This window comes from Coregonus lavaretus, assembly GCF_964263955.1.
Source record: "Coregonus lavaretus genome assembly, contig: HAP1_SCAFFOLD_706, whole genome shotgun sequence".
Taxonomy (NCBI): Eukaryota; Metazoa; Chordata; class Actinopteri; order Salmoniformes; family Salmonidae; genus Coregonus; species Coregonus lavaretus.
This window is the reverse complement of record NW_028164738.1, coordinates 209228-271454: the sequence shown is the minus strand read 5'-3', so window position 1 is coordinate 271454 and position 62227 is coordinate 209228. Positions and strand designations below refer to the sequence as shown.

The 62227-nt window shown below is 44.1% G+C and overlaps 2 protein-coding genes and 2 pseudogenes across 4 annotated transcripts in view; 2 read left to right on the top strand and 2 right to left on the bottom strand.

The window, feature by feature from the left end:
• Positions 1–5494: 5494 nt before the first annotated feature.
• LOC311116691 (uncharacterized protein) lies at positions 5495–36777 on the top strand (the record flags this gene model as incomplete). Its single annotated transcript, XM_084191738.1, has 8 exons — positions 5495–5524; positions 19998–20799; positions 21022–21558; positions 21712–22471; positions 24435–24505; positions 27841–28056; positions 28130–28290; positions 36652–36777. The coding sequence occupies 8 exons, from the start codon at positions 5495–5497 to the stop codon at positions 36775–36777; spliced, it is 2703 nt and encodes a 900-aa protein (XP_084047864.1).
• Positions 36778–50078: 13301 nt separating this feature from the next.
• LOC311116697 (F-box only protein 5-like) lies at positions 50079–53501 on the top strand (annotated as a pseudogene). Its single transcript has 5 exons — positions 50079–51216; positions 51419–51987; positions 52116–52203; positions 52465–52663; positions 52856–53501. The product of its transcript is annotated as an F-box only protein 5-like (transcript).
• Positions 53502–58629: 5128 nt separating this feature from the next.
• LOC311116692 (solute carrier family 35 member E3-like) lies at positions 58630–60702 on the bottom strand (annotated as a pseudogene). The gene is made up of 2 exons: positions 60218–60702; positions 58630–59234 (listed from the first exon to the last, which is right to left on the bottom strand). The product of its transcript is annotated as a solute carrier family 35 member E3-like (transcript).
• A 334-nt stretch (positions 60703–61036) lies between these two features.
• LOC311116690 (uncharacterized protein) overlaps positions 61037–62227 on the bottom strand; it is a gene marked incomplete at its 5' end in the record, with an annotated part of 85372 nt that continues 84181 nt past the window's right edge. Inside the window, one exon of the mRNA XM_084191737.1 lies at positions 61037–61252. Within this exon, the coding sequence (XP_084047863.1) occupies positions 61145–61252 (108 nt within the window). The 3' untranslated portion in view covers positions 61037–61144. The remainder of the gene's footprint in view (positions 61253–62227) is intronic.

Here is a 62227-nt window from a genome sequence, read left to right as displayed (position 1 = left end):
GGGATTTTTTGCCCTGAGACACCAGCCAGTCGCTCATGTGCTCCATGGTGACATGGGGCGAGACCTGGCCTCGACTCTGGAGCAGCAGATAGTGGACCATGAACTTCTTCTGCAAGATGAGGTAAGGTGTGAGACCGTGCCACTAAAGACCATATAATGTGCTTTCAGAAAGGCCTCCCGCAACATTTCACAACTGCTCATGTCTCACAATTTGCAAGTGATATTAAAAACTCTTATGACCATCTTCTCTAAACTGTCTTGAAATAAAACTCTTGTTTTGGGATTAAATCTATCTCTTTTTTTCTGTGGTTACTGTTTTTGTGGGATGAATCTTACCTGTTTATTATAATATGCTTCCTCCCAGCAGGCCTGCAGAGTCTGCAAATAAAGGCTGCTTCTACAGAATTCCTTTGAAGATAATTAAAATAATTATGCTTTATTAGGTACATTATGCACAGGCATTTACAGTATGCCAAAAGGAATATCTCCTAAGATTACCTTAGTGGGACCATAAGTGAACTCAGGAATGCTCCCAACCCTATCCATGGTCAGAGGGGGACGAAATGCAGCGCTATAAATATACGGGATGCTTTAGAGATAACAGGAATGATTTAAAGTCGCGAATGATCAATGCCTGTGGAGTCGTCCAATATGCTGCGCTGAGAATTGAGTTGTAGGCGATATTTGGATATGTTTGGCGCAATTTACATGTTTACATTCTATTGCCATGGAGAAATTGAGTTTCTAGAACCTGTTTTCTTCTATGTCTTTATTTCGTGAAATATTAAGATCTTTATTTTGTCATAATGTGTATATGAGGACGTTGGAGCCCGTTCCGATTCATGACGCGGTTATCCAGGTGCATGTTGCATAGCCCTACTAATCCAACCTTGGTTTACAAGTTAAATTAAATTAGTAGATATGCCTATACAAATCTATTGACCACATCCATTTAAATCAATGATTGTCAATTGAAAATGTGGTAGTTGTGTTATCCTGTTGTGCGTGTCAGGGCTCCTCTTAAGCACGTTATTCCAATATTTCCTAGAATTGACGCAGGTTACACTTTTGCAAAACTACTAGGTTAAAAATAAGAGCATGAATGACAATAAAGGTATGACTTGAATTATATGTGTAGTAGTGTGATGTTGTTCCCCTAGATTATGCACCAAATTGCACACAAGGACAGTTCAAGTAGGCCAGGTCAAGAGGGGATGTTAAAAAGTTAATAATAATAGTAATTCAATGTGGTTTCTTTATTTAATTACAGCTCCATAGCTAATGTTATTTTTTGGTGTACAAACATTTTTATGTATCTATATTGCAAATACACCTAATTGTAAAAGTTGTGTATATTTTGGTTTGGTCCATCGCGGGTTATCTGTATTTATGTACCCTCTTATTGTTCTCTTTTGCCTGACCTTCAACTAGCAAGGTATGTTGTCCTTGGCGCCGTAATTTGTCGATATAAAACTGTGGTAAAGTTACACAAAGTGCTGTTACGCAACTACAGGTTTTGTTACAATGTGGACAATATAAAGATGTATGTTAACAACTTTCACCGAGCTCGCTAATTAGGGTACCTATTGTAACTGTCGTGGTAAATATATTATGTTAAAGCTTGGTCTGACTAAAATCTTGTGCATAACCCATCTTGTGTTGGGGCCTTGGGACTTAATACAATGCACAAAGACTTCTATCTTGTCGGCCTTATCAGCAGGTGGCCATGGGCAACACCCATGCCATAGGTCTCTCAAGTCCTCCCAAACTCACGAGTTATTGCCCTGAGGACATACACACACCCCCCCCACACACACACACATACACACACACACATACACACACACACATACACACACATACACACACACACATACACACACACACACATACACACACACATACACACACACTTACACACATACACACACACACACACATACACACACATACACACACATACACACACATCATCATTGTTAAGCACACACACACAAAAAAACCCTTCTCTTAGGCTGAAGACAGAGAACCCGACTCAGAGCCAATGAAATGGATATGACCTCGACCAACTCATCAGGACCAATGGGGAGATCAGAACTACTAGAATCAACCTACTTTATTTTATTGTATAAAATGTCAGCACACAATGTTTAGGGGCGCGCTCTCAGATATCTCCCTACGAGGTTGACGAACGGGCCCGTGCACGCTATTTTCAGATATCTTTACCTCTGAATAAACTGCCTTATATTATACAATCATCCACCTTGTCCGAAAGTCTCTACTTGGTCTCCGTTCTCCAGTAAACTTGTGATTATCAACAAACTTGGTAGCAGAGGGTGGTTTTCTAACTCTGAATTCGGTCCATAAAAGTTGATAGAGACAGGAGACAAGTAAGAGACGGATCTGAAAGGACGGGTGACCTGTCCGCAGGAGCAGCCGGGAATCCAGCTCGCCTCAGGAAACTGATCTAGACGGCCGTCAATACAAAGGTAAGCAGAACCTGTTAAAACAAAATCTGCATATTGTATTGTAGGATAAACCCAAATTTTGATCAGTAGTACTGGGCGTGAGTATGGATTACTGTGAAATTTATAACATATCTATTATGACTCAAAGGCACATATGTAAAGATATCTGAATTCTTTAGGTTTTTACTGTTGAAATGTGACTCTCTAGAGAGGAGTCTAGTTACAGTGGTTCACAAGAGAAGGACCGACTTTTATTTCCTGTTGAATTGTGGCTTTCTAGTGAGAAGCCTATTACAGTTTTTGGTCCACAAGCGATGGACTATTTTATTTGATCCACAAGAGAAGGATCTGGTGACTTGATAAAAAGATTCAGATAGTCGGGTTGAGTTAATTCCGTGAGAATCCAAGTCCAGAAAAGGTTCTCCCGACTAGACGCCAGTTGAATGGTTTAAACGACTGGGAGTCTCCTTGAGGAGAATCAAAAAATAAAAATAAAAATACAAGTTCAGATAGTCGGGCAATTTGGTTGACGTGGCACTCAACTATATGTACTGTGAGGAACTTAAACTGAATTCGTGTGTTGATGCTGATATGTAATGAAAATGTAATTGTTGAAATGATAACCTGAATGTTGTGTAAGATTGGCCGTTTCATGAGACTAACTAGTTGATAACTTTTAAGAGGACCACGGAGTCCTATTTTGCTTGTTATGTAGCCGCTGCGCTAAAAGCTGACTTGAACTTTTTCCCTCTTGTGGAAGTTGGTATTTCCTTAGTTCCTTAAATTAGATTGGTAATTATTTTGGAAGCGCTCGAGTTTGCTAATATATTCTTCCAAAAGGGCGATTCTGATACCTTTTGGGAAAATATATAATAACTCGAATACCTGAAAAACAATAATAACTTTTGCTAAATAATTCCCAAAATTAAATTGGTAATTATTTTAGGAGCGCTCGAGTTTGCTAATATATTCTTCCAAAAGGGCGATTCTGATACCTTTTGGGAAAATATATAATAACTCGAATACCTGAAAAACAATAATAACTTTTGCTAAATAAATTCCTAGAATTAGATTGATAATTATTTTAGGAGCGCTTGGGTTTGTTAATGTATTCTTCCAAAAGGGCGATTCTGATACCTTTTGGGAAAGTATATAATAGCTCGAGTACCTGAAAGACAATAATAACTTTTGCAAAATAATTCCTGGGATTAAATTGATGATTGTTTTGGGAGCGCTCGGGTTTGTTAATGTATTGTTCCAAAAGGGCGGTTCTGATACCTTTTGGGAAAATATATAATAATTCGAATAATTGAAAAACAATAATACCTTTTGCAAAATAATTCCTAAGAAAAAAGTATTGAACATTCTTTGTGTACGAGGGTGGGACATCAGAGATAAGTCTGAGTCAGCGCCAAGAATACATTGCTGGTTTCGGCCAGTGACGGGCTAAGTGCACCAAGATAGTCTAAAAAAAAAAAAACTGTATAACCATGGCAACCACTACCGTCCCAAAACTCAAGTTTAATGAATATCTAGATCAAAAATACAGGATAGAGCGGGAGTGGTGCCGAATGGTTTTTAATTCGATCTAAAAGTTGGTGCGAGAGGAAAAGGCAAATCATCGATCTAAAAAACAGACGGAAGAGTGACCTGAAAATCCTGGAGAAATCAATTATTCGTCTTGGCTCAGGAAACCTGATCAGAGCGCGCTCTTCTAAAAAGGTATGCAGAGCCTGTTAAAACGAAATCTTGCATATTGTATTATAGACCAATACCAAATTATGATCAGTAGTACTGAGCGTGAGTATGAATACTTGTTAAATAATTTTCCATCCTAATGAATTAAGGCATACATGAGATATCTGGTACTGTGTTTTATACTAAGGAATTAAGGAATAAGGAATTAAGGAATAAGGAATAAGGAATAAAGATAAACGTATCCAGAATGTGTCGAACTACGGATTGACGCATTGGTGGATAAGATTTGACCCACAACTAGATTCCTAAAGGGACCCAGTTTGAACTGAGACCCTTTGCATAAATCCTATTAGGGGAGGTCCTACCCTATAGGTTGCGAGGAGGTAGAAGTTTAACTGTGGCAGAGTTCTAGACATTAGGTGGGGGAGAATCACCGAAAATTGACCAGAGGTATTAAATTCCCGGGGATGCCAGTTATCTCTGTGATTTCACACTTAAAACGTTCCATATAAATGGTTGTGTGAAAGGTACAATTAAGCTGAGATTAAGTCTTTCCTAGTGATTGAGTTGTCTAAAGAAAATCCTTTGATAGGGATCCAGTTGCTTCTGTGACTTCACATAAGTATAAGGTTGTGTGAAGGGTGGCAGTTGAACTGAGACTATGTTTTAGGACGCTCTGGTAACCTAAATTTTTTAAGGTATTGTATTCTAATTGGCAGTTTTGTTTTGCTGTGTTTATATTTTAACGTGTCTGTGTTTTTATGTATTATAACGTGTAATGGATGATGGGAAGTTATAGTGAGACTTATGAGACCGAACACCAATCTGTGGAATTGAGTGAATTTGACCTAGGGTTTCAGGAACCGGGGACTGGGGAGACTGATATTGAAGTTGTGCATGATTCTAGAACAAGCGTGAGATAACTAAAGCGTGGTGTGTGCTGTGTGTAGAGATTACTGCATTGGTATATGTGACTGGAATTCTGATTCTTATGATAATAATTGCATTACAAATTATATAAATTAGCCTCTTTATATGCGAGGGTGTCATACATGAGATAAGTCTGTATTTGATACCGATAATACATCCAAGATAGAGAAAGCAAGATGGCAGGACCAAACATAACCATACCCAAATTCAATGAATACATAGAACAACGAATGACAGGGAGAGTAATGCCAGGTCCACCAAGGGAGGGAGGTCATATGCCCGCCCTTGATGTACAACAGATAGAAATGACTGATTATGTGAAGAAATTGACGGAATTTTCTGCAGCACTCTCTTCTCAGGCGCAGAAGGCCCAAGAGGGGGAGCTGTCGGGAAGTACGATGACACTGAAGGTAAACGTGGGAGGCTGGGTGAGGGTTAAAGTCCACAAGAGAAAGTGGCTGGAACCCAGGTGGACTGGACCGTACGAAGTGAAGGAGGTTACTTCACACTCAGTCCAGGTCAGAGGTAAATTAGGCGCACACTGACACCATCTAACTCATTGCACACCAGCCCCCACTCCTTCTAGATCACTGACAGAAGTCAGGGCTGATTTGAGCAGCGAGAACCAATCCTGACAACACAATGAAGAAACCCTTATGGGAACAACAATCTCACTCAGGGTGAAGAAGAACTTTTTCCCCCTGGGAGAGATTGGGAGTGTCTGAATGTTTGTATGTATGTTTTCTGATAGGAATTGGACTCCTGCTGGGCACTCCTTATGAGGTGTTGTTCTTTTACATTACATTTGAGTCATTTAGCAGACGCTCTTATCCAGAGCGACTTACAGGAACAAATAGGGTTGGGTGCCTTGCTCAAGGGCACATCGGCAGATTTTTCACCTAGTCAGCTCGGGGATTAGAACCGGCGACCTTTCGGTTACTGGCACAATGCTCTTAACCACTAAGCTACCTGCCGCCCCGTGTTGTGTGAAGCTATTTAGAATTACTTGTTAAATTGACTTATAATATAGAAGAGGTGGCTAAGGGATTTTTAACAGTACCAACCATGGGGGGGGGGCAAATCCTCACAAGAGGTCCCAGAATTTACTGGGGACGAGAAATGCTTGATATAATTAAAATGGAATCCAGGGATAGCTTTAAATCTCCATTATATAACCAGGTGGAGGGAGAGGTATGGTTTTGAGGGACGTCTGGACGGAGATAAACTCGAATCCATGCTTAAACAGATACATAAGGTGTGTAAAGGAGAAATAAGCAGTGAGAGAGAGAGAGAGAGAGAGAGTTGAGGGGGCCAGTACCCACTGACAGCCTTACCTAATCTATTGGCGGGGAATGAAAGGGGCCCAAGCAACCTTAGATGTATACAGTAATAATAATAATATGCCATTTAGCAGACAGGCCATGAACTCATCAGGACGTGGCCAGAGCGGTAGAAAGAATGACCCACCCCAAAACAGGAATAGTAAGGTTTGGGCTGCCGTTAGAGGGCAGTGGGTTTCAGGGGATGCCCATAGGACACTTTTGCCATGGGCCGATTACGGAGAGTATGTTGGGAAAATAACTGAATTGTGTAATAGCCTCAGAGAGACATGCAATCCATCATGAGAGAAAGTCAGACAGGAGAGAGGAGTCCATCCCCCAGCTTTGAGTGTGAGAAAGAGGAAGATAAGGCATGACTAGTCCTTGAGGGAGAAATAGTAGACTCTAGTGGGGGGAAGACTAAGGAACCCTTTGATCCAAATTGTGAGGTGTTTGAATTGGCTACTATTGATTTAGCACTTCAACAGGAACAGAGAAACCTAATTTGGCATTGACAGTAATGGGTATGAAAATTAATTGGATGATGGGGTTTTGTGTTGAATTAGAGACAGTGAGACTATTAGTCAACACCTGGGAGTGGAAATCAGGAGTCCTCATGACCTGGCTGTTTGGTTGTTGTTTTTTAATTGGGGTTTTCGAATAGAAAACAACACACCTAGTATGATGTTAATAAAGTCATGTTGTTTCAATTTTGGAGGGTTATCAGCAGGTCAAGGGTTATAGGTCTTAAAGGTGCACACAGTGAATTTTATGGATTTTTTAGGTTTTGGCTGAGTTTGGGGTATATATGATTTCTTATGAGAATGAATGTCATGAGGACTTAATGAACACTTGGGATAACTAACATTTATGAAATATTTAGAATAATGGTAATGTTTAGTATACTATGGGATTAAACAGTTCGTTAAATGATTTCAATGGCCTCTGAACTCTGTTTTAACATTCTGGTGTTAATTAATCATCCACACTAGTACATTCTAAAGGCATGAGAGGAAGACTTTAAGATAGTTTATTTTACTAAGTTGAGGGTAATTTATAGTACTGTGAAAATTGTGAAGAAGATTATAATTTGGTAATAAAATATTTGATTTGAACCATAAATAACAGAAGAGAGAGTGGAGGAATGGCAATTGGATAATGAAATACCGATATTAACTAAAGTGATTGTTTAGGTAGGTGGTAATATTGACACATGGCCAAATCATGTGTCAAAGAGGGGGATGGTTGGATTAAATATTAAATATATACGAAGGAGAGGACAAAATACTTTATTAAATATATACGAAGGAGAGGACAAAATACTTTATTAAATATATACGAAGGAGAGGACAAAATACTTTTAAAAAAAAACATGTATGATAGTTTATTAACCACACCTGTATGTCAGAGGTTTTGTGCCCCACAGGTGAACTAAAGGAGAAGGTGACCCACTCTATCTAACCAGGAGACTGAATCAGGCCTGGCGGGAAGGGCCCTACCAAGCACTGCCTTTGCCAGCAGAAAAGCTGAGAGATCCATCTGGGTGCATGTCACACACTGTACAAAACCAGCTACACCTGACGAACAAACACAGAGTTAGGAGAAAGATCCGATCACCACTATGGTCCGGGGGTTGCCTCCTTAACGAAGATTCCCTTACCCTGTCTGATCATCCCTGTGTGAGTTCGATAGAAGGTAAAGCAATGGGTTGGCCTCTGGCATCTGACATGTTCTCAGGGCAAGGGTGGGGATTCACAGGTCTCCCGACGGTAGGTAGCTGTCTGATTGTGGGGGCCATATTCCTAACACACACGGACCCTCCTGTTTCAGCCAGAAGTGGTAGTTAACCTAACACAAGTTGAAAAAGCATAGGAGACAGCTAGACGTAGGGAGAGGGGAAATTCTAGAGTAAACCTCTCTGAGGGAGGTAGTGAGACCGGGGCTGTGATAAAGATAGTGCAAAACTATAGACCTGGAGGAAGTAGTACAGGTGGAATCGGGGTATAGAAATCTTAACCTGTGGTTGGAATGGATTCAGTATACGGCAACAACTATGTCTAAAGAAGACTGTTTTGCCTGTGGGACAGCCAAACCAGGGTTAACAACTACTCCGTTCCCCTTGACAGGCTTTAACTCTCTGTCAGGTTTTTCCTCCATGCAAGCCACCTGGGAATGTGGTGAAAGAGTCTTATGGTAACTTGCACTATCTGTTTCCCCCGATAACAAAGTCATCCCGACCTGGGTTGCCTCAGTTTGAAGTCACAGGGGATTCTAAATTGTTTTTCTAGTCTAATCTCTCCTCTTTGTTGCAGCAAGAGGATTATAGGAGCCAAAACCAGGCCCGTGCTGACATCTGATGGATGTGTGGTGATAACTGATTGTGAACTCACCTACATACGCAAACAATCAAACGTGTCAGAGATTGGTGAGTTGTCACATAGAAAGTAGGACCTCCTCCCGGGATCCTTTGATGAAAGGATATATATTGATGGGATCCACAATCAGATCGCAGCTGGGTTTGAATCAAGTATTTTCTGGTGGTCAAACAATTAATAAAAATGTAGATTGGATAAATTATATTTAATATAACCAGCAAAATATTTATAAACCACACTCGTGATGCAATAAAGGGATTAGCTGAGCAGACAGCGGCAACTAGCTTAATGACATGGCAGAATAGAATAGCTTTAGATATGCTTTTGGCTGAGCGGGACGGGGTTTGTGTTCTGTTTGGATATATGTGTTGTACTTTCATCTCCAACAATATAGCACCGGACGGGCCTGTGACCAAAGCGCTTGAGTGACCATCACCACGCTGGCGAACGAACTGGTTAAGAACTCTGGTATTGATAGCTCCATAAACGATTGGTTTGATAACATATTTGGTAAATGGAAAACTATTGTTGTGACTATTCTGGGTGAAGTTATGGCCTCTATGGGTATACTTGTTCTTTGTGGATGTTGCCTTATTTCCTGGCTGAGTGACTGGTTTGGTGAGTACTCTTCTATGGTGGTTACTGGATTTCTGACCCTAGTAATTGTGTTTTTGCTGTTAATGTGTAGTGCTGCTTGCATCGTCCCTTGTCTCAGGAGGTCAGTGGTAGGAGTGGTGCAGGCGTCAGGTATGATGCTGTTGTTACCGGCCCAGGATGATGCAGGTGACTCTGCTACTGACTCTGAGACCAAGCTGGATGATCCATGTTTTGCCTAGTAAAATACATACACGCATTTATTTTCAGTTCTTGCTCATTTATTACCTTATGTTTTTACTAACCACTGTGATTGTTTATTCTTCCTGATGTGAAGGTAAAGGATTCCTGGGTGGCTGGTAGCCAACTCAGTACATGTTAGGTGTAGGGGAGGAATAGAGGGTTAAAATTATTATTTTTATTTTCTATTAACATTAAATGTTGTGATTTAATTTCCATATCCTGTTATTCTTAAGGGTGATTATACTCTGTTTAGAGTGACACCATAAAAATGTTGGGTTTTATTTTTTGGATCTGTATGTGATGAATAGCTTGGAAGGAATGCATTAATGAGGAGCACTGTACTGATATGGATTGTTTCACATAACAGGCCGATAAGAACACTCTCTCTTTGTTGTCTGTGAAACTGCCCTTGAACATGGGTACATGGAGTACAGTTTTTGGGGGCTCGTCCTTTTGGGTGCTGACTGTTGTACTATTAATAAAAACGTTGATAGAATTAACTGCATACATTAATGTTAAAATTAGGCAATTGGACACAACAAGGTTTTGAGGCGGTGCATGGCCAGTTGGCTGCAACCTCTCTCATGGCTTTCCAAAATCGTATTGCTGTCGACATGCTCCTGGCTGAAAAAGGAGGAGTATGTGCTATGTTTGGTGAACAATGTTGTACCTTTATTCCCAACAATACAGCCACAGATGGCAGTTTGATAATTGCCCTGGAAGGGTTACAAACTCTTAATGGTAAGATGAAGAGCCACTCAGGGGTGGACACTTCAATGTGGGACTCTTGGATGGATGCGTTTGGTAAATATAAAACGCTTGTGTCTTCTATACTTGTATCCATCTCTGTTTTTGCTGCAATTCTAGTGCTTTGTGGATGCTGTTGCATTCCATGCATACGGATGCTGACAACCAGGATTATAACCACCGCTATTGATCCACATCCTGCAGATAACGGTCAGATGTTTCCTTTGCTTGCTATTGACGATGCTGACCAAGGATATCTGGATGATGAATAGCATTTAAGCTTTTTGTCACGTCTCTTGTGAGACGTGAAGAGGGGGAATGTAAAACTTTATCTTCTGATAAAGTTTTCCCTATTTTGCCAAATTGCAGCATTTAAGCTTTATGTCACGTCTCTTGTGAGACGTGAAGAGGGGGAATCAAAACTTTATCTTCTGATAAAGTTTTCCCTATTTTGCCAATTACACTGTTAGCTTGTGTCACGTCTTAAGTTTTCCTTCTCTACTGTTACTTGGTCACGTCTCTGGGGAGACGTGAAGAGAGGGATTTGTCGTGGTAAATATATTATGTTAAAGCTTGGTCTGACTAAAATCTTGTGCATAACCCATCTTGTGTTGGGGCCTTGGGACTTAATACAATGCACAAAGACTTCTATCTTGTCGGCCTTATCAGCAGGTGGCCATGGGCAACACCCATGCCATAGGTCTCTCAAGTCCTCCCAAACTCACGAGTTATTGCCCTGAGGACATACACACACCCCCCCCACACACACACACATACACACACACACATACACACACACACATACACACACATACACACACACACATACACACACACACACATACACACACACATACACACACACTTACACACATACACACACACACACACATACACACACATACACACACATACACACACATCATCATTGTTAAGCACACACACACAAAAAACCCCTTCTCTTAGGCTGAAGACAGAGAACCCGACTCAGAGCCAATGAAATGGATATGACCTCGACCAACTCATCAGGACCAATGGGGAGATCAGAACTACTAGAATCAACCTACTTTATTTTATTGTATAAAATGTCAGCACACAATGTTTAGGGGCGCGCTCTCAGATATCTCCCTACGAGGTTGACGAACGGGCCCGTGCACGCTATTTTCAGATATCTTTACCTCTGAATAAACTGCCTTATATTATACAATCATCCACCTTGTCCGAAAGTCTCTACTTGGTCTCCGTTCTCCAGTAAACTTGTGATTATCAACATAACTCGGGAGTATTTGGGGCAGTGTTTGAGTGAGTGTCTATGTGCTCACGCAGGTGCCCGAGAGCTGTGGCTGCACCAAGGGCTAAACTATTGTGTGTTGTCTCTTCGTGTACAGGTATGTCATTTATTTTGTCAGAATTATGTTGTATATCATTTTACTTGTATTGTATAGTGTGTTGTTAGGCACTGAATGTGTGCATGCAGCACCTGTTCTCTTTTGCCTGACCTTCAACTAGCAAGGTGCCCGAGAGCTGTGGCTGCACCAAGAGCTAACATATTGTGTGTTGTCTCTTCGTGTGCAGGTCGAATAAAAATTATCCAACCATCAGAATTCCAGTTGTGGCAGTGTCCTAATTACGTGACCTGCCGACTGGTCAGCTCAAGCCGACCGCCGGAGCTGTGCATGTGGATGAGGTGCACGACCTGCGCATGTGAATTTGTTGATGGTTTACTGTAAGTGAATATATACTGTAAACAGTGAAAGTGAATGTAGCATATTCATTAGATACAGGTATTCGTGCTTATTTGTATGTTTTGGATGAATTTGTTTATAGCATTTATTTTTTTTGGTATTTGAATGCACTAAATTACATTGTATTTTAGTGCTCTGTTGAGCCATGGAAGATTCTCAAATCCATAAGACGTGTTATGCTGGGGATTTTAGTGTGGGTAGAGGGAGGGGTGTCCTTCCATTTACACCAATTGTACAGTCAGCTCCTGGGAGTAGAGCGTTTGCTAGTCCTGAGTTTGCAAGCACTGGGAGGGGTAGGCTGTTTGTTCCACCTGACCAGGGTATCCCACCTCTGTCTTTTGATGTACCATCATCCACAGTGCTCGGTGATAATGGGACGCCTCCGAGTCAGCTTAGTGACCTTATTAAGCAGATTGGTTCAGAGATAGGAGAATCTATCAGAGCGAGTTTACTGCAGCCTGGGGTTTCAAGTCTTTCTCCTGCCCGTCCCCCTCACCAACCCCAGCAGTTTCCCCTGCCTGAGCAGTGTGGGTCAACCTTTATTGATGCGTCCAAGCTGAATCTGGTTGTGAGGTCAGATGTTAGTGCTCCACCTCTTTTTAGGGGTGATGGCTCAGATAAGTACTCTGTCCTGGAGTGGGAGGAGTTAATGGAAGTCTACCTAGAGAAGAGGGGTTACACTGGGTCTGGGAATGTTGGGGAGGTGATGTCTAGGCTCATGGGGAGGGCACGGGATGTGACCAAAGTCTGGAAGCGTAACAACCTTGTTGTCACAGACGTTAAGGCGGTGTTCAGTGTTTTCAAGCAACACTTTGGGGATACTGTCTGCTCAGGTATGCCATTAGCTGATTTCTATTCAATCAAACCATATGCTAATGAGGGTCCAATAGATTTCTGGATTAGGCTTAACAAAGCTGCAGAGGCAGCCGAACAGTACCTTGTGAGTGAGGGCAGGACCTTACCCAATCAGTGCTCAGAGTTGGCAGTCATGTTTGTATGCAACTGTCCTGATAAAGAGTTGGCCCAAGTGTTCAAGAGCAAACCCATTGGTGACTGGACAGCCAGTGAGGTACAGGATCGGTTGGATGAACTGTTAAGGGAACGTAAAGCATGTAGAACACAACTTCCACAGCAGGTGGTTGCCGTTTTTGACTGCCCTCAGGAGGGTCCTGTGAAAATACCTAATGTGTCATCTTTTTCTCAATGTGGCCGTGAACCAGACCAGGCACCATCTGTATCTGAGGGTGGGACATTAAAGAACGTTTTGACTTTGTTAGAGAAGGCTCTGGTCAGCAATACTCAGCAATACTCAGTCTGTGAGTGGCGCAGTGGTCTAAGGCACTGCATCGCAGTGCTAGCTGTGCCACTAGAGATCCTGGTTCAAATCCAGGCTCTGTCGTAGCCGGCCGCGACCGGGAGACCCATGGGCTACAGTTCCGAATGTTTTGTTTCAAGTAAATCTTGAATTTTATGGAGAAAAGTAGACTGTCTACACTGAGAAAAGTACCTGAGAAAAAAGCTCCACATCAGTCAGAGCGCTGTCTGCCAGTTCCTGAATCTCATCAGTGCAAAGTGCAATTGAAGCACAAAAATAGTCTGATGCAGAACTGACAATAAGAACCATTTTAGATCTGCATTTAGAGATTTCTTACACGTTTTATATTTGTTCCTTTCGTGAAAAAGTGGTCCTCTGTAGCTCAGTTGGTAGAGCACGGTGCTTGTAACGGGTTCGATCCCCAGGACCACCCATAAACCATTTTTTTTTTTTATAATGTACGCACGCATGACTGTAAGTCACTTTGGATAAAAGCGTCTGCTAAATGGCATATTATATTATAGAAATGAGGAATTCTGCGTTAACTAGCAAGTTAAACTCAGGGGTCACGTTATCTTAGTACGTTTCTGAATTAATAAGGTGACGGTGCATCTTATTGTGTAAGCTTTCTGCCGTATTTGAGAGGTCAAAGCCCTTTGGATGAGTTCTCTGTACAGCTGCCAACATTTTTAATTTCCTTGCATTTTCTCTCCTCTGTTCTCGGGCCAGTCTGCTCCTCCCCCAGTCTGCTCCTCCCCCAGTCTGCTCCTCCCCCAGTCTGCGCCTCCCCCAGTCTGCGCCTCCCCCAGTCTGCTCCTCCCCCAGTCTGCTCCTCCCCCAGTCTGCTCCTCCCCCAGTCTGCTCCTCCCCCAGTCTGCTCCTCCCCCAGTCTGCTCCTCCCCCATCTTCTCTCAGTCAGGCCCGTTGCCCTACCGACTCCAGACACAGCGTGTACACATGCTGCATTTTAATTAATTAATTAATTAATTAATTAATATGCCATTTAGCAGACGCTTTTATCCAAAGCGACTTACAGTCATGCGTGCGTACATTTTTGTGTATGGGTGGTCCCGGGGATCGAACCCACTACCTTGGCGTTACAAGCGCCGTGCTCTACCAGCTGAGCTACAGAGGACATCAGAGCAGACAAGCATCAAAACCTTTTCATTCTCTTGTAAATGACCAAACTCACCATAAATGCCATACAGTCCTGAACTAAAACATAAACGCAACATGTAAAGTGTTGGTCCCATGTTTCATGAGCTGAAATAAAAGATCCCAGAAATCTTTCATATGCACAAAAAGCATATTTTCTCAAATGTTGTGCGCACATTTTGACATCCCTTTTAGTGAGCATTTCTCCTTTGCCCAGATAATCCATCCACCTGACAGGTGTGGCATATCATGAAGCTGATTAAACAGCATGATCATTACACAGGTGCACCTTGTGCTGGGGACAATTAAAGGGCACTCTAAAATGTGCAGTTTTGTCACACAACACAATGCCACATGTCTCAAGTTTTGAGGGAGTGTGCAATTGGCATGCTGACTGCAGGAATGTCCACCAGAACTTTTGCCAGAATATTTAATGTTCATTTCATTACCATAAGCCACCTCCAACATTGTTTTAGAGATTTTGGCAGTACGTCCAACCGGCCAGTCTAGGACCTCCACATCCGGCTTCTTCACCTGCGGGATCGTCTGAGACCAGCCACCAGGACAGCTGATTAAACTGGGTTTGCACAACCGAATAATTTCTGCACAAACTGTCAGAAATTGTCTCAGGGAAGCTCATCTGCGTGCTCGTCGTCCTCACCAGGGTCTTGACCTGACTTCAGTGGGCAAATGCTCACCTTCAATGGCCACTGGCACACTGGTGAAGTGTGCTCTTCAGCGATGAATCATGGTTTCAACTGAAACGGGCAGACGGTGTGTATGGCATCTGACATAGAGGGACCAGGTGAATCCAGGTGAAAGCTATGATCTCTTATTGATGTCACTTGTTAAATCCACTTCAGTCAGTGTAGATGAAGGAGAGGAGACCGGAGTCATGCCAGGCGCACCAGTTTGTGTCAAGAACTGCAACGCTGCTGGGTTTTTCATGCTCAGTAGTTTCCTGTGTGTATCAATAATGGTCCACCCCCCAAAGGACATCCAGACAACTTGACACAACTGTGGGAAGCATTGGAGTCAACATGGGCCAGCATCTCTGTGGAACGCTTTCGACACCTTGTAGAGTCCGTGCTCCGATGAATTGAGGCTGTTCTGAGGGCAAAAGGGGGTGCAACTCAATATTAGGAAGGTGTTCTTAATGTTTTGTACTGTCAGTTTATATTTTATGTGTGACCAAAAGAACACTGCATGGCTAAATGCATATAATTGCAGCAAATTAGCTTTAAAACCGCAACATTTTCTCTTTGCTACAGGGCAGAATACAGGGAGCTCAAAGTATTGGGACAGTGACAATTATTTTGTTGTCTTGGCTCTGTACTCCAGCACTTTGGATTTGAAATGATACAATGACTGAGGTTAAAGTACAGACTGTCAGCTTTAATTTGAGGGTATTTTCATCCATATCGGGTTTAGACCGTTTAGAAATTACTGCCCTTTTTACGTTGTCCCCCCATTTTATGGTAAATCATTGTCATTTTGGAGACACTTCTTTTGTAAATCAGAAGAGAATATGTTTTGAAACACTACTACATTAATGTGGATACTACCATGATTACGGATAGTCCTGAATGAATCATGAATAATGATGAGTGAGAAAGTTAGACGCACAAATATCCCACCAAGACATGCTAACCTCTCACCATTACAATAACAGGGGAGGTTAGCGTTTTTGGGGTATGATATTTGTGCGTCTAACTTTCTGACTCATAAGCCCTAGGAAAGGGTTAGAGGTCAGAGGCTGTGGTCAATGCTGTGTTTCTGGTCAGCCCTAGGAAAGGGTTAGAGGCTAGGGTTAGAGGTCAGAGGCTGTGGTCAATGCTGTGTTTCTGGTCAGCCCTAGGAAAGGGTTAGAGGCTAGGGTTATAGGTCAGAGGCTGTGGTCAATGCTGTGTTTCTGGTCAGCCCTAGGAAAGGGTTAGAGGTCAGAGGCTGTGGTCAATGCTGTGTTTCTGGTCAGCCCTAGGAAAGGTTTAGAGGCTAGGGTTAGAGGTCAGAGGCTGTGGTCAATGCTGTGTTTCTGGTCAGCCCTAGGAAAGGGTTAGAGGCTAGGGTTATAGGTCAGAGGCTGTGGTCAATGCTGTGTTTCTGGTCAGCCCTAGGAAAGGGTTAGAGGTCAGAGGCTGTGGTCAATGCTGTGTTTCTGGTCAGCCCTAGGAAAGGGTTAGAGGCTAGGGTTAGAGGTCAGAGGCTGTGGTCAATGCTTTGTTTCTGGTCAGCCCTAGGAAAGGGTTAGAGGCTAGGGTTAGAGGTCAGAGGCTGTGGTCAATGCTGTGTTTCTGGTCAGCCCTAGGAAAGGGTTAGAGGCTAGGGTTAGAGGTCAGAGGCTGTGGTCAATGCTGTGTTTCTGGTCAGCCCTAGGAAAGGGTTAGAGGCTAGGGTTATAGGTCAGAGGCTGTGGTCAATGCTGTTTTTCTGGTCAGCCCTAGGAAAGGGTTAGAGGCTAGGGTTAGAGGTCAGAGGCTGTGGTCAATGCTGTGTTTCTGGTCAGCCCTAGGAAAGGGTTAGAGGCTAGGGTTAGAGGTCAGAGGCTGTGGTCAATGCTGTGTTTCTGGTCAGCCCTAGGAAAGGGTTAGAGGTCAGAGGCTGTGGTCAATGCTGTGTTTCTGGTCAGCCCTAGGAAAGGGTTAGAGGCTAGGGTTATAGGTCAGAGGCTGTGGTCAATGCTGTGTTTCTGGTCAGCCCTAGGAAAGGGTTAGAGGCTAGGGTTAGAGGTCAGAGGCTGTGGTCAATGCTGTGTTTCTGGTCAGCCCTAGGAAAGGGTTAGAGGCTAGGGTTAGAGGTCAGAGGCTGTGGTCAATGCTGTGTTTCTGGTCAGCCCTAGGAAAGGGTTAGAGGCTAGGGTTAGAGGTCAGAGGCTGTGGTCAATGCTGTGTTTCTGGTCAGCCCTAGGAAAGGGTTAGAGGCTAGGGTTAGAGGTCAGAGGCTGTGGTCAATGCTGTGTTTCTGGTCAGCCCTAGGAAAGGGTTAGAGGTCAGAGGCTGTGGTCAATGCTGTGTTTCTGGTCAGCCCTAGGAAAGGGTTAGAGGCTAGGGTTAGAGGTCAGAGGCTGTGGTCAATGCTGTGTTTCTGGTCAGCCCTAGGAAAGGGTTAGAGGCTAGGGTTAGAGGTCAGAGGCTGTGGTCAATGCTGTGTTTCTGGTCAGCCCTAGGAAAGGGTTAGAGGCTAGGGTTAGAGGTCAGAGGCTGTGGTCAATGCTGTGTTTCTGGTCAGCCCTAGGAAAGGGTTAGAGGCTAGGGTTAGAGGTCAGAGGCTGTGGTCAATGCTGTGTTTCTGGTCAGCCCTAGGAAAGGGTTAGAGGCTAGGGTTAGAGGTCAGAGGCTGTGGTCAATGCTGTGTTTCTGGTCAGCCCTAGGAAAGGGTTAGAGGCTAGGGTTAGAGGTCAGAGGCTGTGGTCAATGCTGTGTTTCTGGTCAGCCCTAGGAAAGGGTTAGAGGCTAGGGTTAGAGGTCAGAGGCTGTGGTCAATGCTGTGTTTCTGGTCAGCCCTAGGAAAGGGTTAGAGGCTAGGGTTAGAGGTCAGAGGCTGTGGTCAATGCTGTGTTTCTGGTCAGCCCTAGGAAAGGGTTAGAGGCTAGGGTTAGAGGTCAGAGGCTGTGGTCAATGCTGTGTTTCTGGTCAGCCCTAGGAAAGGGTTAGAGGCTAGGGTTATAGGTCAGAGGCTGTGGTCAATGCTGTGTTTCTGGTCAGCCCTAGGAAAGGGTTAGAGGCTAGGGTTAGAGGTCAGAGGCTGTGGTCAATGCTGTGTTTCTGGTCAGCCCTAGGAAAGGGTTAGAGGCTAGGGTTAGAGGTCAGAGGCTGTGGTCAATGCTGTGTTTCTGGTCAGCCCTAGGAAAGGGTTAGAGGCTAGGGTTATAGGTCAGAGGCTGTGGTCAATGCTGTGTTTCTGGTCAGCCCTAGGAAAGGGTTAGAGGCTAGGGTTAGAGGTCAGAGGCTGTGGTCAATGCTGTGTTTCTGGTCAGCCCTAGGAAAGGGTTAGAGGCTAGGGTTAGAGGTCAGAGGCTGTGGTCAATGCTGTGTTTCTGGTCAGCCCTAGGAAAGGGTTAGAGGCTAGGGTTAGAGGTCAGAGGCTGTGGTCAATGCTGTGTTTCTGGTCAGCCCTAGGAAAGGGTTAGAGGCTAGGATTAGAGGTCAGAGGCTGTGGTCAATGCTGTGTTTCTGGTCAGCCCTAGGAAAGGGTTAGAGGCTAGGGTTAGAGGTCAGAGGCTGTGGTCAATGCTGTGTTTCTGGTCAGCCCTAGGAAAGGGTTAGAGGCTAGGGTTAGAGGTCAGAGGCTGTGGTCAATGCTGTGTTTCTGGTCAGCCCTAGGAAAGGGTTAGAGGCTAGGGTTAGAGGTCAGAGGCTGTGGTCAATGCTGTGTTTCTGGTCAGCCCTAGGAAAGGGTTAGAGGCTAGGGTTAGAGGTCAGAGGCTGTGGTCAATGCTGTGTTTCTGGTCAGCCCTAGGAAAGGGTTAGAGGCTAGGGTTAGAGGTCAGAGGCTGTGGTCAATGCTGTGTTTCTGGTCAGCCCTAGGAAAGGGTTAGAGGCTAGGGTTAGAGGTCAGAGGCTGTGGTCAATGCTGTGTTTCTGGTCAGCCCTAGGAAAGGGTTAGAGGCTAGGGTTATAGGTCAGAGGCTGTGGTCAATGCTGTTTTTCTGGTCAGCCCTAGGAAAGGGTTAGAGGCTAGGGTTAGAGGTCAGAGGCTGTGGTCAATGCTGTGTTTCTGGTCAGCCCTAGGAAAGGGTTAGAGGCTAGGGTTAGAGGTCAGAGGCTGTGGTCAATGCTGTGTTTCTGGTCAGCCCTAGGAAAGGGTTAGAGGTCAGAGGCTGTGGTCAATGCTGTGTTTCTGGTCAGCCCTAGGAAAGGGTTAGAGGCTAGGGTTATAGGTCAGAGGCTGTGGTCAATGCTGTGTTTCTGGTCAGCCCTAGGAAAGGGTTAGAGGCTAGGGTTAGAGGTCAGAGGCTGTGGTCAATGCTGTGTTTCTGGTCAGCCCTAGGAAAGGGTTAGAGGCTAGGGTTAGAGGTCAGAGGCTGTGGTCAATGCTGTGTTTCTGGTCAGCCCTAGGAAAGGGTTAGAGGCTAGGGTTAGAGGTCAGAGGCTGTGGTCAATGCTGTGTTTCTGGTCAGCCCTAGGAAAGGGTTAGAGGCTAGGGTTAGAGGTCAGAGGCTGTGGTCAATGCTGTGTTTCTGGTCAGCCCTAGGAAAGGGTTAGAGGCTAGGGTTAGAGGTCAGAGGCTGTGGTCAATGCTGTGTTTCTGGTCAGCCCTAGGAAAGGGTTAGAGGTCAGAGGCTGTGGTCAATGCTGTGTTTCTGGTCAGCCCTAGGAAAGGGTTAGAGGCTAGGGTTAGAGGTCAGAGGCTGTGGTCAATGCTGTGTTTCTGGTCAGCCCTAGGAAAGGGTTAGAGGCTAGGGTTAGAGGTCAGAGGCTGTGGTCAATGCTGTGTTTCTGGTCAGCCCTAGGAAAGGGTTAGAGGCTAGGGTTATAGGTCAGAGGGTTAAAGCCCTGTTTCTGTTCAGTCCTAGGAAAGCCCTGGCGTCTCCAGTGAGAGAACCTCCTCTCACCGAGCTGGAGGATGACTTCCTGATCCTGGAGGATTATGAGCCTCCCTGGTTCTCCCTTCGCTGGAAGTTTGACCCCATCAGGACCACAGCCAAACCACGACCAAAGCAGCAGAACCAATCACACAGTAGTGACAATGCCTCAGCAGACACACTCACCAAGGCTACAGCCAATCAGAGATCAGGAGGGACAGACAGACCTCGGACAACTAAAGAGAAGAAGGGAAAGAATCCTACAACCAGGAAGGAGAGGGACTCTAGTCCCCAGGGGGTAGGACCTCAAGGTGATGGGCCTGTTAATCATGTTGACCTCGAGGCAGACCACATAGAACAAGACAAGAAGAAAGTCAACAACCTGTTATCTGAACCAACGACAGCAGGTGACCTGGAACAAGAGGCACCAGGAGGAGGGGCCAAGCCTAAACCTAGCCACACCAAAACAGAAAAGAAAGTTCCCAGAATCTCTAAATCCAAAGCTGGTATCCAAGGTGACAAGGTGAACCCCAAGACGAGCCGAGGACGAGGCCGGCAGTCTGGGAAGACCAGGAGACTGTCAGGTCGAGCTGGGGAGGAGCCCGTCACCATGGAGGAGGAGAGTGAAGCGGCTGCAGACCAATCATCAGCTGAAGACCAGGCGGCAGACCAGGATGTTTCTCCAGGTAATATCCCCTGACAGCTGACATCACACATCATGATGGTTTTTCTGACTACAACGTTCATCACAAGTTCAAGTTGTATCATGCCATTTGTAGGTATAGGAATATGTTTTGTAAGAGCTCTCAACAAATAAAAAAATATATAAAAAACATTCACAAAACAATCAATGGGAAAAAATGTAGTTTACATAAAAGGCTAGATGTAATGTTGTCTTTCCTCCACAGTTCTACAGTTGGCACCAACAGGACAGAGACGAGTCATCTCTAAGGTTCCAGCCAATTGTAAGGCCCAGGAGGTCTGCCCCGCCCCTACTGGTGAGGCTGACTCCTCCCAGTTAGCAGGGAAGAGGAAGAGGACCAAGCCTGGTCCCTGGTGGCTCATCAGTCCTGTCAACACACAGCTCACAGAGACAGACAACAAGTCCAAACAGAATAACAAGACAACTACATCTAAACCAGCAAGACATTCCTCTGTGGAGTCAGGGCAGGAGGACGGGCCATCAAAACCCTTGTTTAATCAGAACGCAAAGAAGAAACCCTCGTCCAATCAGTCAGCAGCAAATAAACCCTCGTCCAATCAGACCACAGAGAAGAAACCGTGGTCCAATCAGACTGCAGAGCAGAAAGCAGAGAAGCCCAAGAAGGGCAGACCTAAGAAGCAGACGATAGCCAGTACAGAGGAGCCAGCGAGGCCTGAAGGTCAGAGAGAAGAGGAACAGGAGGCCATGCCCAGCCCTCTCAGACAGCATACACTCACCTCAAGTAAGGCTTCATATTAACGCCATCCATTTTCCTTCAAGGGAATATAGTTCACTCATAAATCAAGCTTAGTAATATACAAAATATGTACTGTCATCTCAAACAGCTGTTATTGAAATATGTGGTGATTTGTGTTCTGCTTGTGTCTCTTCTCAGGTGAGAAGGTGTTTGACTGGCTCTACAACCGCACTCCCAAGTGTAAACCCCAGAGTGATGCCACACCCACTAACATTACCCCCCACTCTGCTACCGTTACCCCCAGCAGGCAGCAGCACCAGGCCAGGGAGGCTCCAGAGAAACGCAGGAGGAGGAAAGCTCCAGTGAACTGGTGGGAGACCAACAACCCCCCAGAGAATGCTGGCCGCACCTTTTCCTTCCCTCAACAACCCCAGCCTTACCCCAAAACACCTTCACCCCATCAACCCCAGCCTAACCCAAAAACACGCAAGGTGGTGAGAAGTAAGTCCAAGCCCAGACCAGTCCGGACCAGGCCTGCTAAGTCCCTGCGACCTCCTCAGAACGGCAACACAGCCTCCTCACCTCGACCTGGAGCAGTTCAGACCCTGGTGAAGAGGAAGGACCTCTCCACTCCCAAGACGGTCAAGCGCTCTCTGGCCACCTTTGGCGCCATCTTCTCCTCGGGCAGAGAAGCGCTCCCGGTGGCCACTGTTAGAAGCACGTTGCAGACTTCAGGGAGGAAAGCCCTATTCCCTGAAGAGCAGTCAGCCCAGAGTCCCAGCGTCAGCCTCAGCACTGGTCCAGCTAAGGACCCCTCCCAGGACCCAGCCAGTGACAGGAGCTCCAGCCTTGTGGATCTGAGTGCCAATACTGTCTACATAGAGCCTGTTGGAAAGCTGGGGAAAAAGACCAGACGCCAAGACTTCTCCCAAAGCAACAACCGACTCTCAGACAACACGTAAGTACACTCCTAAACACTGTTACTTCTGACTGTTGCTTCTCAACACTTACTTCTGTTTGTTGCTTCTCAAAACCTTTACATCTAAATGTTCCTTCTAAACACTGTTACTTCTGACTGTTGCTTCTCTTTTCAACACTGTTACTTCTGACTAGGCGATATATCAAATGAATTTGATTAATTAGAATGTGCGTTTTTGAGCGATATTCCAAATGCCTGCATCGCATGAATCATGGTTTAGTTTTTAGTTTTTATCAGCTTTTTCTCATTGTTTTTTTCTGGTCTCTTTTGCTCAGAGATCTGTATACTGACGAGATGCACGTCTCCTCCCTAACAATGGGAGTCGTCATCCAAGAGGTGGGAAGGCAGGCAAAAAGAATAGGTCCAAAATAAGCCCATATAAACACATTACCCTTATTTTTGGACAGATTCTAGCGCTTCGCCTCTTCCTCTATGGTTTACACACCAAGCCCCTCCCCCTGCCTCTCACGCCAACAAAGTTGTGATATCACATCTTCCTCTCTGACGAGCGGTTTCAACTCGCTATTTGCATTTTGAGGTTTGGTCCAACAGAATCGGTCATATGGACACAAACACATTGAGACATTTTACTATAATAGAGAAGTTACGTTTTTTAACGATACGCTTTTTATGTCTCAACTCCTCAAATTGCGCACAGAGCAGACACTACTAAAACCAGAGTATCAATGAACATTGATTCTGGAAAATTAATGCTCAGTTTGTCGCGCGCGGCATTGTGGTACCACGTACCGTTAGCAGCATTTTAGCCAAAGACTGTTATCCTAGCTGTCTAGTCTGTTTATAAATGTGCATAAGCATAAAACAATTATATAAGGAATTGGCAACTCGTTCTCATTCTGAGAAATAAGGTAGGCCACTTGATTTCAACATCTGAACAAAGTGGACAGGCTAGCATGCTGTTCAAACAGTTGGAGACAGACAGAAGAGTGTGGTCGTAACAATTCAACTGTTGAACCTTGTTAGCAAGCAAATACATCCAGGTAAAGATTAGCTGGCTATTCACTAGCACGTGGGCTTGAGAGATTGTTCTATAGCCTCTAATGCCTGCTACAAGAAGTTAGTCATTATTAGTGAATGTGTTTATTCATGGTTCAAGTTACATTTGTAACAAAAAAGGGCATTTTCATAAACTGACTTGAAAGACAGAAAGCGGCACAGGTCCTAATCCAGGCACTTGTCATCTCCCGTCTGGATTACTGCAACTCGCTGTTGGCTGGCCTCCCTGCCTGTGCCATTAAACCCCTACAACTCATCCAGAATGCCGCAGCCCGTCTGGTGTTCAACCTTCCCATGTTCTCTCACGTCACCCCGCTCCTCCGCACACTCCACTGGCTTCCAGTTGAAGCTCGCATCTGCTACAAGACCATGGTGCTTGCCTACGGAGCTGTGAGGGGAACGGCACCTCCGTACCTCCAGGCTCTGATCAGTCCCTACACCCAAACGAGGGCATTGCGTTCATCCACCTCTGGCCTGCTGGCTCCCCTTCCTCTGCTGAAGCACAGTTCCCGCTCAGCCCAGTCAAAGCTGTTCGCTGCTCTGGCACCCCAATGGTGGAACAAGCTCCCTCACGATGCCAGAACAGCGGAGTCACTCACCACCTTCCAGAGACACTTGAAATCCCACCTCTTTAAGGAATACCTGGGATAGGATAAAGAAATCTTTATACTAAAGTTTTACACGCTTCAGCAGTCGGCGGTCTACTGCCAATGTTTGTCTATGGAGATTGCATGGCTGTGTGCTCGATTTAATACACCTGTCAGCAACGGGTGAGGCTGAAATAGCAGAATCCACTAATTTGAAGGGGTTTCCACATACTGCTGTATATATAGGGTATTTCTTACTGTTGCTTCTCTTCTAAACAACGTTATGAGTGACTGTTGTCCAACGTGATGTCAGGAGATCCATTCCTTTTTGTCAACAGGTTAGAAAGTTTCGAAAGCGGACCGTCTTCCATGATTGAACTGGAGGATTGTGAAGAGCATGAGGACATCTGTAAGTGCAGAGCATTGTGCCTTACTGCTTCCTGTTTGCTTACTGCTTCCTGTTTGCTTTGACTTTTTTAATTAGATTGTTTTCATTTAAAGTGTGTTGGGATTTTAAATGCACTTTAAATAAAGTTTGATTTAATTTAACACATTTAAACTACAGTGCCTTCAGAAAGTATTCAAACCCCTTGACTTATTTTGTTGTGCTACAGCCTGAGTTAAAAATGGATCCAAATTAAATCTCCCCCATCTACACACAGTACCCCGTAATGACAAAGGGAAAACATATTTTTAGAAATGGTTGCTAATTTATTGACAATGAAATACTGAAATGTCTAATTCACATAAGTATTCACACCTCTGAGTCAATACTTTGTAGAAGTACCTTTGGCAGCGATTACAGCTGTGAGTCTTTCTGGGTAAGTCTCTAAGAGCATTCCACACCTGGATTGTACAACGTTTGCCCATTATTCTTTTCAAAATTCTTCAAGCTCTGTCAAGTTAGTTGTTGATCATTGCTAGACAGCCATTTTCAGGTCTTGCCATAGATTTAAGTAGATTTAAGTCAAAACTGTAACTAGGCCACTCAGGAACATTCACTGTCTTCTTGGTAAGCAACTCCAGTGTAGATTTGGCCTTGTGTTTTAGGTTATTGTCCTGTTGAAAGGTGAATTCACCTCCCAGTGTCTGGTGGAAAGCAGACTGAACCAGGTTTTCCTCTAGTTAATTACTTTACCAAATTTTTTGCAGTTTTACTTTAGTGCCTTATTGCAAACCGGATGCATGTTTTAGAATATTTGTATTCTGTACAGGCTTCCTTCTTTTCACACTGTCATTTAGGTTAGTATTGTGGAGTAACTACAATGTTGTTGATCCATCCTCAGTTTTCTCCTATCACAGCCATTAAATAGTATTAAGATGGTCTGGTCCATTAAATAGTATTAAGATGGTCTGGTCTGGTCCATTAAATAATATTAAGATGGTCTGGTCCATTAAATAGTATTAAGATGGTCTGGTCTGGTCTGGTCCATTAAATAGTATTAAGATGGTCTGGTCTGGTCCATTAAATAGTATTAAGATGGTCTGGTCCATTAAATAGTATTAAGATGGTCTGGTCTGGTCCATTATAGTATTAAGATGGTCTGGTCTGGTCCATTTAAATAATATTAAGATGGTCTGGTCCATTAAATAGTATTAAGATGGTCTGGTCTGGTCCATTAAATAGTATTAAGATGGTCTGGTCTGGTCCATTAAATAGTATTAAGATGGTCTGGTCTGGTCCATTAAATAGTATTAAGATGGTCTGGTCCATTAAATAGTATTAAGATGGTCTGGTCCATTAAATAGTATTAAGATGGTCTGGTTTGGTCAATTAAATGGTATTAAGATGGTCTGGTCTGGTCAATTAAATAGTATTAAGATGGTCTGGTCTGGTCAATTAAATAGTATTAAGATGGTCTGGTCTGGTCAATTAAATAGTATTAAGATGGTCTGGTCTGGTCCATTCAACTCTAACTGTTTTAGTCACCATGGCCTCATGGTGAAATCCCTGACCGGTACAGAGATGAGGTAGTCATTCAAAAATCATGTTAACACTATTATTGCACACAGAGTGAGTCCACGCAACTTATGTGACTCGTTAAGCAAATTGTTACTCCTGAACTTATTTAGGCTTGCCATAACAAAGGGGTTGAATACTTATTGACTCAAGACATTTCAGCTTTTCATCTATTTGTAAAATTTTTTTAAACATAATTCCACTTTGACATTATGGGTTATTGTGTGTAGGCCAGTGACAAAAAAAATCTCTATTGAATCCATTTTAAAATCAGGCTGTAACAACTAAATGTGGAAAACGTCAAGGAGTGTGAATACTGTCTGAAGGAGTGTGAATACTGTCTGAAGGAGTGTGAATACTGTCTGAAGGAGTGTGAATACTGTCTGAAGGAGTGTGAATACTTTCTGAAGGAGTGTGAATACTTTTTGAAGGAGTGTGAATACTTTCTGAAGGAGTGTGAATACTGTCTGAAGGAGTGTGAATACTGTCTGAAGGAGTGTGAATACTGTCTGAAGGAGTGTGAATACTGTCTGAAGGAGTGTGAATACTGTCTGAAGGAGTGTGAATACTGTCTGAAGGAGTGTGAATACTGTCTGAAGGAGTGTGAATACTGTCTGAAGGAGTGTGAATACTGTCTGAAGGAGTGTGAATACTGTCTGAAGGAGTGTGAATACTGTCTGAAGGAGTGTGAATACTTTCTGAAGGAGTGTGAATACTTTCTGAAGTACTGTCTGAAGGAGTGTGAATACTTTCTGAAGGAGTGTGAATACTTTCTGAAGGAGTGTGAAAACTGTCTGAAGGAGTGTGAACTTTCTGAAGGAGTGTGAATACTGTCTGAAGGAGTGTGAATACTGTCTGAAGGAGTGTGAATACTGTCTGAAGGAGTGTGAATACTGTCTGAAGGAGTGTGAATACTGTCTGAAGGAGTGTGAATACTGTCTGAAGGAGTGTGAATACTGTCTGAAGGAGTGTGAATACTTTCTGAAGGAGTGTGAATACTTTCTGAAGGAGTGTGAATACTTTCTGAAGGAGTGTGAATACTGTCTGAAGTACTGTCTGAAGGAGTGTGAATACTTTCTGAAGGAGTGTGAATACTTTCTGAAGGAGTGTGAAAACTGTCTGAAGGAGTGTGAAAACTGTCTGAAGGAGTGTGAAAACTGTCTGAAGGAGTGTGAATACTGTCTGAAGGAGTGTGAATACTGTCTGAAGGAGTGTGAATACTGTCTGAAGGAGTGTGAATACTGTCTGAAGGAGTGTGAATACTGTCTGAAGGAGTGTGAATACTGTCTGAAGGAGTGTGAATACTGTCTGAAGGAGTGTGAATACTGTCTGAAGGAGTGTGAATACTGTCTGAAGGAGTGTGAATACTTTCTGAAGGAGTGTGAATACTGTCTGAAGGAGTGTGAATACTGTCTGAAGGAGTGTGAAAACTGTCTGAAGGAGTGTGAAAACTGTCTGAAGGAGTGTGAAAACTGTCTGAAGGAGTGTGAAAACTGTCTGAAGGAGTGTGAAAACTGTCTGAAGGAGTATGAAAACTGTCTGAAGGAGTGTGAATACTGTCTGAAGGAGTGTGAATACTGTCTGAAGGAGTGTACTAACCCTTTCTGAAGGACTGTAGTTAGAAACATTGGACCGATCTGGTTCCAAGATGAATGTAGAGCCAACCCAGAAACGTTACAATCCTTTATTTATATAATACTATCTTGTTATTCCTCTGACCTCTAAACCTGACCTCTAAACCTGACCTCTAACCCTGACCTCTAACCCTGACCTCTCCATGACAGGGCTCCCGTCATCCAGAGTGGCGCCCCATCTGTCTATCCATCCGTCTGTCCATCCGTCTGTCCATCCGTCTGTCCCTCCTGGTATCGTGCTGTCAGATCCTGAGGCTGTGACTGTGGCTGTTTGTGCTCCTCCTCTTAGAGCCATCACACTGCAGCTGGAGGACAAGGCCAACCTCGCCGACTGGCTGGCTCTGCTCTGGCCTGCCACCGGGAAACGTACGTACAAACAGACAGAGATGGGGCAATAGGTCAACAATAGTGTAATGTTGTGTTGTGTTGTTGTCGTCAGAGGGAGGCCAGATCAGCCCAGATCATTTCCAGTGGTTCTCGTACCGAGACAGAGCTCTGGGTTACAAGATGGACCTGCTGGCTGAAACCTTCTCTAATGGAAAGATCCTGCTGGGCTCCTACATGAAGAAACCTCTGCTGGTGGACCACAGCGCTACCACTGTGAGTAACCTTTAACCCCTAACCCTCTGCTGGTGGACCACAGCGCTACCACTGTGAGTAACCTTTAACCCCTAACCCTCTGCTGGTGGACCACAGCGCTACCACTGTGAGTAACCCTGACCTCTAACCTTTAGGTGCGCTACATGACCAAAAGTATGTGGACACCTGCTCGTCTAACATCTTATTCCTAAATCATGGGCATTAATATGGAGTTGGTCCCCCCTTTGCTGCTATAACAGCCTCCACTCTTCTGGGAAGGCTTTCCACTAGATGTTGGAACATTGCTGCGGGGACTTGCTTCCATTCAGCCACAAGAGCATTGGTGAGGTCGGGCACTGATGTTGGGCGATTAGGCCTGGCTTGCAGTCGGTGTTCCAATTCATCCCAAAGGTGTTCGATGGGGTTGAGGTCAGGGCTCTGTGCAGGCCAGTCAAGTTCTTCTACACCGATCTCGACAAACCTTTTCTGTATGGACCTCGCTTTGTGCACAGGGGCATTGTGATGCAGAAACAGGAAAGGGCCTTCCCCAAACTGATGCCACAAAGTTGGAAGCACAGAATCGTCTAGAATGTCATTGTATGCTGTAGCGTTAAGATTTCCCTTCACTGGAACTAAGGGGCCTAGCCTGAACCATGAAAAACAGCCCCAGACCATTATTCCTCCTCCACCAAACTTTACAGTTGGCACTGCATTCGGGCAGGTAGCGTTCTCCTGGCGTCCGCCAAACCCAGATTTGTCCGTCGGACAACCAGATGGTGAAATGTGATTCATCACTCCACAGAATGTGTTTCCACTGCTTCAGAGTCCAATGGTGGCGAGCTTTACACCACTCCAGCTGGCGCTTGGCATTGCGAATGGTGACCTTACGCTTGTGTGCGGCTGCTCGGCCATGGAAACCCATTTCATGAAGACTCCCGACGAACAGTTCTTGTTCTGACGTTGCTTCCGGAGGCAGTTTGGAACTCGGTAGTGAGTGTTGCAACCGAGGACAGACCATTTTTACGCGCTATGTGCTTCAGCACTCGTGTTCCCGTTCTGTGAGCTTGTGTGGCCTACCACCTTGCGGCTGAGCCGTTGTTGCTCCTAGACGTTTCCACTTCATAATAACAGCTCTTACAGTTGACCGGGGCAGCTCTAGCAGGGCAGAAATTTGACGAACTGACGTGTTGGAAAGGTGGCATCCTATGACGGTGCCACGTTGAAAGTCGCTGAGCTCTTCAGTAAGGCCATTCTACTGCCAATGGTTGTCTATGGAGATTGTGTGGCTGTGTGCTCGATTTTATACACCTGTCAGCAACAGGTGTGGCTGAAATAGCCGAATCCACTAATTTGAAGGGCTGTCAACATACACTATATATACAAAAGTATCTATCTGTACCCATTTCTGATGAGTGTGTCCACATACTGCTGTATATATAGTGTTTATCATATCAGAATGAGAATATCAGTTCAGAGTGTTGTCAGATACGTCATATCAGAATGAGTGTAGGGCTGGGCAATATATCGAATGAATGTTTTAGAGCGATGTTCCAAATGCCTATCACTCCACAGACACCAAGCCCCTCCTCCTTATCACTCCACAGACACCAAGCCCCTCCTCCTTAACACTCCACAGACACCAAGCCCCTCCTCCTTATCACTCCACAGACACCAAGCCCCTCCTCCTTAAAACTCCACAGACACCAAGCCCCTCCTCTTTAACACTCCACAGACACCAAGCCCCTCCTCTTTAACACTCCACAGACACCAAGCCCCTCCTCCTTAACACTCCACAGACACCAAGCCCCTCCTCCTTAACACTCCACAGACACCAAGCCCCTCCTCCTTAACACTCCACAGACACCAAGCCCCTCCTCCTTAACACTCCAGACACCAAGCCCCTCCTCTTTAACACTCCACAGACACCAAGCCCCTCCCCCGGCTCGTGTTAATATTTATAAAAACAATTCTCTCTGCATTGTTGGGAAGGGCCCGTAAGTAAGCATTTCACTGTAAATCTACACTTGTTGTTTACGAAAAATGTAACAAATAAAATTTGATTTGATTTGTTTAAACTCGCTATTTGCATTTGAGGTTTGGTCCAACAGAACCGGTCATATGGACACAGAAACACAGAGACATTATTTTACTGTAATAGAGGAGAAGTTAGCCTTTCTAACTATACCCTTTTTATGTCTCAACTTCCAACATGTAGAACAGAGCAGACTAAAACGAGAGTGTCAATGAACATGTGGCAAAGTAATGCTCAGTACAGCTAGCAGCAATCTAGCCACAGGCTGTCAGCTGTCTAGTCTGTGTGTTATAAATGTGCAATGAGCACAAAAATACGCATTTATATAAGGAATTGCCAACTTGTTGTTATTCTGAGAAATAAGCATCTTATCCAGGTAGGCTACTTGATTTCAATATCTTAAAGTGAACAGGTGTTCAAACAATTGGAGGCGGCCAGGAGGGTGTGTTCATAACAGTTCAACTGTTCTACCGTCTTAGCAAGCAAATAGATCCAAGTTGGCTTGCCTTTAAATATAAAGATTAGCTGGCTAATCACTAACACGTGGGCTTGTGCTTGAGAGATTTGTTTATGAGGCCCGTGTTAATTTTCTATAATGACTGCTACAAGATGTTGGTCATTATTAGTGGATGTGCGTTGTGGATAGTTCTGATTCAATTTGTTACAAAAAGGGAATTTTCATAGACAGACATGAAAGCCAGAATAGTGATTATTGCAAAAAAAGGTTAAACTATTTTGATAAAATAATGTAATTATTAGTGTGGCTGTGGAAGGCTTATATTTAGGTATAATTTTGTGTTTTGACCTTTTTAATTGTGCAACAAAACTTATTCAGAGAACTTTTAAAATGTAGTGATATATCGTGAGTCGCCCATAAGTTTGAAATAGGGATGCACATTTCGGTAAATTTTGCTGCTGGCGAACCTACCCTCATTAACCGGACAACAAACTGATTTGCCTAACAGTATGCATGCATACAAGGAACGGAAATGTTTCATTAATTAACCTCTTATGGATCGGACCCTTTTTTTTCAATTTTCACCTAAAATGACATACCCAAATCTAACTGCCTGTAGCTCAGGACCTGAAGCAAGGCTATGCATATTCTTGATACGATTTGAAAGGAAACACTTTGAAGTTTGTAACTGTGAAATTAATGTAGGAGAATATAACACATTAGATCTGGTAAAAGATAATACAAACAAAAAATATGCATTTTTGTGTTTTTTGTTCCATCTTTGAAATGCAAGAGAAAGGCCACAATATAATATTGCAGTTTAGGCGCAATTTAGATTTTGGCCAACAGATGGCAGCAGTGTGTGACGTTTCGGATTGATCCAGTGAAGCATTGCAATACTGGACTATTATGTACTTGGAAATGTAATTGATACATTTCCAAGTACATAACTATAGAGAACATATATATATTTTGTATTACCATATCATTTTTGTAAGTTTACACACTCCCAGGAATGTCATACATGATGGATCATTAGCTTATACACTAACTTTCACACATCTAGATGGCCGGGCGGGGTGGGTGTGGAGCCAGAGACAGCAGGGGTTCAAACTGTAAAACCCAGTTCCTACATTTGAATATAAAAAATGATTTTATCAAACAAAACGATGCTACATTTTATCTTTGGGACCCTTAGGATGACAAATCAGAGCAAGATTACTGAATGTAAGTACATTATTTACCTTCAGAGGTGAATATATCAAACCAGTTGCCGTGATACGTTTTTTGTTGTTGTGCACTCTCCTCAGTATTTTTTCACTGAAATGGCTAATGTAAATTGGACAGTGCAGTTAGATTAACAATAATTTAAGCTTTCTGCCCATATAAGACATGTCTATGTCCTGGAAAGTTTGCTGTTACTTACAACAGTCATGCTAACCACATTAGCGCATGTTAGCTCAACCGTCCCGTATACGGGACACCGATCCCGTAGAGGTTAACAGCTTAATGGAAACATGCAACAATAGCAAGCCTATAGTCTTACAGTTAAAAGGCTATAGCCTATTATTGAACATGCAACTCATGTAATGAAGCAGCTAATAAAATGTAATTTTGCTGCCTCTCTAACCTGGTGGTCCCTGCACGCACGACCCACGTGGAGTTCCAGGTCTCAGGAAGCCTCTAGAACTGCTGTTCTGTGGCCAACAAGGCAGAGTTCATCTCAGTCTATGCTACCCTCCAGTCCCTCGACTTCTTGGCGCTGACGGAAACATGGATTACCACTGAAAACACTGCTACTCCTACTGCTCTCTCCTCGTCTGACCATGTGTTCTCGCATACCCCGAGAGCATCTGGTCAGCGGGGTGGTGGCACAGGAATCCTCATCTCTCCCAAGTGGACATTCTCTATTTTTCCCCTGACTCATCTGTCTATCTCCTCATTTGAATTCCATGCTGTCACAGTCACTAGCCCATTCAAGCTTAACATCCTTGTCATTTATCGCCCTCCAGGTTCCCTTGGAGAGTTCATCAATTAGCTTGACGCCTTGATAAGTTCCTTTCCTGAGGATGGCTCACCCCTCACAGTTCTGGGGGACTTCAACCTCCCTACGTCTACCTTTGACTCATTTCTCTCTGCTGCCTCCTTTCCACTCCTCTCCTCTTTTGACCTCACCCTCTCACCGCCCCCCCCCTACTCACAAGGCAGGCAATACGCTTGACCTCATCTTTACTAGATGCTGTTCTTCTACTAATCTCACTGCAACTCCCCTCCATGTCTCCGACCACTACTTTGTATCCTTTTCTCTCTCGCTCTCCTCCAACACTACTCACTCTGCCCCTACTCAGATGGTAATGCGCCGTCGCAACCTTCGCTCTCTCTCTCCCCCTCTACTCTCTCCTCTTCCATCCTATCATCTCTTCCCTCTGCCCCATCCTTCTCCCTCCAATTTCCTGATTCTGCCTCCTCAACCCTCCTCTCCTCCCTTTCTGCATCCTTTGACTCTCTATGTCCCCTATCCTCCCGGCCGGCTCGGTCCTCCCCTCCAGCTCCGTGGCTTGATGACTCATTGCGAGCTCACAGAACAGGGCTCCGGGCAGCTGAGTGGAAATGGAGGAAAACTAGACTCCCTGCGGACCTGGCATCTTTTCACTCCCTCCTCTCTACATTTTCTTCATCTGTTTCTGCTGCTAAAGCCACTTTCTACCACTCTAAATTCCAAGCATCTGCCTCTAACCCTAGGAAGCTCTTTGCCACCTTCTCCTCCCTGCTGAATCCTCCTCCTCCTCCCCCTCCCTCCTCCCTCTCTGTGGATGACTTCGTCAACCATTTTGAAAAGAAGGTTGACGACATCCGATCCTCGTTTGTTAAGTCTAATGACACTGCTGGTCCTGCTCACACTGCCCTACCCTATGCTTTGACTTCTTTCTCCCCTCTCTCTCCAGATAAAATCTTGCAACTTGTGACGGCCGGCCGCCCAAAAACCTGCCCGCTTGACCCTATCCCCTCCTCTCTTCTCCAGACCATCTCCGGTGACCTTCTCCCTTACCTCATCTCGCTGATCAACTCATCCTTGACCGCTGGCTATGTCCCTTCCGTCTTCAAGAGAGCGAGAGTTGCACCCCTTCTCAAAAAACCAACACTCGATCCCTCTGATGTCAACAACTACAGACCAGTATCCCTTCTTTCTTTTCTCTCCAAAACTCTTGAGCGTGCCGTCTTTAGCCAACTCTCTTGCTATCTCTCTCAGAATGACCTTCTTGATCCAAACCAGTCAGGTTTCAAGACTGGTCATTCAACTGAGACTGCTCTTCTCTGTGTCACAGAGGCTGTCCGCACTGCTAAAGCTAACTCTCTCTCCTCTGCTCTTATCCTTCTAGACCTATCCGCTGCCTTTGATACTGTGAACCATCAGATCCTCCTCTCCACCCTCTCCGAGCTGGGCATCTCCGGCGCGGCTCACTCTTGGATTGCGTCCTACCTGACCGGTCGCTCCTTCCAAGTGGCGTGGCGAGAATCTGTCTCCGCACCACGTGCTCTCACCACTGGTGTCCCCCAGGGCTCAGTTCTAGGCCCTCTCCTATTCTCGCTATACACCAAGTCACTTGGCTCTGTCATATCCTCACATGGCCTCTCCTATCATTGCTACTCAGACGACACACAACTAATCTTCTCCTTTCCCCCTTCTGATAACCAGGTGGCGAATCGCATCTCTGCATGTCTGGCAGACATATCAGTATGGATGACGGATCACCACCTCAAGCTGAACCTTGGCAAGACGGAGCTGCTCTTCCTCCCGGGGAAGGACTGCCCGTTCCATGATCTCGCCATCACGGTTGACAACTCCGTTGTGTCCTCCTCCCAGAGTGCGAAGAGCCTTGGCGTGACCCTGGACAACACCCTGTCGTTCTCCGCTAATATCAAGGCGGTGACCCGATCTTGTAGGTTCATGCTCTACAACATTCGGAGAGTACGACCCTGCCTTACACAGGAAGCGGCACAGGTCCTAATCCAGGCACTTGTCATCTCCCGTCTGGATTACTGCAACTCGCTGTTGGCTGGGCTCCCTGCCTGTGCCATTAAACCCCTACAACTTATCCAGAACGCTGCAGCCCGTCTGGTGTTCAACCTTCCCAAGTTCTCTCACGTCACCCCGCTCCTCCGCACACTCCACTGGCTTCCAGTTGAAGCTCGCATCTGCTACAAGACCATGGTGCTTGCCTACGGAGCTGTGAGGGGAACGGCACCTCCGTACCTTCAGGCTCTGATCAGTCCCTACACCCAAACGAGGGCACTGCGTTCATCCACCTCTGGCCTGCTGGCCCCCCTACCTCTGCGGAAGCACAGTTCCCGCTCAGCCCAGTCAAAACTGTTCGCTGCTCTGGCACCCCAATGGTGGAACAAGCTCCTTCACAACGCCAGGACAGCGGAGTCACTGACCACCTTCCGGAGACACTTGAAACCCTACCTATTTAAGGAATACCTGGGATAGGATAAAGTAATCCTTCTACCCCTCTTTACCCCCCCCCCCCCCCAAAAAAAAAATAAAAAAACATTGTAAAGTGGTTATCCCACTGGCTATAAGGTGAATGCACCATTTTGTAAGTCGCTTTGGATGAGGGAGGGAGGGAGGGAGGGAGGGAGGGAGGGAGGGAGGGAGGGATTCCATATTCAATATAGAGGGCTGATATTTTTATTTTTCAGGTTTGGCTTTTTCAGGAGAGGCTTTATTACTGCCACTTTTAGTGAGTTTGGTTCACATCCAGAGGATAGGGAGACATTTATTATGTTCAACATAGGAGGACCAAGCACAGGAAGTAGCTCTTTCAGTAGTTTAGTTGGAATAGGGTCCTGTAGGCAGTTCTGTGCAGACTCAGGACAACAGCGTTTTGCAGAAATACGCATATTAAAGTCCACAATTTGTTTTCTAAGGATCATGATCTTTTCTTGGAAGAAGTTCTTAAATTCATCACTGCTAGGCCGTCCTCCCTTTTTTAAATTTGTTTTTATTCTGCTCAATAAGATTGGATCAGTAGGCTGATCGAATAGCAGGCTGTGATGGATCAGTAGGCTGATCGAATAGCAGGCTGTGATGGATCAGTAGGTTGATCGAACAGCAGGCTGTGATGGATCAGTAGGCTGATCGAATAGCAGGCTGTGATGGATCAGTAGGCTGATCGAACAGCAGGCTGTGATGGATCAGTAGGCTGATCGAATAGCAGGCTGTGATGGATCAGTAGGCTGATCGAATAGCAGGCTGTGATGGATCAGTAGGTTGATCGAACAGCAGGCTGTTGTTCCAGAGTATATAACCTCCTAACCATCTGTGTGGTGTTGTTCCAGAGTATATAACCTCCTAACCATCTGTGTGGTGTTGTTCCAGGTGTATAACCTCCTAACCATCTGTGTGGTGTTGTTCCAGGTGTATAACCTCCTAACCATCTGTGTGTTGTTGTTCCAGAGTATATAACCTCCTAACCATCTGTGTGGTGTTGTTCCAGGTGTATAACCTCCTAACCATCTGTGTGTTGTTGTTCCAGGTGTATAACCTCCTAACCATCTGTGTGTTGTTGTTCCAGGTGTATAACCTCCTAACCATCTGTGTGGTGTTGTTCCAGGTGTATAACCTCCTAACCATCTGTGTGGTGTTGTTCCAGGTGTATAACATCCTAACCATCTGTGTGGTGTTGTTCCAGGTGTATAACCTCCTAACCATCTGTGTGGTGTTGTTCCAGAGTATATAACCTCCTAACCATCTGTGTGGTGTTGTTCCAGGTGTATAACCTCCTAACCATCTGTGTGGTGTTGTTCCAGGTGTATAACCTCCTAACCATCTGTGTGGTGTTGTTCCAGAGTATATAACCTCCTAACCATCTGTGTGCTGTTGTTCCAGGTGTATAACCTCCTAACCAGCTCAGTGACTGTGACGATCAACGGCAAAGAGAACCATTATAACCCAGGACAGACCTTCATGGTCCCATGTGGTGAGTTAGAACCCAGGACAGGCCATGCCTTCTGACCCCCTCCCTGTGTTGTCCAACAGGCCATGCCTTCTGACCCCTTCCCTGTGTTGTCCAACAGGCCATGCCTTCTGACCCCCTCCCTGTGTTGTCCAACAGGCCATGCCTTCTGACCCCTTCCCTGTGTTGTCCAACAGGCCATGCCTTCTGACCCCCTCCCTGTGTTGTCCAACAGGCCATGCCTTCTGACCCCCTCCCTGTGTTGTCCAACAGGCCATGCCTTCTGACCCCCTCCCTGTGTTGTCCAACAGGCCATGCCTTCTGACCCCCTCCCTGTGTTGTCCAACAGGCCATGCCTTCTGACCCCCTCCCTGTGTTGTCCAACAGGCCATGCCTTCTGACCCCTTCCCTGTGTTGTCCAACAGGCCATGCCTTCTGACCCCCTCCCTGTGTTGTCCAACAGGCCATGCCTTCTGACCCCCTCCCTGTGTTGTCCAACAGGCCATGCCTTCTGACCCCCTCCCTGTGTTGTCCAACAGGCCATGCCTTCTGACCCCCTCCCTGTGTTGTCCAACAGGCCATGCCTTCTGACCCCCTCCCTGTGTTGTCCAACAGGCCATGCCTTCTGACCCCTTCCCTGTGTTGTCCAACAGGCCATGCCTTCTGACCCCCTCCCTGTGTTGTCCAACAGGCCATGCCTTCTGACCCCCTCCCTGTGTTGTCCAACAGGCCATGCCTTCTGACCCCCTCCCTGTGTTGTCCAACAGGCCATGCCTTCTGACCCCCTCCCTGTGTTGTCCAACAGGCCATGCCTTCTGACCCCCTCCCTGTGTTGTCCAACAGGCCATGCCTTCTGACCCCCTCCCTGTGTTGTCCAACAGGCCATGCCTTCTGACCCCCTCCCTGTGTTGTCCAACAGGCCATGCCTTCTGACCCCCTCCCTGTGTTGTCCAACAGGCCATGCCTTCTGACCCCTTCCCTGTGTTGTCCAACAGGCCATGCCTTCTGACCCCCTCCCTGTGTTGTCCAACAGGCCATGGTTACTGACCCCTTCCCTGTGTTGTCCAACAGGCCATGCCTTCTGACCCCCTCCCTGTGTTGTCCAACAGGCCATGCCTTCTGACCCCCTCCCTGTGTTGTCCAACAGGCCATGCCTTCTGACCCCCTCCCTGTGTTGTCCAACAGGCCATGCCTTCTGACCCCTTCCCTGTGTTGTCCAACAGGCCATGCCTTCTGACCCCCTCCCTGTGTTGTCCAACAGGCCATGCCTTCTGACCCCCTCCCTGTGTTGTCCAACAGGCCATGCCTTCTGACCCCCTCCCTGTGTTGTCCAACAGGCCATGCCTTCTGACCCCCTCCCTGTGTTGTCCAACAGGCCATGCCTTCTGACCCCCTCCCTGTGTTGTCCAACAGGCCATGCCTTCTGACCCCCTCCCTGTGTTGTCCAACAGGCCATGCCTTCTGACCCCCTCCCTGTGTTGTCCAACAGGCCATGCCTTCTGACCCCCTCCCTGTGTTGTCCAACAGGCCATGCCTTCTGACCCCCTCCCTGTGTTGTCCAACAGGCCATGCCTTCTGACCCCCTCCCTGTGTTGTCCAACAGGCCATGCCTTCTGACCCCTTCCCTGTGTTGTCCAACAGGCCATGCCTTCTGACCCCCTTCCCTGTGTTGTCCAACAGGCCATGCCTTCTGACCCCCTCCCTGTGTTGTCCAACAGGCCATGCCTTCTGACCCCCTCCCTGTGTTGTCCAACAGGCCATGCCTTCTGACCCCCTCCCTGTGTTGTCCAACAGGCCATGCCTTCTGACCCCCTCCCTGTGTTGTCCAACAGGCCATGCCTTCTGACCCCCTCCCTGTGTTGTCCAACAGGCCATGCCTTCTGACCCCCTCCCTGTGTTGTCCAACAGGCCATGCCTTCTGACCCCCTCCCTGTGTTGTCCAACAGGCCATGCCTTCTGACCCCCTCCCTGTGTTGTCCAACAGGCCATGCCTTCTGACCCCCTCCCTGTGTTGTCCAACAGGCCATGCCTACAGCCTCCACAACCTGACCCAGGAACCTGCTGCTCTACACTTCACCAGGATGCTGGCAGAGAGCTCAGATTGAGGCCCGGGGACCACAGCCAGGGGTTCAGTACAGGACGATAGTGACAGGACAGAGAAGTGAAGGAGCCTTACAGAGGACCACCAGGTACCTCAGCTGAACAGAGTGAGACCCGGGGACCACAGCCAGGGGTTCAGTACAGGACGATAGTGACAGGACAGAGAAGTGAAGGAGCCTTACAGAGGACCACCAGGTACCTCAACTTAACAGAGTGAGACCAGCAGAAAATTACCCCATACCTACTGTAAAATATGGTGGTGGATCTTTGATGTTTTGGGGCTATTTTGCTTCCACTGGTCCTGGAGCCCTTGTTAAGATCAATGGCATCATTAACTTTACCCAGTACCAGGACATTTTAGCCAAAAACTTGGTTGCCTCTGAATCTTGGCTGCAAGTGGATCATCCAGCAATACAATTACCCCAAGCACACATCAGAATCCACAAAGAAATTGTTAATTGACCGTAAAATCAACATTTTGCATTGGCCATCTCAGTCTCCAGACTTCAACCCCATTGAAAACCTGTGGTTTGATTTGAAGAGGGCAGTCCATAAGCGCAGACAGGATATCAAAGATCTGGAAAGATTCTGTATGGAGGAATGGTCTAAGATCCCTCCCAACGTGGTACCAAATCTCATAAAACATTTATGAAAAAGGATCAGTGCCGTTATCATCTCAAGGTATTGAAAACAGGGGTGCCAATAATTTTGACCCATATCTTTATGAGAAAAATATTTATTACTTGTTAAACAACATCTCCTTCTCTGAGCAATTCTATTAGTATTTTTTTTGTTGTTGTTGCTCACTGTATATATTTTGTTTGTTTGTTTGGCCGATTGAATGCGTTCCTCTTAATAATAGTAACTACTTTTTCTCTTAGATTGGCAATATAGCAATATAGGGGTGGTGGACTAAACTATCTTTAGGATGGGATAATTGAGAAGTTTTACTTTGTGGGACAATTATACTTCTAGCAGTCTTACAGCATATTTGTAACTCTCTCTCTATCTCTCTATTCTCTCCCTTTCTCCCTCCATGTCTCACCACTCAGTCTCTTACGCCAGTTAAAAGATGGCTGGTGGCTATGGGAAGTTAATTTCAGATTGTTATATATATTAATTAATTTCAGTTGGCTCTCTCCAGCTCACTATCCCTCCTTGGAGGACAGGGGGTTCACTGAGTCACTTTTATTTGGGGGGGGGCTGCAGACTCCCTGCCCCTGGGCTGAGGAGGCGAGTGTCTGAAGGAATGGCTGATAACTGAAGGGAGGGAGAAGTCTTTTGTCACAATCGTTTTCTTCTTCTTTTTTTTCCATTTGAGCCATGTCTCAGAGATGGGCCGAGTGCCCCTGAAAGTTTAAACAAAATGCCTCCCCTGAGAGTCCAACGCAGAAAGCCCTTTAGGGGGGTGTCACACAAACACACACACACACTTACCTTACCCTTAAGTGGTTAAGAACATTGTGCCAGTAACCGAAAGGTCGCTGGTTCGACTCCCCCGGCCGGGCAAAGTGGAAAGATCAGCCGTTCTGCTCTTGAGCAAGGCAGCGACAGGGCGCCGATGATGTGGATGTCGATTAAGGCAGCCCCCTGCACCTCTCTGATTCAGAGGAGTTGGGTTAAATGCTTAAGACACATTGCTGTTGAATGCATTCAGTTGTGCAAATGACTAGGTATCCCCTTTCCCTTACGTATTCTTATCTTTGATGATTTTCTATTGTTGTTGCATGGTGTATACCATGTGTATCCTGTATGTATGGCTAATAAAACTTGAAACTTACCTGACCTGCCAGTGTGCTCAGGGAATGGCGTCTCTGGATTTAAGGGAAACAAGCTGTGATTATCTTGTAACTCCTCCCTGGTTAGGAGCGACACTGTCTGAGGTGAAATATAGTTTAATAAGACCGTTTATAAACTCATGAGCTTATAGTTTGGGACACTTGTGTACTGACAGTTGACAGTGATACTGTTTATTTCAGTGACAACATGTTGCAGCTCTCTCTTGTGAAGGGAGCAGTGAGTCTGTGTGAGTGGAGATGGACAGGGCTGCTGCAGCATTGCCGCGTTGTGGATATTTAACACGTTAGCTTTGGCAGAGTTGTGTGGTGTGAAAACACACTGATTTCCTAAGTGCCAATCATATCAGCCTCGCCGTGAGAGAGGAAGCAGAGAGCAAACATCTGTGTGTGCTTGTGTGTGTGTGTGTGTGTGTGTGTGTGTGTGTGTGTGTGTGTGTGTGTGTGTGTGTGTGTGTGTGTGTGTGTGTGCCACTGGTAGCAGACTGGCCCGTGTCTGTCTGACTTTCTGTCTGTGTGTGTGAGGGTGACCCTCCTTCCCTCCCTGGGTTCAAGAGGCCCTGGCTTCTCCTACATGTCACTATCACCCTGAGTTACGACACCAGGGTCTCTACCTCTCTCTCCCCTGCCTCCCTCCTTCTCTCCCTTCATCCATCCCTCCTTCTCTCCAGCCGGGAGTCACCCATCCGAAACGATGTTAAAACAGGGTCATCACCCGCGTGCACTTAAAGGGTGTCAGTTTAACCTGCTCTGAAATACTTACGGCTATTATTATATCTTATAAATCATTAAGAAAGTGTAATTATACGAACATTTCATGGAGGAAATGTGCAAGATGACACATGGGAAGGATAATTTAATGGGCCAGCAAGTCCCAGCACTGTGAGAGAAAATATTGAGGTTAGGTTTCTTTTTTACTGCACTGCCGTAGGGGTGGGGAGACAGAGTTAGAGAGAGAGAGAAAGAGAGAGAGACAGTGAGGCCTCGTCAATATCCACAGCATGTAAAAATAACTTCTCATTTCACTCTTTAGACCAGGAGGCTATTCTTACTGTTTATGACATGAGGTTTATGATATGGAAATGTGAATGCATCACGTCTCCATATCATAAAACTCATGTCATAAACAGTGTCAACGTTTATGATCACTATGTTTGATGTACAGTTACAAGATGACATGGCGTCATACCCTGAGTTGTTCTGAACAGAATGAGCCTATGTTTGTCTATTGAGAAGAAACTTTGCTGCGGAACACACACCTAAATGCACTAATGCCTCCTTTCTATGCCCACCAACATTATGATCTGTTTCTCTGAATTGCCTTGTGAAAGCCTAACACTGTAAGATCGTATTTTATAACGTAGCTAGTCGTGTTGGAAATACAACAAGCTTTCAAATGATGCCCACCTGACCCAGATTGCGATATATAATGGTCCGTTTTGGGATTGAGTAAATAACAACTAATTGTGTGGTGGCGGGGATGCAAGGTTGTGCTCTAAACAAAACATTTACAAGTGTACTTGCTTTAGTTCCTCAACAGCACATCTAGGAGAGCTAAAAAAAAAAACACCTTATAGTTGAAGACTCTTCTTTGAGTCATAAAAGTGCATTGAAATGACTTAGGAACTGTGTAGCCACTTGGAGACACCAGTTAGTCCTCTCATTCAAGCCCTTGTCATTTTTTTGTCTTATGTTGCACCTACCCCACATTTTCCGGGAATATTCTTATCATGTTTCTGAATGTATCCAGAGTATTTTCAGATTTCGTTATCAACAAATGCTGCGAAAAGTACAGTAAATGTAAAATGCACACAGAATCAAGTGTAATGTTTGGATTCAGTCTTGTGTCAGGTGAACTGTTGTGTCCTCAACTTTGGTCTAATAATTTCCCCGTTATCTCCAAACTGTTCCCTTTCAATTGCTACCAGGTTTATGCATATGTGTTTCATATTTCTTCTGTAAGAAACATTTCAATTTAGCCCTATCCATATAGGCCAATTCCCATGAGTGTAGAGGGTTAATTGATGTTCCTAAACACATATATAAATCGAAGAGTTAAGTTGCTAATGTTCTATATTACTAAGAAACTCTATAAAAAAAAGCTCTATAAAATGGGAACGTAATTGAGTTTATTACATTGCTAGGTGTTTTTTCGAGCGTGGTTATTCTACAATAATAGATTCAGTTAATGACAGTGGAACATCTGCTAATTCATACAAAAGTTAACAGTTATTATCATACCTGTGCAGATGTTAATAGGAAATGAATTGAATGCAGGCTGGTATATAAGGAGACATGAAAATACCTAGAAATGTCCTGTTCTGCCGTTGTTGTTGTTGTTGTTGTTTGGGATGTAAGTGATACATGAAATGTCTCTTTAATCAGACGTCTGTCAATCCAACAGGAATTACTCTGGGTTTCAAGTAGGTCTGGAGTTTGGGGAACCCCGGTTAGCTAGCTAATGTCATTAGCAAAGGTTAAACAGTAGACAAAGGTGGGAAACAAGGAGTCATTTTTAAAGTTAACGTTACAGGTATGAAATATTTTGTTACTTTACCTCAATTAAGCTTGCTATTATAGCTAGATATTGTGTTAGGCTATGATGTGTCGCATTTCATTTGATGCAGGCTGGCTAGTTTGTTGCAATGTTAGCTAACGTTAGTTAATGTCAACTAGGGGTGGGCGATATGAGCTAAAATTCATATCACGATATTTTCCACTGTCCAGACGATATCGATATGATATCACGATATATGACGTAAAAAAATATGAATCACATTTTAATATCCCTTCTTGGTTAAATTATATTAGTTAAGGAAAAATATGTATTTGAACCTTATATAACCAGAAAGAGTGAGGCATTGGACCGTATGGACCTGAAAAGTTTTTATTTGTATTGTGCAAACATGCATTCCGTAAACATGAGGTAGGTAGGCCTATATATATATATATATATATAAATTAGATATTAAGTAAAATTAAATAAAAAATAACAGGAGATAAAGAAAATAAGGTAATTACAAATTCAAATACGTGTGTTTGTTTTGGCTACGGTCCGTAGATATGTAAAAAACTAACCGTTTGAAACTAAACCTTTCAAGCCTCAACCATCAAATATCAACAAATCTTCACTAGAACTTTCTTCACAAGTTCCGTGCCAGGAATACCAGCATGTTGACTGTTTCTGGCTTTAGTGCTGCCCTGTGACATGTCACCACATTGCCCCCAGTGCTGAATGCCCTCTCAGAGGGGGCACTTGTGGCAGGGATGCATAAGTATTTCTTTGCCAGACAACTCACACGTGGAAAATTAGATCCGTGAAATCGCCACCACTCCAAAGGATCAGACTCGCTGTCTGCTGCCGTTGCCAGAATGTAGCTATTCAGCTCTTGCTCAATGATCTGCCTCTCTGAACATGAGGCAGGTGCACTGCTGGTCTGCTTAAAGAAGCTCCCAAGGCTCTTCTTGGGCTTCTTGCCTGATTGATGAGCAGTGGAAGCTTCTTTCTCCCTGTCAGTGTGATCCTCTGCAAGAGACGATTTTCCCAGGGCTGTGTTCTCCACCAGGAGGGCTTCGGTCTCTGAGGCAGCTCTCACCTTAAAAAATGAAAATAATTAAACTTTATTTGTATAGCACCTTTCATACATAAAATGCAGCCCAAAGTGCTTTACATTTGAAGCAATAAAACAAGAACAAATGAATAAATACCTTAATGTCCTCCAGTTTCTCAGCGGACATGTACCTGGTCTTGAACCTTGGATCTAGAAAGGTAGCCATGGAGAGCAGCTCATCTGTTGCAGGGTCAGTGTACTTGTTATTCAAGTAATCAAGAACCTTGATCTTGATCTCTTTGGTCAGTTCTGTATCGTCCTTGCTCAGATTTAGAACCTCTGCATTTAACAGATTGATGACAGGCTTCAAATAGGACACGCTCACATACGCTTCTCCTGACAGGGCATCTGTAAAGTCCTGGAGTGGCTTCAGTGCTGCTGTGACTGATTCCAAGACCTGGATGTCTTGCCAGGTAGGTACAAGGTGCCGTGTCTTTTTGTCCCCTGCCAGGACCTGTGTAATGGCCTTTTCCTGCTCCAGGACTCTTTCCATCATTTTCAGACGAGATCCCCACCTTGTCGGAGATTCTGTGATGAGCTTGTGCAGGGGCAGGCTTAGTTCATTCTGTGCTGTCATCAGGGCCTTCTGCTTTTTCCAGCTGTATGAGAACGTGCTAACCACCTTTTTGCAAACCCCTGTGGCCCGGGAAATCGCACACCCCTGTGGCCCGGGAGCGTTTTGGACACTCCTCTCTGGAAATTGGGAATAAGAAATCAAAATAATAGGGTGAAAAATAATCGAATCAGAATACAATAATAATTAATAATAATGCATTTTTATATAGAAATCACAATACAATATAACTTTTAATCTTTGTTTGAGGATTTACGGCATTTACATTCAACTGTTACACATTTTACAAATCTGATGTGCTTAGATTTAGCCTACGGTACATGGCTGATGTGAGCTGTATTTTTTCTTAATAATAAGCATCATACAGGGTAGGCCTAGGCTACAGTCCTGAAACTTACCAATAGCATTGTGCAGCCTGTGTCCGAAACATCCAAGGTTTGCCCACTTGTTCAGCTGCAATGCCTTGATCATGTTCGATCCGCTGTCGGTCGTCATACAAACTTGACGCGACTCTTTTAATCCCCAGGACGACAGTATGTCCCTCAGCCCACCTGCAATTATTTCCCCGGTGTGGTCGTCTGGGAAATAAGACGTCTGTAGGCACTTACTTTTCAGTTTCCAGTCACCGTCTATGTAATGGATTGTGAGGCTTATATAAGGTTCTGTGGTACGACTTGACCATAGATCGGCAGTAGTGGAGAAGAATGGAATGTTATTTATCTCACTGTAAACTCTGTCCCAGCATTCTGTGTAAAGCTGTGGCAGGCATTTTTGGCTAAAATATTTGCGGCTCGGGATCTCATATCTTGGGTCCAGAGTTTGAATCAACTTTCTGAACCCCTCTTTCTCCACAGTTTGAATCGGTACCATGTCCTTCGCTATGTGATTTGTAATCGCAGCTGTGATGTCTATCCATTTTTTGCTCGTCTTCTCATAGCAAGTACCGGCAGCAAATGATGATATAATTGATTGTTGAGTGCGAGTCTGGCTTGTCTTCGGGCGAGCTCCTGGGCTTACTGTCTCACGCATTCTGGTGCATTGTTCATACTCACGGACATGTATGTTTTTTAAGTGATTGAACAGGTTGGTCGTGTTTCCACCTTTTGCTAAGACAACACGACGACACAACTTGCATAGGGTAGTGTTTTGGTCGGGGTCGGAGATTTTAAAGCCAAACCAGTTCCAAACAACAGAGGTGCCCCCTTTCTTCTTAACCAATTTATCCTCCTGCTCTTGAGCAACATCAATTTCTGTGTTTTCGCTCATCCTGGATTGTAAAGTTTTCCCCCAATAGTTAACCTGCCTCCTAACTGCAGCTGCCTGCACACTTCTTTGTTGCTAGCACTACATGCGTGCAACAAGTGCATGCGACGTGCGCTCATAAAAATAGGTCAACATATTAACATACATTCTTTTATTCGTAAGAACCAAGAAAGGTTGGATAAAAAATAAAAATAAAAGATGTAGCTACTTAGTACTATCACTCAGTTGAAATTTGGAACAAAAAAATATTGATGCAAAATTCGAATTTATGAATTCTGAATAAATCGCGGTATCCATGATATTGCTAAATCCATATCATGGCGCGGCACAATACCGGTTTTTACTATCAAACCGGTATATCGCCCACTCCTAATGTCAACCAATTTGACTAGCTAACTAGCCATAACTGTCTGGCTTAGCTAACTAGCAATGGAGTTGAATATTCATTTAACGTTAGGTAACTAGTTAAACTGCTTAGTAGCTATACGTTTTCCAATAACGTTAATGTCAATATTACATATTGTCGTTTTAAGCGCAAAACGTACGCGCGTAAAATTAGAGGTTAGCTAGCGTTGGCTATCCTATGAATATAATATCCACAGAGTTAACATTACTATTATCTTTAATATAGTTAAGGTTAACGTTACTGGACTGATCTGATGCTGCCTACGATTAATGTTAACAATTATCGTTTAGTAGTGTCAAAGTCGCGTCAATTCAAATCTGGTATTAGGAACAAAAGAGGTCAACACGACTTCTAAGATATACTAGTTATTTTAATTAATGCAAAAACCTTCAATGGTAAACAGTGGAGGCTCCTGAAAAAATTCTCAGGGGGGGCAATTTTTCTGATGATTTAGGTGACCTACACACATTTAAAAAAAGATACAGTGGGGGAAAAAAGTATTTAGTCAGCCACCAATTGTGCAAGTTCTCCCACTTAAAAAGATGAGAGAGGCCTGTAATTTTCATCATAGGTACACGTCAACTATGACAGACAAATTGAGAAAAAAATATCCTGAAAATCACATTGTAGGATTTTTTATGAATTTATTTGCAAATTATGGTGGAAAATAAGTGTTTGGTCACCTACAAACAAGCAAGATTTCTGGCTCTCACAGACCTGTAACTTCTTCTTTAAGAGGCTCCTCTGTCCTCCACTCGTTACCTGTATTAATGGCACCTGTTTGAACTTGTTATCAGTATAAAAGACACCTGTCCACAACCTCAAACAGTCACACTCCAAACTCCACTATGGCCAAGACCAAAGAGCTGTCAAAGGACACCAGAAACAAAATTGTAGACCTGCACCAGGCTGGGAAGACTGAATCTGCAATAGGTAAGCAGCTTGGTTTGAAGAAATCAACTGTGGGAGCAATTATTAGGAAATGGAAGACATACAAGACCACTGATAATCTCCCTCGATCTGGGGCTCCACGCAAGATCTCACCGCGTGGGGTCAAAATGATCACAAGAACGGTGAGCAAAAATCCCAGAACCACACGGGGGGACCTAGTGAATGACCTGCAGAGAGCTGTTACAAAGCCTACCATCAGTAACACACTACGCCGCCAGGGACTCAAATCCTGCAGTGCCAGACGTGTCCCCCTGCTTAAGCCAGTACATGTCCAGGCCCGTCTGAAGTTTGCTAGAGTGCATTTGGATGATCCAGAAGAGGATTGGGAGAATGTCATATGGTCAGATGAATCCAAAATATAACTTTTTGGTAAAAACTCAACTCGTCGTGTTTGGAGGACAAAGAATACTGAGTTGCATCCAAAGAACACCATACCTACTGTGAAGCATGGGGGCGGAAACATCATGCTTTGGGGCTGTTTTTCTGCAAAGGGACGAGGACGACTGATCCGTGTAAAGGAAAGAATGAATGGGGCCATGTATCGTGAGATTTTGAGTGAAAACCTTCCATCAGCAAGGGCATTGAATATGAAACGTGGCTGGGTCTTTCAGCATGACAATGATCCCAAACACACCGCCCGGGCAACGAAGGAGTGGCTTCGTAAGAAGCATTTCAAGGTCCTGGAGTGGCCTAGCCAGTCTCCAGATCTCAACCCCATAGAAAATCTTTGGAGGGAGTTGAAAGTCTGTGTTGCCCAGCGACAGCCCCAAAACATCACTGCTCTAGAGGAGATCTGCATGGAGGAATGGGCCAAAATACCAGCAACAGTGTGTGAAAACCTTGTGAAGACTTACAGAAAACGTTTGACCTGTGTCATTGCCAACAAAGGGTATATAACAAAGTATTAAGAAACTTTTGTTATTGACCAAATACTTATTTTCCACCACAATTTGCAAATAAATTCATAAAAAATCCTACAATGTGATTTTCTGGAATTTTTTTCTCATTTTGTCTGTCATAGTTGACGTGTACCTATGATGAAAATTACAGGCCTCATCTTTTTAAGTGGGAGAACTTGCACAATTGGTGGCTGACTAAATACTTTTTTTCCCCACTGTATGTCCAGCAACAACATGAAGACAGGGGCAGCATATAAGTCAATGCCAGAAGCATTTATTGACTGATCTCAAAAGTGTTGGCTTACAAAAGCAAAATAAGTTTTCACAGTAAAAACAATCAAGGGTGTTCTTTCACATTCCTCAACACTGCATAAACAATATGCATTTCCATAAACAAATGAAATATCAGCTGAAAATACAGCATCTTGGTATTTGTTCAGATTGCAGGATCAACAAGAGCTTTTACCACATTTTTTGCCTCATGGTTGAATTGGAAATATGTGCACCTGAGCATAATTCACAACAAGCAAGCAGGAGCTTTTGATAGAGGCTACTGAAAACATTGATGCAAGTTATTGGTAATAAGAAATTTTTATAGACTTCCATATTCTGCCCTCTTGTATAGATTTGTGAAAATGAACAGTGATAGACATTTTGCCTGAAAACAGAATTTGAAAATAATTTCTAGAAAAGGTAAACACAGCTATCTGTATGGCTTTGTAAAAATGAACAACTATATTCTGGCCAATTGTATAGATTTGTAAATATGAACAACCATATTCTGGCCAATTGTATAGATTTGTAAAAATGAACATGAACAGATTATTATTTTTTTTAAACTTTTTTTAAAATTAAAAATAACTATTTTAAACAACATCAACTGTGAACTGATTTGGGCGTGTGTGTGTTAAAGAGACAGACAGGGAGGGACAAAGAGAGAGAGAGGCTACATTACTTGTACTGAAACTGTTCTCTTCTCTCTTTCAATGCAGCAAAGCGGTCAATGACTTTCTCATTGAAATCAGGCATGCTGAGGACTAGTTCCCTCTCCATGGAAAGCATGGCCAGTGCATTCCGACGTTCCTGGCCCATTGAATTTCGCAGGAATGTCTTAACTCGTGTCAAAGTTGAGAAACATCTCTCAGCTTCAGCTGTTGTCATGGGAGTAGTTATGAGGATGTTCAACAGAGTCACAGTCTCAGAGAACGTCTCCTGGAGGTTGTAGCTCATGAGAACCTGGTACAGTGCCAGTGCACCACGGTTTGACTTTCTCGTCGTCGGCAAAAAGACCGTTCAGTCTCTCCAAAAGCACACTGGCGATTGAGACTGAGGTTGATTCCGAGATGGGAAGGAACTCAAAAAAGCGCTCCTGCACTTTGTGGTTGCTATCTATGTACCTCAGCACAAGCACCAGCTGTGTCTGTGTAGAAACGTCCGTGGTCTCGTCAGCTTGGATAGCTACGAAGTTCGCCGACTTCACCTCCTCCACAATATGTTCCCTCATGACCGCTAGCATACACTCCAGTAGCTCTGAACGCTAGCCATCTTTTGATAGTAGTACGTGAATTGATTGACGCTGCTACCCGCTCTTTTCTTAGTTACGTTCATGGTTATGTTACGTATGACGAAAGCGCGTAAGTGCAAGCCCTCAGAAACCCATAGAGATTGTATTGAAAGCTCTGATATTTGAAGAAAAAAAAAAAAAATTACATGAGAGGCTATGACAGACTTCTGGGGCGATTTTCAACCTGACTGAAATCGCCCCAAAAGGGGCGGGGCCATTTGAAGCACGACTTTAGCCTGATTGGACATTTAGTGGCAGATCAGACGTCTAGATTAGAACACTGATAACTACTGTTGCTGTGATATAATTGATTCGAAAAAAAATCCCTTTTCCCGTTTGGCAGTGCGTCGCCCATATCGCCCTAATGAACACACCGCCCCTGATGGTAAATATGATGTTTCGTATATACGGGCTCTCTGAGATGTCTCGCAGGACACCCCAGACAACTAAAAACATTGTTCCAGATTCAATACTCAAATACTCTGACAGAGAAAGTTTCCCACTTCTCTGCTGGCCAATTAGAGTAAAGACTTGAGCGTGGTTTAAACTTTCTCAGCCAATCCGTTGGTTCAGGTGTTGGTCCCATCTCCTCGGCGCCATTTGTTGCACACTTCAGCCAGGCACAAGATTATCATAACAACCTATCATAGTGAGAAGAGCCAGCTCCCTTAGACATCATTCCTATGTCCAAGGAAGGTTCACAGATCACAAAGAACCAGTATAGTCTAGCATTTGAAGACACAATCCTTATCTTATTTTACCCCCTAAAACAGCTCTTCACATCAATCACAGCCTTGCCAGGTGTCACAGCCTACATTAGCCCAGTCAAGAATGCATTCTTTCTAAGTTAGTCATCCCATCAATTTAGGAGAATAATAAATCCCCAATAGTAGTTAACTATAATATTTTACTCTAAATTAGTTGGCTAGCCGGTTAGCTAACCTGGCTAGCTAGTTAGCTATGCTGCAAGCTAAATTGGGGGGAACTAGGGTAGGGCGCCCTTTGATTTGGAGGGATTGCAGCTCTAAATTGTCCTAACTTTTTCATCAACCAAAACAATATCTAGCTAATGTTACATTTTAGAGAATGTAACTAACTCTAGTATGAGTGTGCAATCCACGGTGGTTTGATACAACGTGTTATGTAGCTACTGTAGCTAGCCAGTTTGTCGCGTTTTGATTGAGATGAAACTGGCTAATGCACCGTTTTATTTTCTCTTCCTCAGGGCTACAATTTGGGACCACAATCAGTCATTTAAAAATGAAGTGTCCGTCCAACTACGAGGAACCCCGGTTTCCATGCAACATGGAGAAACATGTCACATACGGCGGCAGGTAGCTTAGTGGTTAAGAGCGTTGTGCCAGTAACCGAAAGGTCGCTGGTTCTAATCCCTGAGCCGACTAGGTGACAAATCTGCCGATGTGCCCTTGAGCAAGGCACTTAACCCTAATTGCTCCTGTAAGTCGCTCTGGATAAGAGCGTCTGCTAAATGAAAAAAAAAATAATAAAAAAATAAATAAATAAACATACAAGGAGTCGGGCCTGAAAACCTCCCCACTAAAGGAATGCGTCCAAGTAGTAGTCAAACCACAGCTCTCACCATGTGTCACCACCGCTGCCAACTTTTGCCTCAAGGATGATGTGAAAGGTGTTCACAATAAGGAGAACAACCAACATGATGGGGTACTTGACGAGGTAAACCTAGGCTGTGAAGCATTCGAGGACAGCGGTTTCCTCTCTTTACAGAACAGCCAGATAGAGGACGTTGATAACATAAAGGAACTAGAACAGTCTCCAGGACAGGATATATTCTCCCCATGTACTCCAGTTGCTGATTATCACAAGGCTAAGCATACTGCCTCAAAACTCCCCATACTGAAGTTTCAACACGCTGTATGCCAAGATCTCGCCAACAGTTTCAAGAGGACCCATAGCTATGACTGGTCTGTCATTAGCCGGCTAGCAGAGGACTCCGGCCTTGAAAGGGTTTTGGGTGGGAACATGGGCCTTGAATGTATGGCTGTTTTAAAAGCACTGCTGGAGAGGGACATGAAGCACATCCTCACCAGGATCCTGCATCTGCTAGGAGATGTCGACTTGATAAGGTAAATGACAAATGTAATAAGGTAAACATGTGACCTTTACTGGTCCTATGACAATTGTACAGGTTTTTCAACATGGAAATGTTTTTATACTCTTATCATGTATTCATTCATGGTGGTTTTCTTCACAGCTGTAGAAAAGTGAGCAAGACCTGGAGAAAAATCTACCAAGACAAGTCTGCACTCCGTAGATGCGACCAGGCTAAACAGAGACTCAGGGTAAGCGCTAACATTTAACTGGGGTTCCTTTAGTCATTGTATACCCTTTATCAGGTGTCAATGGTTTTGAACCACATTGATGGTTTGTTTTTTTTAGCTTGCAGAGGCTCCAAACTTTGCTAATCCCTTATGCTGATATGTTCTTAATCTGGATTCATTTACAGGGGCTCCTTCAAGTACTTCAATCTTAATTACCTAACCATAGGGTAATCCACTGCATGAATATTGTTTGGTAAATGGCAATGTCCGTTTTTGTTGTAGGACCCAAGAACTTCTGTAGGACCGGAGAATGTCGGCTCTTTGACACGAGACACCGCCCTGTCCCGGGTTGTAATGACCTGTATGCAGAGGGTAGCTTCAACCCCTTATCCATAAGTCTAGCTATAGGATGCTCTCCCAGAGAGAAGGCACACCGTCGCTGTACTGCTCCCAGCAATCTCGCTTCAGAGAATACCAAGCGGTGACGGTTGCGCTATTCACTTTGCATGTAAAGGTTCAGAGGACATGATGGTGCTCAGTGTGTGTACTTATTGAGAGTTGGTGTCACCCTTCAATCAGTTCTAGGAAAGTAATTGACATGTTCATGTTACAAATGATACAATGAGTGAGTTATGCTCCGTAGCCTTATACATTCTTTGCTTGTGTTCTCTAGGCTGCCAGTTTGCTGAAGCAGCACGAGTCGCTGAAGCCCTGTAAGCGCTGCGGCTCTCCTGCCAAGCACAACGCAGATGCCATGAGGGCCACCTGTACCCGCCTCAGCTGTGCCTTTGACTTCTGCACCCTGAGCCAGGGCCCTTTTCATGGCTCCTCAGCCTGCCACACAGGGCTGGCCCGGGGGCCTAGCAGCTCCAGAGCCATCCTCATCGGCAGCGCTCGCAGCAAGAGGAACGTCAGGCGCCTGTGAGATCAACGCCGCCCTGGATGAAGACTCAATAACGCACCTTTTTTAAAAACCAACTAAATTTTAACTATTATTTAGTAGTTTTATTCATGGACCTTTTAGCCCACTGCCTCCTCTCCACATACCAAAGGGATCTCGGCTATTGGAATACCCTGTATTAGAACACATTGTATTCTGTGACAATCCCGTGATGCCAGGTGTTCGGCATTTGTCGTCAGAAAGCGACAATCTTACTGGAAGCCAAAAACAGAATGTTTACCTGAATTGTACATTCATTTTATATTTCTTAATGGAATATCCGTCCGTAAATATATTTGTCTGTTAAATGTGAAATGTAAATATTTATATTGTTGAAATAAATTTATCTTTTGCGATTTTCTAAATTGTTTTGTTTTTCTCCCAATTTATTTATCTAAGCTACATACCGCCAGAAAACGCGCATGCATGCACAAACTTATTTTCAGAATTTAATCAAGCCGAGCATGTCACAATGCCACTTGCTTCAAAAGAGCTGACAACTGGTGAAACTAAGCCATTCATCCATTGGTGCCATACTGCAATGTATTTTCCAATGTAATTGGTAGTCCAGTCTTGTGGCTTTAACAAAGGTCTGCGGCCTCAACATGTCACCTCTTTTATAAAGGAGTAATGAAGCCATTGATGCCAATGAATTCATGAAAATGCATTACTTTTTAATTACAAATGAATTTCCACCAAGCTGCAAATGATTAACCTCAACTATGGCTCTCTCCTCTTGCTCCTCTCCCACACACTGCACAGAATTTCATATGCTTCTCTGAAATCCTCCGATTACTCACTATCTGGAAAGATGCATTGTTAACCTTAAGGAGTTGAAGACTAGGCATAGCTGAAAACGGACATTCTTTACACATTGACACCAGTGATTCATACTCCCTTCATTGGTCAATGATTTCAGGCAATTAAGATATCATCAGTACATTGCTCAGGATAGCCGCTCAGTGGATTACTCTACTGAGGGTTTGATAATGTGCTATATCCGACTGACAACAGACCCATTATTCTAACAGTTTAGAATGAGGTGCAATTTGTTTTATGGTTCCTCTGTATGCCCATCGGAGTGGAGCCAAATCACACCTGTCTAAAAGCAACTCATGAGGTCCATGATAAGTTGACGACCCTCATTTTTTATGCAGACTAAAGGCTACATCATGTCAAACAAATTACTGGTATTCTCCAATAAAATCAAATTGGATGTGTAGGCTTATCTGTAAAGTTCATGTGTTTTTCACATATTGGGGGCATTTCATAATTGAGAAATGTAACAGCGATACTATACTGTACGTTCAAGTAAAAAGTCTCTGGGTAATACAAACACAATTTCTCCCCAGTCTGACTAAAATTGATTTCATAGGCCTTATCTGCTGCCTGAAATAATCAGTGGTGCTTGCTCAAAGTCTATATGGTAAAGCAACGGGCCAACTTATTTCACAATTGTATCATCTTTCAATAGTGAAACATAATGCTCTCTGTGCATTAAAAGCATTTTGCTGTCACTCAAAAGAGATGCCTTTGTTTTTCTCCTGCAGACCCAATACATCAGTGGTTTTTCCAATTAGCCTTCCTCTCAGTGCACGTCCTCCCAGTCCATCGGTGTCTGGCCACAGTTGTGTCAGCTCCCTCTGTGCACCTCTATCCTGGGGTTGCTCTCTATTGCTGCCTGCTACACAAAATGTCAATGTGCAGTTGACCGTTCCGGCATGTGTCCTGCCAGCCGTGGTGACAAGTAGCCATTTTTGTGACTTCCCCCTCCTGCTCTGGGCAACGCCCTCGGGGGTGGAACTACACTGAACAAAAATATCAACGCAACATGTAAAGTGTTGGTCCCATGTTTAATGAGCTGAAATAAAAGACCCCGGAAATGTTCAATATGCACAAAAAGCTTATCTCAAAATGTGTGCACAAATTTGTTTACGTCCCTCTTAATGAGCATTTCTCTTTTGCCAAGATAATCCATCCACCTGACAGGTTTGGCATATCAAGAAGTAGATTAAACAGCATGATCATTACACAGGTGCACCTTGTGCTGGGAACAATAAAAGGCCACTCTAAAATGTGCAGTTTTCAACTGTACCGGACAGATGGCAGACAGCGTGTATTGCGCCTGTGTGGGCAGACGGTTTGCTGATGTCAACGTTTGTGAACAGAGTGCCCTGTGGTGGGGTTATGGTATGGGCAGGTATAAGCTACGGACAACGAACACAATTGCATTTTATCAATGGAAATTTGAATGCACAGAGATACCGTGACGAGATCCTGAGGCCCATTGTTGTGCCATTCATCTGCCGCAAAACCCTCATGTTTTAGCATGATAATGCACATCCCCATGTAGCAAGGATCTGTCCACAATTCCAAGAAGCTGAAAATGTCCCAGTTCTTCCATGGCCTGCATACTCACCATACATGTCACCCATCGAGCATGTTTGGGATGCTCTGGATTGACGTGTATGACAGCGTGTTCCAGTTCCTGCCAATATCCAGCAACTTCACACAGCCATTGAGGAGGAGTGGGACAACATTCCACAGGCCACAATCAACAGCCTGATCAACTCTATGCGAAGGGGATGTCGCGCTGCATGAGGCAAATGGTGGTCACACCAGATACTGACTTGTTTTCTGATCCACACCCCTACCTTTAAAAAAAAAGGTATCTGTGACTAACAGATGCATATCTGTATTGCCAGTCATGTGAAATCCATAGATTAGGGCCTAATTAATTTATTTCAATTGACTGATTTCCTTATATGAACTGTAACTCAGTAAAATCGTTGAAATTGTTGAATGTTGCGTTTATATTTTTGTTCAGTGTAACTAGCACTTTTCCTCCCCCTCTCAACCGCCCCCTGTTTATATCTTCCAATAATAGATTGTAGTGTAAAGGAGAAAAATATTATTCATATATGTAGAGTATACAAAGAAGAAGATGCGATGCCCTAGGCTACCACTGAGTCAAACAATCAACATGTTGGCCGCTCAAATGACTGATAACTGTTGATTGGGATTTTCTGTCCAATTGGATTATGGTCACTATTTCTCACCTTCACAGAAGCGTTCTTATTCTAGATAGGTTCTTAAAGTAAGGCCATACACATTTACTTAAATGTTGAACGGATTCCCCTCTTCAATTTAATCAAAAATAAAATTAATATCTGAAAAAGTGATCCTGAGGCCCATTGTACTGAAAAAGTGCACGATTAGAGGATGCTTCCAGTAAAGAGATACACAACTTCCTCTTGGATTATGGCTGAATTATGCCTCTTTTAGCATCCCCAAGAGGCTATCATCTCTTAAAGTTGGTTGCCAGGTGTTGAACTAAGGTCACTATAGTATTTTAACAAGAAGGTCCACTTCTTGATTTGTATTTGCTTGCCACACAATCTGTTAAACATTTATTTACATTTGTATGGCCTAAATACTGAAAAAATGAACTAGGAATCTGTCTCATTCCATTATTTGTTGTGAACAGTTATTTGACTTATTAGTCCAAAAATAGTTCTGACATTAAATGTGACATTTTGAGTATGACCCACTTCTGATGTATTCCTGATCGGTCCTTATACTAAAGTCAGTTGTAGAGATTTAGATTTAGTGAATAGAGTATCGCCCATCCTAAATTTGAACATTTTCCAAAATCACATCTTTAATTTTCTCAGTGCATCTTGTGACCTCAGGGTATAAAAAAGGGTTGGAATTCTGTGAAACCAGCCAAACATGGACAGGAATGACTGTGAGTTGAAAGGAGACAGCCTTTGACTGTGAGTATGTATCAGATGGCCTTTGTGCTCTAACCAGATGATACATCTTTTAGCTGCCCTTTCCAGGACAGATTATCACATTGGTCATTTATTTCTCTGATTTATTGAACTCCAGCAACACTGGGACACTTCTCCAAATGAAACCTCACAATTGAAGTCATTAGACTTTCACACAATCAGGTGTTTACCTACCCTGTTTAGGTCAACAGTGGTCGTGTATGAGTCATACGAGGCATACTACAGTAACTTACTTTAATTGATCTGATTCGGACAATTTTCAGATATTCTCTTTTTTTCCCATGCCAAATCAGGCAAGTTCCATGATTGTGTTTGCCAACATCTGCAGCGAGTGTCTTCTGTACCTGATAACAGCAATACCTTCCCTGTGTCCACAAAGATGCAGAGGTCGATATGATGTATGTGTCGTGACCATCTTTGTATCTGTGCCATTATAGCGGCTTTGACAGCATGGCAAGTGCCATTGAGGCTATCTCCATTTTGAAGTAGGACATTTTCTTCTTCACGATTGGCTGATCCCTCCTAATGACCCGGTTGGACGTGACTCCAACAGGGTCACCAGGAAGGATCAGCCAATGAAGCTGGAAGTCCCACCCAGTTGACTACATTAAAATGATGGAAGCCCTCAATGGCGCTGCACATGCTAAGAAGGCCTTTTGGCCACTAGATGTCTCTATCATTCATTATGACCATGACCTTCAAGTCTGCCATGGCCTTTTAGAGCAGTTTGACACTGAAACCCAGCGGCCAGAGACAACAGCTTATACAATGAGCCTGAAGGACAGTTTCATGAGTCCCAGAGGAATTCTGAACATATGCCTCTGTAGGGTGGCTGAAGGAGCATTGTGATCTACAGATCTTCTACTCTACTCTAGAACATTGGTAATGCTGGCTCTTTGATTGGGTCATTTTCCCATCAAAGAGCCATTTCGCTAGCCTGACTACCCACCCACCATGGCTCTGGCCCAACGCCACGCCCACTTGCGTTTCTTCTCTACCACGAGTCTGGATTTGTTTTCCTCTCCGACGTCTTCTAGCGATCACATTCTGACCATTCTGATTGGTCCAAGAAACCGACAGGTTGGGCCAACATGATTCATAAATCACGTCACTGGCTTGTATACTCTGATTGGTTAGAGACGATCCAATTGCTCATGACTTTGTTTTGTACAATGGCCCACATTTTCTCGTCAGGCAACCATTTCACTACCTTTCGCTCTTCTCTGCTTCTCTCAACCCCATATCTCTCAGTATGAGATGGTGACACACACACACACACACCATTTACATAATATACATAATATATCACAAACAGTGGTTGTTGCACATGCACATGTACAGACACAATCTGCGGGTTGGTGTATGACAAAGCTCTGGACCATGTGACACTGATAAGGAGTGACTGGCTCCTGTCGCCCAGCCATGTCACACAGACAAAGGTAGACCCCATGCTCTCACAGAAACAGGAGTGGGGTGGCCAGGAAGCAGCACTTTTCCCCCCTGAAATCAGCAGCCCCCCCCCCTTACCAAACACTCTGATCCTTTGAGAGTCAGTACTGAATCACCACACACAGACAGTATCATTAGCGTATGAAACTGGTCTACGAAGAGTGGTCCAACACTCAGCTAAGTAATTACCAAGATACACTACATGACCAAAAGCATGTGGATATCTGCTCGTCAAGCATCTCATTCCAAAATCATGGGCATTAACATGGAGTTGGTCCCCCATTTGCTGCTATAACAGCCTCCATTCTTCTGGGAAGGCTTTCCACTAGATGTTGAAACATTGCTGCGGGGATTTGCTTCCATTCAGCCACAAGAGCATTAGTGAGGTCGGGCACTGATGTTAGGCGATTAGGCCTGGCTCGCAGTCGGTGTTCCAATTAATCCCAAAGGTGTTCGATTGGGTTGAGGTCAGGGCTCTGTGCAGGCCAGTCAAGTTCTATCTCGACAAACCATTTCTGTATGGACCTCACTTTGTGCACAGGGGCATTGTCATGCTGAAAGGTGAGGAATCCCCTTTAAGAGGAATAAGTAACGTGTTCTAGTCTATGTCTGCATTCCAACTAGCACCCTATTCCCTTTCTAGTGCACTACTTTTGACCAGGGCTCATAGGGAATAGGGTGCCATTTGGGAGACAGCCATGTTTGTTGAATCCCGGGTTCACCAGGTCCCAAGTGCACTTCAAAGCATCACTACTTACCACCTGATAGAGGGAGGTGACCAACACCCCTAGTGTGGCAAAGATCATCCCCAGGAGGTTGAACTTCACATCATAGTAGGAGTTCAGGATCACACCTAATGTTATGGGCACCTAGTAGTGGGAAAAGACAGACACATCAGGTAAATAGCGTTACTGTAACTGTAATCATAAAAATTCATGAAAAAAGTTTGGGTTAGGCATTAGGGTTAGTGTGTGGTTAGGGTTAAAGGGATACTTGGGGATGTTGGCAATGAGGCCCTTTATCTACTTCCCCGGAGTCAGATGAACTCGTGGATACCATTTGTATGGCTAATGCATGCAGTTTGAAGGAAGTCGCTAACTAGCATTAGCGAAATGACTAGAAGTCTATGGATATCTGCTCGTGAAAGTACCTCTAATGTCCTTCATACTGGACACAGAGATTTTCTGACTTTGCCAGCTAGTGACCACTCTGCAGAGCTGCCTCCAGTATATCGATCATCTCTATTCATTGTAGAGCGTAATCCCTGTACATTTTTTTGGGAATGACATTGGAACTACGGAACATAATTTATTTAGTTGTGATCATATTACCAATTTCTGGGTGGTTATGATTTATTATTTTCAAATTATATTATTATTGCCAATTTCACATAGGTCGTCAAATTTGGTTTATTCCAAGATGGTCAAAAATGTATTTGTATTAACCAAATTCTTCATACACAAATACAGATTTTTGAAGGCTACCCCCTTATTTATTTTTTGAAAGACAGCTTGATATTTTTTTGCAATCATTAAGATTGGTTAAAAACAAACATGACCGGAAACTCACTGCTACCTTTGAAACATACATATGTCTAATTTTATGTATATAAGACCTCTGTGATGTTTGTAAAAGTTTGTTTTCTTAAACCTGTGTGCTTGATTATGTACTTTGCTAAATGTTCATTTTGAATGTATAATTCAACTTCGGTATATGTTTGTACAATTAGAAAAGTATTTAATTTTTAAACAAAAAAAAGTCATCTCAATAAATGCCAATCTGACCATTCTGTATGGAATGCTAGCTACATTGTAGCAGGCAGCAGCATTGGTACATTGTAACCACTACATACCAAAGTCAATTTGATCTTGGTGGAGAATGTCTTCTTGTAACACAGTCTGTATGACAATGATCACAGGAGTTGTCATCGCTTTGGCCAGCTGGTAAGTGCCAATGGTGTTGTTTTGTAAGGACATATTGGTGAAAGCCACAGAAGCTGAGAGCGAGCCAGATAATTTTGGTGGCAAATATGTCCATCTTCTGGCATACCCATAGTCCAAGCCATGTCACCACGAAATGGATCAGCGTTAGTCATGTTTGGGAAGCCATAGTGAACATAGATCCATTTGTTGATGAAAACGATGCATATCGACGACAGCAAATTGGCCAATAATCCAATGACGAGGCGGCTGTTCGAGAAAAGGTGTGAAAGTCGGTTAGCCATGGTCCTCTTGATAACCGTCCTGTAAAATCTACCTATAGGGTTCAGTAGTACTGTATAGTATGAAGCTAGCTTGCTAATGTAAACCAACAAATTCAAGTAAAAATGTCTACCCTCTGCCAGTTGTGCAACGCTTTCATACTTTTCCCATCGCATGTTGATCATATAGGGGAAAAAAAAGAGCCTGGCTGCAACTTAACGGGAGTAGTGACGTCAGATGAAGTGACCTTTACTTCCGTTTTTTCTGCGAAGAGAACTAGCCACGTCAGTGCCCTACAGCGCATCCCCGTGGAGACTTTGGAAAGTTGAAGGCGATAACCTAAACTATTTATTCTAGACATATACAAGGTCTCTCAAACCTTCCTTATACTCTTCTAGATTCAGATACGGATTTGCATCCAGCCTGTGCACGGCCCAAAGACAAACAATATTTCAGTCAAGTCACTTTTATTGTATACGAAAATGCAGAAAATCATTCACTCCATTACATAAAATTTGGCAAAAAAAATAAAAAGAACACAAAAAAGAAAAGAAAACAAATGTCCAGGTGGGGTGTATTTATGGTTGGATCTCGTACCCCAGCGGGTCCAGACTCTTATCCAATAAGAGAAGAGACGACTCCCTCATCTTCTGAAGGAACTTCCTCAGCTCATCTTTGGAGAACACCTGAGACAGAGAGAGAGAAGAGACAGAACATAGTTAGCAAAAAGAAGAGGATGGGAAAGTAGAAGAGTGGAAGAGGAGACAGCAATACAGTGACAGGGAGAGATGCTGTGAGATGGTGTTGTATTGAGCTATAATGCTGTGAGATGGTGTTGTATTGAGCTATAATGCTGTGAGATGGTGTTGATATTGTATTGAGCTATAATGCTGTGAGATGGTGTTGATATTGTATTGAGCTATAATGCTGTGAGATGGTGTTGATATTGTATTGAGCTATAATGCTGTGAGATGGTGTTGATATTGTATTGAGCTATAACGCTGTGAGATGGTGTTGTATTGAGCTATAATGCTGTGAGATGGTGTTGATATTGTATTGAGCTATAATGCTGTGAGATGGTGTTGTATTGAGCTATAACGCTGTGAGATGGTGTTGATATTGTATTGAGCTATAATGCTGTGAGATGGTGTTGTATTGAGCTATAATGCTGTGAGATGGTGTTGATATTGTATTGAGCTATAATGCTGTGAGATGGTGTTGATATTGTATTGAGCTATAACGCTGTGAGATGGTGTTGATATTGTATTGAGCTATAACGCTGTGAGATGGTGTTGATATTGTATTGAGCTATAACGCTGTGAGATGGTGTTGATATTGTATTGAGCTATAATGCTGTGAGATGGTGTTGTATTGAGCTATAATGCTGTGAGATGGTGTTGATATTGTATTGAGCTATAATGCTGTGAGATGGTGTTGATATTGTATTGAGCTATAACGCTGTGAGATGGTGTTGATATTGTATTGAGCTATAACGCTGTGAGATGGTGTTGATATTGTATTGAGCTATAATGCTGTGAGATGGTGTTGATATTGTATTGAGCTATAATGCTGTGAGATGGTGTTGTATTGTATTGAGCTATAATGCTGTGAGATGGTGTTGATATTGTATTGAGCTATAATGCTGTGAGATGGTGTTGATA